Source organism: Eptesicus fuscus, chromosome 3 (assembly GCF_027574615.1).
Source record: "Eptesicus fuscus isolate TK198812 chromosome 3, DD_ASM_mEF_20220401, whole genome shotgun sequence".
NCBI classification, from domain to species: Eukaryota; Metazoa; Chordata; class Mammalia; order Chiroptera; family Vespertilionidae; genus Eptesicus; species Eptesicus fuscus.
In genome coordinates this window covers 6,711,646-6,781,442 of record NC_072475.1, presented here as the reverse complement: position 1 = coordinate 6,781,442, position 69,797 = coordinate 6,711,646, and the positions used below count along the sequence as shown (strand labels likewise).

The 69,797-nt window shown below is 54.7% G+C and overlaps 1 protein-coding gene across 1 annotated transcript; it reads left to right on the top strand.

The window, feature by feature from the left end:
• The first annotated feature begins 13,310 nt into the window (after positions 1–13,310).
• On the top strand, positions 13,311–50,845 carry PRDM15 (PR/SET domain 15). Its single transcript, XM_054710796.1, has 23 exons — positions 13,311–13,350; positions 13,854–13,947; positions 16,274–16,427; positions 20,859–21,111; positions 23,518–23,619; positions 25,972–26,208; positions 27,312–27,441; positions 30,066–30,247; positions 30,373–30,467; positions 30,881–30,968; positions 35,187–35,354; positions 36,278–36,372; positions 37,391–37,522; positions 39,187–39,321; positions 40,086–40,249; positions 41,066–41,145; positions 41,482–41,601; positions 41,901–42,032; positions 43,589–43,672; positions 44,109–44,284; positions 47,690–47,770; positions 49,230–49,439; positions 50,366–50,845. Exons 1-23 carry the CDS (start codon positions 13,314–13,316, stop codon positions 50,843–50,845), a joined length of 3,429 nt encoding a protein of 1,142 aa, XP_054566771.1. The 5' UTR covers positions 13,311–13,313.
• Positions 50,846–69,797: the final 18,952 nt, after the last annotated feature.

Sequence of the window (69,797 nt, the reverse complement as noted above, 5' to 3'; positions counted from 1 at the left end):
GACAAAGAAATAGAAAATTAACCGCAATAAGGGTTAGTAGCTTTGCTTGGAGTAATTGTATTTGAGAAATCCATTCCTTAGGGCAGTGGTCGGCAACCCGCGGCTCGCGAGCCACATGCGGCTCTTTGGCCCCTTGAGTGTGTCTCTCCCACAAAATACCACAGCCTGGGCGAGTCTATTTTGAAGAAGTGGCGTTAGAAGAAGTTAAGTTTAAAAAATTTGGCTCTCAAAAGAAATTTCCGTCGTTGTGCTGTTGGTATTTGGCTCTGTTGACTAATGAGTTTGCCGACCACTGGGTTAGGGCACACGCATGTGCCACTCCTTTGATGCCGCCTTTGCAGAGGTCAGGAGAACACTGCCATTTTGCAGACGTAAGGCACCTCTCGGACACGTGGCTTCAGAGGTTGAGATTGTAAACAGAGACTTAAATGCTTCCTGAGCTTCCTCTTCACATGTGTAAAGTGTGGGTGATCCCTGTCCAGTTTACCTCGTGGTTCATGAGCGTGCATGCTCAGTCGTTTGCCCATTCATTCAACAAGTATTTATTAAATGGGCGCCTATTACAGGCCTGGCACTACAGAGAACAGGAGAGGTTCTGCTCGGTGGACCTAATGGTCCGGAGGGAGGGAGGTAGAGCAATAAACAGTAATACTGTGTCAGGTTGACAGTGGTTAGAGCATGGAGGGGGAAGGAAGGCCAGCAGGTGGAGGCGGTGGTGTAGGTAGGGGTGCGTGCACTCGGGCAGTCAGGACTAGAAAGGTCTGAGCAGGAGACCAGTGCTTTGAGGGGCTCAGTCGAGATCTGGGGTGAGGGTGTCACAGGCAGATGAATGGCAAGTGCAAAGGCCCTGGGGTGGGAGCCAGCTTTGTGTGCCCAAGGATGAGAAAGACCCGTGTGGCCCGGGGGAGAAAGCACAGGACGGCCGCACAGGCTGTCCACCAGGGTTTATCCTGGGTGCCAAGTGGATGCCACCGGGGGCCTTGGGGAGGGGAGGGACAGAATCCGTGTCTTCAGAGATGACCCTGTGGCTAACACAGGGGAATCCAGGCCCCACGAGATTCCACTAGAAATGGGGAAATGAGGAGTGAGGACAATGTGTATTTCTGGAGCGAGGCAGGTCTTGCTGTTGGTTTGGTTTGGGAATGTGTGGTGGGTGACACAGGAGGTGCTGTTGACTGAGGTGCATATGACAGGTGTGCAGGGGCGGGAGGTCATTAGGGGGAATCAGGGCCCTGCAGGTGAGCGGCATCTTCAACTGCCCCTCTGGGGTGGGATTAACCCTTGCCCAGGGCCCAGGGTCCAGGTCCCTCACCTTCCTGAGGAAGGGTCCCTCTTACTGCCAAGGAGACGGCGACCCCATCCCCAATCTTAGTGTGAGCCGAGGTCCTGGGGTGTGGAAACCTCAGGGTGTCCACAGATGCATGGGTGTATGGGGAGTGAGCCCACTGTGGGGTTAGACCTCGGACTTTTGGCAGCTGGAAGGCGCCCTCAAGCTGACGGAGGAAGTGGGACCGTTGGCATTTATGGTGGGCACTGGTGAGTGGTGGGGGGCCATTGCCATAATCAAGCCCTCCCATTCCCATCTACTTGTCTGTGGAACAAGATTTCCTGCACTCACATTTGCAAACATGAAGATGGGGCAGAGTTGAACATTTGCCCACGAGCTGTGAACTGACTGGGGGGGAAAGCCTGCCTGCCTCACTGAACACAGCTTCGTCAGCGGCTCTTCACCGAAGCCTACGCTGTGTTTTCTGTTGTGATCAATGGGGTCTCCATGATTGTAACGATAACTCAATCCAGAAGAAATTAGCACACCCTAACGGCCATACAAAATCCAGACTGATTAGCTTTCCGTGCGTATGTGGAGTGCGATCGGTAGAGTCGTCTTGAGCAGGAATATGTGACATTGGGTTCAACGTCTGCAGTGATGGACATAGGAGATCCCAGAGAAAGAAGTGCTGTGAGCTTCCCGCTAGTAAAGAGCTTGTTGGTGTTTTCATAGTAGATGGCAGTGGGCATCCCACCGCAGTGCTTCGAGCCCAGGGGACGTGTTTAGAAGGGTGACATATGCTGTTATTTTAAGAAATCAGTACTTCTACTGGAAGTTACATTCCTTGCAGCTGTTTGAACCCAGGATGCCAGTTTAAGCTGTCAGCTTACGTGCAGGGAATAGCATTTTGTAAACACACTTTCGCAGAAATTTTAACAAAATGTTGGGTGGTGCCAGGAACCAGGCATCAGGTGGGGTCCAGGGCCTTGGGAGGGCCATCGCTGGACTGGGGCCATGGGCTTAAGAGATGATGGGGTAGGTGCTGGGTGCAGAGGGAGAGAGGACAGGGGCCAGCCGGGGTTACCCCCTGTAGTGGCTTTGGATGGGAGATGGGAATGAAGAGGGGCTTACGAAGGAGCTCCCAGGGCATGGAAAGAAGACAAAGACTGGGAGACCGCAGAAGACAGGTTTTCCAGAGGGAGGGGTGAGGCCCACTGGGATGTTGCCCCGGGCGGGAGCTGGTGGAGGGGTATGTGACAAGGAGAAGTGGTTTTTCCATTGAGGAGAGAATGGGAGGTGAAGCCACGGGAGTTCTTCCCAGGACTTTTGCAATGAAAGAAAACAGAAATGGGGCAGTGGAGTTCAGGGGGCGCATGAGTGGGTGCTGGCGTGAATAACCTTTTCCTTACTGAGAGGTGCCCTATGTTATTGGCTCCATTTGACTTGTTGATGTCCAGCACGGTTTGTGTCTCCAACTTACAGCCGCAAGCGTTGATATATTGCAAGTGTCGTCAGAACACCCTGATTAACTGGCCTTCTGCCCTTGATGGGCTGGAAGCAAACCCGTTAGAGGTAGAATGTCCTTAAATCATCCTTCCTGTGAGGGGACTGTCACTTCCCACTTGCTCTCTGGGGAGAAGGGACTGCACCTGCTGGACTAAGAGTGTGCCTCTGAGAAGGAGTCGTCCAAGTGTTTTGTAACTCTGAAGGCCTTTGGCCTGTTGTAAGTTAAAAAAAAAAAAAAGTATGCTAATTAGTTATAGTAAGTTTGCCTTTTATTGTGACCAAAAACATAAATATAATTTTAGCACCTTATTAGTCAAGAGGTTCACAGAGACCCTTGTTCTCACCAGGCCACTTCAGTTCTATTAACTGATCCTGCTATCTGGATCCCTAATGTCCCTCTTGGTTCTGTTTTCTCTAGCACATCTGCCTCCTCTGGACACGGTTCCCTGACACTGCTCATTCTCTACAGTGCTCCCCATCCTTAGGCCGAGGGTGCAGGAGGACCTTTTCAAAGCTCCCAGGATGCTTAGTTTTAAAATTTTGTGTCTGTCACACAAGTCCTATCCTATATAATAAAAGGCTAATATGCAATCCTATATAATAAAAGGCTAATATGCAAATTGACTGAATGGCAGAATGATCGGTTGCTATGATGTGCACTGACCACCAGGGGGGCGGACGCTCAACACATGAGCTGCCCTCTGGTGGTCAGTGTGCTCCCACAGGGGGAGCGCCGCTCAGCCAGAAGCCAGGCTCACTAAGGATGTCCGACTGCTGGCTTAGGCCCGCTCATGGCTCCTGGACTGCGAGAGGGCAGAGGCCAGGCTGAGGGAGCCTCCCTACCCCAAGTGCACGAATTTTGTGCCCCGGGCCTCTAGTTATTTAATAAGAATCAGTGCTCACACACCCCGTCTTTTTGTTAAGTAAAAAGATGACTGCCAATTAAAGCTCTAATCAACATAATAAAGTTAATGTTACCTCAGTTTCCATTTTTAAGATGACAGAGTATAGACCTCTCTCTCCCCTCTTTGCTCAGAAATCCCTCTTAAAGAACAAGACGTGAAAATCAGAAATGTAGATGTTGTCTTTGATGAAACTAAGATGTTCAGGAAGAAAAAAACAGAAGAAATAAAAGAAATAATACAATAAAATTTTCATTCCCGACTGGCGTAGCTCAGTGGTTGACCATCAACCTCTGAACCAGCAGGTCATGGTTCGATTCCTGGTCAGGGCACATGCCTGGGTTGCAGGCTCGATCCCCAGTGTGGGGCGTGTAGGAGGCGGCCAATCAATGATTCTTTCTCATTATTGATGTTTCTGTCTCTCCTCCCTTCCTCTCTGAAATCAATAAAAATATTTTTTAAAAGAATTTTTTTTCAGGCTAAAAGACATGAATGCCTGGGTGCCAACCAGTGCTCAACATTAAAATAGGCCATGAAACTTGAGGTCACTGCAGCTAACATAAAAATTCTAAAAGATTCAGAGGTTTGGGAGTCACATACAAAAGGTTGCTGGCTAGAAAGACATCAGACTTCTCAGCTGTAACACTGGAAGTTGAAGGACGATGGAGTCCTGCTTTTCTTGTTCTGTGTAAAAACCACCATATGTCCAAGCAAACCAGCCGTCATGTGGGATTAGAATAAAGACATTTGCAGACGTGGTCAGTCCTCATAAAAGATTTACCTCCTAGGCACCATGCTAAGGAAACTACAGGAAAATGTGCTCCCAGATCAAAGGCCTAAACCAAGAAAATGGAAGCAAGAGGCCTCAGGAAACGGGCTCCATTTATACCAAGAGAACAAAGAACTCTGAATGATGGTGAAGGGAAAACAACATAAAATCTACACTCTGTGGCGACAATTAAAATCACATTCAAACAAGAACTAAGCATATGTAAGAAATAAATCAATTCCCCCTAGAAGGTTGTACTAGTAATGAACTTTAGCATTTCCTATAGGGCAGTTTATTGAGCCCTCAATAATATTTTCAGAGTCATCATATTATATGCACTAATTTAACCAGAATTATGTTGGGGAGCGAGGGGAAGGGAGAGCAGGTGAGAAAGTGAGCTATTCTCTACAATAATAAGAATTAAAAATGCAACGCCCAAAGTTGAGAAGGTAGGGGCCCTCAGTAGAAGCCTGTTATTTCGAGATGTGGAAGTAGATGTAGCAGAAAGACCCAAGGACTGGAGAGAGTCGACCTGGGAACGGATCGGAAGAAGGGAGGGGGGAGGGGCGCTTTTTGGCCTCTAAGGCTATGCACATGCTTTACAGCCATTCACATTGTTAGAATGAAAGTGATCTTCGATGGGAGCGGAAGGGAGCCGTGGGAATGAAAGAGCCACTGCTCTGTCCATTGAAGAACGTTGCCCTGAGAGGTGGCTTCAGCAGGCCAGGGGCTGGTTTGGACCATGTAGGTATGTGCCACGTCACTCAGGTGCCCGTCCTGCTCCCGATACCCATGTCTGGGCACAGCAGCTGTTGGGAGCTGAAAGCTTCCTGGTTAGGCAGCTGCTGGCGGGCGGGCCGGGGGGGTGGGGGGGTGTCGTAGCGGCAGAGGCCCACTGTTCCGTTTCCGTCCTGTTAGCCCTTTGCACTCACTTGCTTTTTTCTCGATTCCTTTATTCTAATGCTAACCGTGTCGAGTCACACTCGACATCCGAGTGCAAAAGGTTATGATTACTGGCAGGGGGACTCTCTGCTTCCCACATCTACTCTCCATCCTGGACTGGGAGCCGGTGGGTCAGATAAGGTGGCTCTGGGAATTAGCCTCTAGGCGATGAAATGCTCCAGCTCCAGTCAGTCACCAAGCCTGAGGCCGGGCCCAGCCGCACCAGACTCCGATTCTGCACTCGTGGTGGGCTCAGTGTGGCAGGAGGGAAAGGATGGGGCATAAGCAGGGACAGCTGGGGGCTTTAATATGGCTATCGCAGCCACAGACAGACAGACAGACAGACAGGGAGAGAGGACCCAGATGAGACAGAAGGCGGTTGTGCCAGTGGGAGGGGATGTAGTGGAGGATCAGAAAAACCAAAAATATAAGCTCCTGGGGCAGGGAAGTCACCTAATTTGGATGGAGCAACTCATCCTGTATAATGTGAAATGAGATTAAAAAGAGAGGGAAGTCACGTTAGTTTACAGCATGAGTTTGAGCTTCGTTGGTCAATAAGCAATGAGAAGTGATTGCTGTATATGCCATTTCTTTATTGAAAGCTGGCTTTTGAAAAATACGTACATAGCACAGTCATGATGGGGGATAGAGGATTGTGGGATGGAAGTCTTTGAGAACCACCATTATATGAGGTAACGATGAACTAGAATTAAAAATTTACCTCTCCAGGCTGGAAAGGGGCTCCGAGGAGATATTCTGACCCTGTCCTTGTTTAGATGAGGAAACTGAGGCCCAGGGAGGGGAAATAGGGAACTCGAGGTTTCACGTCTAGTCAGTGGCAGAGTCAAGCTCACTCCCTGGTCCCTGGTGCCTGTCCTGTCACAGCAGGACCAGCCCCGTCCCTGGTACTGGCGACCCAAAGCCTGTGCTCGGGCCGTGGTTCTAGCATGTGAATCCTGTGTGCAGGTGTGTTCTCGGCCCCGGTACATGTGGGCTAAACACGTTCCCACAGATTTTTAGTGCAGGACTTCTCAGGGCCTTTAATGTGCCATTATGTGTCAGAACTCCAGAATGGGAACTGCAGTGTGTCACAACTTTGTTGGTCACAAAATTCATCTCTACCCACCTGCTTCCCCCACCTTGGCCCTCACAGAGCATCTTTCAGAACATTCTGCAGCACATTAGTGACAATCACTCTTTTTGTGTGTTTTTTTCTTCATTATTTTTTTCTTTTAATGCTTTTGATATTGTGGCCCTCACAGAGCATCTTTCAGAACATTCTGCAGCACATTAGTGACAATCACTTTTTTGTGTGTGTTTTTTTTCTTCATTATTTTTTTCTTTTAATGCTTTTGATATTGTCACAAGGGCATGCATCCAGTGGGAAATGTCTGTGCTGATTAAAAAAGTATCCCGAGCCTCGCGGCCAGGGCTGGCTGCTGAGCACTTGAAATGCGGCTGCTCGAATTAGGAGGGGCTCGACGTATAAAACACAGCCTGGACTTTCAAGACGTAGTATGAGGAAATTACAAATGAGTTGTAATATGATTTACACGTTGAAATGATAATATTTGGGATATGTTCTGTTAAATAAAATGTTACCAAAATTACATATGTGAATCCTGGCAAGAATTTTTGTAGACAGGACTGTTCTAAAATTTATATGGAAGGGCAAGGGACCAGAGTGGCTGAAAGGATTTTCAAAAAGCAGGGGAACCAGTCTACCCAACTATAAGACTTCCTGTCAAGTGATGGCAATCAAGACTGCACTGACTGATCTCTGCCAAGAGTGGTGTTGGCGCAAGGAAAGACCCAGAAATCAATAGAACAGAAAGGAGAGCCGGAATAGACCCACGCACATGTGGCCATCTGGTTCCGGACAAAGGTGCGAAAGCGATTCAGTGGTGCTGACGCAATTGGACATCTCTAAGCACAAAAATGAACTTGGGCTGTAACCTCACATCTTGTACAAAAATTAAATCAAATGGGATATTAGACTTACATGTAAAATACAAAAAGATAAGTCTTTTCTAAGAAATATAGGAGAAAACCTTTGGGACTTAGAGCCTAGTGCAGAGGTCTTAGATGTGGCACCAAAAGCACAATCCAAAATGGAAAGACTGGTAAGTTGGATTTCATCAAAATTGTGAAGAGGATGAAAAGACAAGCCCTCACCAGGGAGAAAATATTTGCAAACCACATATTCGACAGAGGATCTAGATGTGGAAGGAACTTTGAAAACACAGCAATCAAAAACCCAGCCAGTCCAGCTGGAACATGGGCAGGAGACAAGAAGAGACATTTTACTGAAGAGGATTTACAAATGGATTTACAAATTGAGAGGGTGTTTAATCTCATTAGCCATTAGGGAAGGAAATGCAGATTAAAACCATAGCAAGAGACCACTATACCTCTGTGAGAATGGCCAGGATAAAAACTGTGAGCCAAATGCTGGTGAGGAGGGGGAGAAACTGGGTCTTAAAAACTAAACATACAGCCCGGCCAGTGTGGCTCAGTGGTTGAGCGCCGACCCATGAACCAGGAGGACACGGTTTGATTCCTGGTCAGGGCACATACCCAGGTTGCAGGCTCAATCCCCAGTAGGGGGCGTGCAGGAGGCAGCCAATCGATGATTCTCTCTCATCATTGATGTTTCTCTCTCCCCTCTCCCTTCCTCTCTCTGAAATCAATAAAAACACATTTAAAAAAAAAACACACAAAATTAAACATCCACTTAACGTGTATTATGTGGCATTGACGCGGCTCTGACTCCTGGTGACCCTATGAATGAATGACAACTACAATGCCCTATAGACTTATTCCTGTGGCTTTTTTTATGGAATCAGTTCATCTCCTATGTAGTCTTCCTCGTTTCCTGCTGCCTTCCATTTTACCAATACCCACTTAATATGTGGCCAGAGGTGCATTCGTGGGCATTTACCCCAGAGGAATGACCACTTATGTCCACAGGAAACCCTATGCACAGTTGTTTATAGAGGCTTTATTCATAGTAGACAGAAATGGGGAAATCCTGTGTCTTCAGTGGGTGAGTGGTTCGGCAGTGTCATGGAATATTATACAGCTGTGAAAAGGAACGAACTCTTCAGACACGCATCAACCTGCATGGGTCTGAAGGGCATTATGCTGAGTTAAAACAAAACAAAACAAAACAAAAAAACTAGTTTCCAAAGGTCACACACTGTATGGGTCCATTTATATGGCATTCCTGAAATGAAACATGACCATGACCGATGGAGTCAGGGCTGGTGGGGAACAGGAGGTGACTAAAGGCGACACAGACCGAGGTCCTCGCAGCAGGAGGACAGTCCTGAGTCCTGATGGCAGTGCTGGTCGCATGAGCCTGCACCTGTGATAAAATGACACGGAAGTAGGTGCACACGCGCGGTGCCAAGGCCAGTGTTCCTGGTTTGGATGGCGCCCTGGTCTTGGTGCTGCCGTTATGTAAGAGTTTTTGTATTCTATACATAGTTATGTAAGACACGAGCCTTGGGGAAAACGGAGCGAGAGGCACATGGGACCTCTCTGTGCTATTTTTGAAACTTCCTGTGGATCTGTAATATTTCAAAACTTAATAACAGCCAAGCTAATCTTCCCTGTGTGGCTCACCTCGTACTTCTCTCGGGGAGTGCTGCTTTGCACCCTGAAAAGGCCCTGGTAAGTCAGCCAGGCCAGTAGTACATGCCCAGGATGTAGCCCTATCGCCCTCCTCTGCCTCCCTGTGCCATGTAAGTGGGCAGGGATGGCCCGGGACGTCAGGCTAACAAATGAAAGGACCTTCGTGTCACACACACAGCAGCCTCCTGGAAAATGCTGGTTTCTTTACTTACTTTTAGCTACCTGTGTTTTAAAATTAGGAAGTTTTCATTTTCCACCGTCTCAAAGCTGATTGCTTTTTCTAAAGCCCAGCCTCTGTAGATCACGTTAAAAAGTAATCTTTTACCACCTCACATCCATTCGGATGGCTACTATTTTTTAAAAATCAGAAACTAACAAGTGTGGGAGAGGAGGTGGAGAAACCGGGACTCCTGCGCGCTGTTGGTGGGGATGGCGATGGTGAAGCCGCGTGGAAGACAGCATGGAGGGTCCTCCAAAAATTAAACGTAGAGCTGCCATCTGACCGCAGTCCCACTTCTGAGTGTACACCCCAGAGCACTGACGGCAGGCTCTCACAGAGGTGTGCGTGCACGCCTGTCCCCGGAAGCAGTCATTCACAGCAGTGAGACCACGGCAGCAATCCAAGTGGCCAGCCACCGAGGACAGATAAACCGTGTGCTCCGTCCCAACAACGGAACGTGATTCCGCCTTAACAAGGAAGGACGGCCCTAACCGGTGTGGCTCAGTGGATGGAGCGTCGGCCTGCGGACTGAAAGGTCCCAGGTTCGATTCTGGTCAAGGGCATGTACCTTGGGTGCGGGCACGTCCCCAGTAGGGGGTGTGCAGGAGGCAGCTGATGGATGTTTCTCTCTCATCGATGTTTCTAACTCTCTCTCCCTCTCCCTTCCTCTCTGTAAAATATCAATAATATATATATATATTTTTTAAAGAAGGACGTTCTGGCACACGCTGCAGCATGAATGAACCTTGAGGACATGATGCCGAGTGAAATAAGCCAGTCACAGAGAGACAAGTACCGTATGTACATGAGGGACGAGAGTAGTCACATGCCTATTAAATGGTCTTTTTAAAATGGCCTGTGCACATTCTGCCGTCGAGCCAGCCTGGGCTTCCTTCGCCCCCCGGGACCCTGGCACCGCCCTGTCTGCCGAGGCCTGGGTGCGAGGGTCTGCGCTGGGACAAAGGGTTGTTCCTCGGCTTCTCAGGTCTCTGCTGGGTGAGCGCAGGCTGTAGAACTCCTCGTGGCTGGCGTCCTGAAAGACACCGTGTTTTTACAGAAAATGTGTGCCAAGCTCGCAACAGTCTGAGGAGATTTCCGGGCTTTCCACGCTGCAGGTGGCGGTGGGGCCTCTTCCCATCTCAGTCCTGCACGGGGGACTGCTCAGCCCGGAGAGGAACCGGCCCCCATACCGCCCACGGAGGTCTCCCGTGCCCCTGGAGCACAGCCATCACCGGCGGGGTGGCACGGGCCTGACGCTCAGGCAGCTGCTCCGCCCGTGCAGGCGCGCCACTGAGTGGAACCTGGAGGGCCACCTTCCTGGTCACCACAGGGAGGCCTGCGCACGTTGCTCTAGATTCCCCCCCCCTTTGTTGGACGTGTAGGGTTTCTCTGGGGAGCTGAGGCATTTGCCAGCTTCTCCCCAGAGGCGGAAGATGAGGACACATTTGTTTGGCCAAATCTGGGTCCTCCCAGCAGCCCCCTCTGTGTCCTCCCAGAGGCCCAGACCGCCCCTTGCCCCGCAGCGGGCCGTGGAGGGGAGGCTCACGCTGGTGCTGCGGCCCCAGGTAAAGAGTGCTGCAGCCGGCCTGGTGTTGGTGGGTGTCCCGGAAGTGCCTGGGCAGAGGGGCGCTGCCTTATTGGAGCTGATACAGTGTTCTCCGGGGCGCATTGCCCGAAAGACTGCCCTTTCCTGTAAGAGCGTCATTGCTTTGCAAGATTTGTTGACTAGCACAGATTTCTGTTTTTGTTTTGTTTTGTTTGTTTTTGTTTTAATATATTTTATTGATTTTTTACAGAGAGGAAGGGAGAGGGATAGAAAGTTAGAAACATCGATGAGAGAGAAACATCGATCAGCTGCCTCCTGCACACTCCCCACTGGGGATGTGCCCGCAACCAAGGTCCATGCCCTTGACCGGAATCGAACCTGGGACCCTTCAGTCTGCAGGCCGACGCTCTATCCACTGAGCCAAACCGGTTAGGGCCAGATTTCTGTTTAAACTGTCTTCCCAGTGTGTGTAGCAGGAAACCCTTAAATAACCTTAGCGTCCACGGCAGTGAAGGCGAGCACAGGCCGATGCAGCCCAGAGGCCACAAAGGAGAAACACCTCACTCCAGGCCTGGCCTGCTCGGGGCAGGAGCAAGCTGGGGCCTCCGAGGCCTGGGCCATGGGTGCTACCAGGAGGTGCTCCGTAAATACCGAAACAGTGATCTAAGCAGTTATGATCACTTTTACTTGAAACGAGTAAAATTTCCAGATCTCACTGCTAATCTAACCAAACTTCTAACCTCGTGGCATACATTGTACAAATGAAGTATTTGAAACTTTTCGACCAGCTCTTCGTTATCTGACGGTCCAGTCAGCAGCTATCTGGGCCCTGCTGTACGCGGAGGGCCGTGTACAGAGTGCGTGGGGGCCCCGCTGTGCGCGGAGGGCCGTGTACAGAGTGCGTGAGGGCCCTGCTGTGCGCGGAGGGCCGTGTCCAGAGTGCGTGAGGGCTGGCGTGTGGAAGAGGTGGCCAGTCCGCTAGCACTCCGCCCCGGGCCTGGCCACGCAGGTGCTGAGCCGCTGCTGCTGGTTCCCGCCTGGTGGCCCTCCAGGTCCGGTGAGGGGAGAGCCACTAGATAAACAGCACACACATTGATGATCCAGCGGTGAGAACTGGGGAAGGGAACTTGGAGGGCGCTTTCAGGAAGTGTTACAAGGGCCCTAATTGGGATCAGAAAGACTCCCCAAAGAAGTGACAGTTACACGAAGTCAGCCAGCGGCAGCCATGGGGAGAGGGTCCAGGCACAGGGGGCAGCGAGTGGGAGGCCTGGAGGCAGGAAGGAGCTGGGGACTAAATAAAACAAGGCCGTGGTGGCCGAGAGGGCCAGTGAGGGGGAGGTGGGCACAGGAGGCTGGGGGTTTGGGTTTGGTCCCAGGAACACTGGGATGCCGTTAAGCTTCGGGTTGGCAAGTAACATGATTGGGCTCATGTTCTAGAAGAACCCCGGTGCAGTGTGGAAAGTGGGGGCCAGCCAGGGTAGATAGAGCAGGAAGAGCCACCTTCCCGGTGGGAGAAGGTGGGGCGTGGCCCAGGGAGGTCGCGGAGGCTGCTGGGAAAAAGTACACCCTGGTTATTTCATTTTAGGGCGAATGGGCAGCCCCATCTCCCTGCCTTGTCCCCTTGTTCATTCCCTCGGCCGCAGGGAAGTTCTGTTCTCTGCCGACGGAAAGCGTGTTGGGCAGATCCGAGTGTTCCTTTGGACTTTGCCTTGTCTGTTTCATTCTTCAAGCTCCTGGCGAGGGGGCTTGTGGAATCGCTTTCAGGCAGTGCCAGGCTGCACCTTTCCAAAAGGGGTACACGGCAGCGGGGCTCGGACAGGAGGGTGCAGGAAGGTGCGCCGGGTTGGCTTGTCCGGGAGGAGGGGTGGGGAGAAGGGCGTCCCTGGTGAGGGGCATTGTTGGTGCAGGTGCATCGCACTGCCTGCTCCCCACAGCGGCACGAGGTGAGCCTTCCCGTTCCATTCTCTCGGTCAGGAATCGGGCTCTGGAATTAACACGTGCAGGTCCCCCTGAAATATGTGGGGGGTCTGAGCCCAGCTGCCTCTGTGCCTGGAGGATGACTAGGGGACAGAAGTGACCGGATCTGACAGGGGCGCCCCCCTGCACGAGGTCACGGTTGCTTTAGTCCCAGGAGAACCGAGTGCTCCCTGGGTCGCAGGCCCCCAGCGGCAGTTGCCCCGGGGGAAGTCACAGACCAGTGAGGAAGGAAAAAAAGTGACAGTGTGAAAAGTGGCTTTTAAAAAATGATATATTTATTTTACCAGTGGAAACACAGCTAATATAAAAAGACGAAAGTGTGAATTCATGAAGACTTCCTCATAGAGGCCATTCAACTCAATTGCTTTTATTAAAAACAACATTATTTTGGGTGAGAACACATTTCAAGGCCCCAGCCCCATCCCACCATAAAGGGGACCCCCCACCCCCTGCATGTGCCTTAAAGCCCAGCGCGAGGCGGCCTTTAGCAAAAAGCCCGTCATTAATGACGCTCTCTCGCTCTTGTGCCCTGACAGGTGTCGGCGATGGCTGAGGATGGCAGCGAGGAGATCATGTTCATCTGTGAGTGGCCTGGGCCCCGGTGTGGCTGCTGTGGCGCCGGCTGTCCGGGCAAAGCCACGTCCACATTTGGTCTTTATCAGACAGAAGAGCTGTGTCTTTTTCAGTTGAGATGACTTTACTTGCTTTGAAAAACACGATTTATTACACGAGACACGTGTTGCCGGGTGTAGTTCCAGCAGGCTCATCTTTCTAAACTCCCAGCAAAGCGCACAGTGCAGGGGGCGGCGGCAGATGCAGCAAAGTAACCCAAGGGCATAGAAAGGGGCTTACGATGCGGTAGATTGATGGTAAAAGGTGAACTTGGTGACTTCGTTTATTGTCATTCCTTGGGAAGCTCTCACTCTTCGTCACCACAGAGGGGACTCGTGTGCCATTGAGCTGAGCCTTCTCCTTGGGCACGTCCTGTGTTTGCACTGTTTTGTTTGTGGGGAGCACTTAGGTCACCCCCATCGGGCTCAGAGCCGAGCAGTGTCCTCCTGGTGACGCTGGCTGTCTGTTTGCAGGGTGTGAGGACTGCAGCCAGTACCACGACTCGGAATGTCCGGAGCTGGGCCCGGTGGTCATGGTCAAAGACTCCTTTGTGCTAAGCAGGGCCAGGTGAGTGAGCGCCTCGGACTGTGTTTGCAGTGCTGCCTGTCTGACAGGGTTGTCTGCGTGTCAACTGCGGGGAGGGCCTGGGTGCGGGGAGGGCCTGGGTGCAGGGAGGGCCTGGGTGCGGGGAGGGCCTGGGTGCGGGGAGGGCCTGGGTGCAGGGAGGGCCTGGGTGCGGGGAGGGCCTGGGTGCGGGGAGGGCCTGGCTGAAGGGAGGGCCTGGCTGTGGGGAGGGCCTGGCTGCGGGGAGGGCCTGGGTGCGGGGAGGGCCTGGCTGTGGGGAGGGCCTGGCTGAGGGGAGGGCGTGGGTGCAGGGAGGGCCTGAGTGCAGGGAGAGCCTGGCTGCTGGGAAGGCCTGGGTGCAGGGAGGACCTGGGTGCAGGGAGGGCCTGGGTGCAGGGAGGGTCTGGCTGTGGGGAGGGCCTGGGTGCAGTGAGGGCCTGGCTGCGGGGAGGGCCTGGGTGCAGGGAGAGCCTGGCTGTGGGGAGGGCCTGGCTGTGGGGAGGGCCTGGCTGCGGGGAGGGCCTGGCTGCGGGGAGGGCCTGGCTGCGGGGAGGGCCTGGCTGAGGGGAGGGCCTGGCTGTGGGGAGGGCCTGGCTGTGGGGAGGGCCTGAGTGCAGGGAGGGCCTGGCTGTGGGGAGGGCCTGGCTGTGGGGAGGGCCTGGCTGCGGGGAGGGCCTGGCTGAGGGGAGGGCCAGGCTGTGGGGAGGGCCTGGCTGCGGGGAGGGCCTGGCTGTGTGGAAGGCCTGGCGGTCTCACGTCTGCATGAAGGCGGGGACTGACTTGTAGGGAGAAGGACCGTCCTCCGCTCCCAGGGGCTCCCAGGGGCACCTGTGATTTCCATCCCCCTGTGAACTGAGTGGCGTGTCGCCAGGAGGAGCCGAGACATGTGTCAAGCTTCAGAGGGAATGTGTGTCTCGTTCATGGTTCTGAGCAGCCACACTGAGACCCAGACAGTCCATGGAAGAACGGATCGGTTGGGTTGGTTTATGGGTTGAGGAGCGATGGCCAAGTTGTAGGTCTCTTCGCATCGTTTCCCCGTGGCCCGAATGTAGGCCGCCATCTACCGTCAGGTGCCCACTGTGGGCAAGGTGGGGTGGGGTAGAGGCAGTAGTGAGTGCAGGTCGCAAGGCAGAGCCATGGCAGCTTCTGGAAAAGCACCTGCAGATCCAGTCAGGAGGCTCGGTGGCCCTGCCATGCCGTGTGTCCCCGTGGGAGCCATGTCACTGGGGGCGGAGCAAAGGCTGAGTGACACGTGGCAGCTCTTTGAACTTGGACGAGGCCTTCTCTCTGCACCTCCGTTGCCTCATCTGTAGATAGAACGGAATAGCAGTCCCTATGAGATCACTGTGCTCACTGTCCACGGTCCGGTGCCGGCACATGGAGGCACTGTCCTCATCTTATCGGTGCTGTTTCTAGAAGCCTCCCAACTGGTTTCCCAGCCTCTTTCTTTATTTTCTTTTCCTCACTGTGAGTTACCTTCTCAAAACAAAGAGATTAATATTCTTGCCTAAATAGAGATTGGATCAGCGCTCCCCCAAACCTGCAGCGGCTGTCTGTGCCCACAAAACTCCACGGGGAGCTGTCTGTCCCGCAGTGGGACCCTCCGTCCGGTTCCTCCGGCTCGCTGATGCTGTGGCTGGTGCTGGAGTCCCAGCCCACGTGCCCTCTCCTCCAGCACCCCTTGACCTTCTCCTGGTTTCCTTAAAGAGCCCGCACCCTCCACGAAACTGGCGGTTCAGCCCAGCCGGAAGCCTCCTCTGGCCTTTGGAATGCGTGGCTCTTTCTGTCTTTCTCGTGGACTTTCCACGGGCACTTCCTCCCGAAGCTGCCGTAGTCCTCTCTCCCTGGACTGTGCTTCGCTAGTGAGAGCCGTCTGCGCCGTCCCTGCTGGCCCGTCACACCCCGCCCCTGGAGCCCCGGAGTGTTGGCTCTGTCTCTGGTGGACGGGATTGTAACCGTCCTTCAGTAAGTGGCCCTCCATCGTGTGCCCTGGTGGTCCGTGAGAGCCAGCTTTTCATCTCTTGTAACCGTCTGTGTCCTGGTGCGAGTGGCTGCCCCCGCCGATGGCGCTCAGGGACTAGGTTTATTTTGTGTTTTTTTAAAAATATCTTTTTATTGATTTCAGAGAGGAAGAGAGAGATAGAAACATTAATGATGAGAGAGAAGCATTGATGGGCTGCCTCCTGCACGCCCCACACTGGGGATTGAACCCGCAACCTGGGCCTGTGCCCTCACCAGGAATCGAACTGTGACCTCCTGGTTCACAGGTCAGTGCTCCACCACTGAGCCACACTGGCCGGCACAAGGACTTACTTTGTTCCATGTGTAGGTCCTCCCTTCCTTCCAACTTGGAAATCAGACGACTAGAAGACGGAGCCGAAGGCGTGTTTGCTGTAACGCAGCTCGTCAAGCGAACGCAGTTCGGTCCCTTTGAGTCGAGGAGAGTCGCCAAGTGGGAGAAGGAATCCGCGTTCCCGCTGAAGGTAAAGGCGGTGCCGCGGGGCGGGGGGCCCGTGCTGTGTGACCGTCCTCCGTGCGAGGGGGCCGCACAGCCACGCAGTGCCCGTGGCTCACGGACGTCCTGGGAACGTTCTGCCGTTTCCAACAAAAGGCTGTTCCTGTGATTTCCAGCCTCACACACACCGAAGAGCGTGTGTTTGAGGTGTCTGCGGGAGGTGCCCCCAACGCTGCCACCGCTTCTGTTCCCACCCAGGTGGGCGTGGCAGCCGTGGGAGGTGACAGTTCTGCCACGTGTCGCAGTGGGGTGTCGGACTAGCTGCCGTCACACCGAGGCCAGCGCATGTGCTTGCCCAGCTCTCTGTGAAGGAAGGCGTCTTGTTGAGGCAGCGAGGAGACACGGGCACGAAGCGTGGCAGCTCTCAGAAGCCGGCACTTATAGGACAGCTTTTATGTGAAAGAGAAAACGAAATGGAAGTCACAGGGAGGGCTTAGCAGGGGAGATAAGGCCCGTGGGGGCTCCAGCAGGCCGGGGGCCCGCGCGCTGTTCGTGGCTCTGTCCCTGGGCCCAGCCTGGCACCGCCCCCAGCAGGCCTGTGAACAGACGGGAGGAGCAGGGCGCCGGGGCCGCAGTTCACCACAGAGGACTTTCCTCACGGACCCTTAGCAGAGATCCACCTTTCGGGCCAGAGATGAAGGAGATGACCTCAGGTTTGGGGCTTGGACAATGGACCTTACGAGGCAGATTTCAGCACAACGGGGGAAGGGAAAGGCACGTGATGTTCACAAGAAAAGAGGGAAAGGAGAGAAAGCGAGGCTGTCGGCAGCTATCCTGCAGGGGACCCGGGCCACACGATACACGGTCTCCGCGGCCAAGCCCCTTTGAACAAGTCCTTCGTGCCCGTCTTGGTTTCTTTCAGTGACTCCCGTCGGAAGGTCTGTGTCTGACCCGAGCTGTTCTCAGTACAGGCTCAGATTGGCACCTGTGTGCCTGGAGCGCTTTATGCCACCGGAGGGGGGCCGGGCCCCCTGGGAGCGCACTCCACACCAGGTGGGGTCACTGGGCACCTGGTGGCCCTTCTGCCCTCCCCTCTAGTGTCCGAGGGCTTCATCCTCAGAGGGGCCTCCAGCCCCTACAGGAAACGCTCAGGAGAGGGGAGAGACTCCTTCCTCCAGGGAAGAAGTCATAGGCATCAGGAAATAGGGGACAGGAACCCCTGTACTTGTGTGGTTACTTTGAACTTCAGAATATTCAATTCTCTCTGCCTGCTCCCTGCCTGCCTTTAACCCACAAGGAACAGTGCTGGTTTGCAGCTGAGGGCACCCCCTTTGAAAACCGAGGGACTTGGCTAAGGTCGCTGAGCACCCTGTGATAGAGCCAGGAGAGCTCACGTGTCCCGATGCCCATCGGACCATGAGTACAGCCTAGCATCCCGTTCCCACCTGGGCCACGTGTGGGACTCAGGTGCCCAGGCACACCTGGACCAGGTTTAGAATTCAGGTGTCCCAGTTCCCAGCTGAGCCGTGCATACAACTCAGGTGAGTCAGCGGCACTGGACCAGGTAGAGAGCTCAGATATCCCAGTGACACCTGGGCCAGGAGTAGAACTCCAGCATCCCAGTTCCTAACCGGGCCGTGGGGAGAACTCAGGTGTCCCAACGACACCTGAACCAGGTGTAGAGCGCAGGTGTCCCAGTTCCCACCTGGGCCAGGAGTGGAGCTCAGGCATTCTAATTCCCAGCGAGGACATATTTAGAACTCAGGTGTCCCGACGATGCCTGGACAGGGCGTAGAGTTCAATGACATGTGCTAGGAATGGAACTCAGCTGTTCTGATGACACTTGAACAAGGAATGGAACTCAGGTGTCCTCATGCTACCTAGGCCAAAAGAAGGACTCGGATGTTCTTTGCCCACTCCAGGAGTAGACTTCAGACGTCCCGCTTCCCAGCTCGGTCATGAGAGACCTCATGTCTCCTGGTAACTCTTGGCTTAGGAGTGTACCTCAGGTTATACTCAGTACGCCCTTGGCCTAGGAGTGTACCTCAGGTTATACTCAGTACGCCCTTGGCCTAGGAGTGTACATCAGGTAATACTCAGTATGCCCTTGGCCTAGGAGTGTACATCAGGTAATACTCAGTATGCCCTTGGCCTAGGAGTGTGCCTCAGGTTATACTCAGTATGCCCTTGGCCTAGGAGTGTACCTCAGGCTATACTCAGTATGCCCTTGGCCTAGGAGTGTACCTCAGGTTATACTCAGTACGCCCTTGGCCTAGGAGTGTTCCTCAGGTAATACTCAGTATGCCCTTGGCCTAGGAGTGTTCCTCAGGCTATACTCAGTGCGCCCTTGGCCTAGGAGTGTACCTCAGGTTATACTCAGTACGCCCTTGGCCTAGGAGTGTACATCAGGTTATACTCAGTACGCCCTTGGCCTAGGAGTGTACATCAGGTAATACTCAGTACGCCCTTGGCCTAGGAGTGTACCTCAGGTTATACTCAGTACGCCCTTGGCCTAGGAGTGTACCTCAGGTTATACTCAGTACGCCCTTGGCCTAGGAGTGTACCTCAGGTTATACTCAGTACGCCCTTGGCCTAGGAGTGTACCTCAGGTTATACTCAGTACGTCCTTGGCCTAGGAGTGTTCCTCAGGCTATACTCAGTACGCCCTTGGCCTAGGAGTGTACCTCAGGCTATACTCAGTACGCCCTTGGCCTAGGAGTGTACCTCAGGTAATACTCAGTACGCCCTTGGCCTAGGAGTGTACCTCAGGTAATACTCAGTATGCCCTTGGCCTAGGAGTGTACCTCAGGTAATACTCAGTATGCCCTTGGCCTAGGAGTGTTCCTCAGGTAATACTCAGTATGCCCTTGGCCTAGGAGTGTTCCTCAGGCTATACTCAGTACGCCCTTGGCCTAGGAGTGTACCTCAGGCTATACTCAGTACGCCCTTGGCCTAGGAGTGTACCTCAGGCTATACTCAGTACGCCCTTGGCCTAGGAGTGTTCCTCAGGTAATACTCAGTACGCCCTTGGCCTAGGAGTGTACCTCAGGTAATACTCAGTATGCCCTTGGCCTAGGAGTGTTCCTCAGGTTATACTCAGTACGCCCTTGGCCTAGGAGTGTACCTCAGGTTATACTCAGTACGCCCTTGGCCTAGGAGTGTACCTCAGGTTATACTCAGTACGCCCTTGGCCTAGGAGTGTTCCTCAGGCTATACTCAGTACGCCCTTGGCCTAGGAGTGTACCTCAGGTTATACTCAGTACGTCCTTGGCCTAGGAGTGTACCTCAGGTAATACTCAGTACGTCCTTGGCCTAGGAGTGTACCTCAGGTAATACTCAGTATGCCCTTGGCCTAGGAGTGTTCCTCAGGTAATACTCAGTATGCCCTTGGCCTAGGAGTGTTCCTCAGGCTATACTCAGTACGCCCTTGGCCTAGGAGTGTACATCAGGTAATACTCAGTACGCCCTTGGCCTAGGAGTGTACCTCAGGCTATACTCAGTACGCCCTTGGCCTAGGAGTGTACCTCAGGCTATACTCAGTACGCCCTTGGCCTAGGAGTGTTCCTCAGGTAATACTCAGTACGCCCTTGGCCTAGGAGTGTACCTCAGGTAATACTCAGTATGCCCTTGGCCTAGGAGTGTTCCTCAGGTTATACTCAGTACGCCCTTGGCCTAGGAGTGTACCTCAGGTTATACTCAGTACGCCCTTGGCCTAGGAGTGTACATCAGGTTATACTCAGTACGCCCTTGGCCTAGGAGTGTTCCTCAGGTTATACTCAGTACGCCCTTGGCCTAGGAGTGTTCCTCAGGTTATACTCAGTACGCCCTTGGCCTAGGAGTGTACCTCAGGTTATACTCAGTACGCCCTTGGCCTAGGAGTGTACCTCAGGTTATACTCAGTACGCCCTTGGCCTAGGAGTGTACCTCAGGCTATACTCAGTACGCCCTTGGCCTAGGAGTGTACCTCAGGCTATACTCAGTACGCCCTTGGCCTAGGAGTGTACCTCAGGTTATACTCAGTATGCCCTTGGCCTAGGAGTGTACCTCAGTACCTGTGCCACCTGGGCCACTAATAGAACTACCCAGGTACCCACCTAGACCACAGCTCAACATCAGGTGTTCCCGTTTCCAGCTGGGCCGTGCATAGAACTCAAGTGTCCCCGTGGCGCTGATGTTCCAGTCCCCACCTGGGCCAGGCGTAGAACTCGGGTCTCCCTATGACACCTGGATCTTTCACTGTGTCCCCCGCTGTCTATTGCCTATGACCAGCCTGACCTGTGTAAGACCCTCGTAGCTACTGTAAACTCCTAAACAGGACCAGTACAGAGCTTCATGTATCCTGTCCTCCACAGTAGAACCGTCTAGACTGCTTAGCGCCCGCCCCCACACACACACGCTGACACGCAGACGGGTGGGTAACAGGATCCTCCTCGGCCCCTGGCGGGCGTGCTCCCCTCAGGTGTTCCAGAAGGATGGGCACCCCGTGTGCTTTGACACCTCCAACGAGGACGACTGCAACTGGATGATGCTGGTGCGGCCGGCGGTGGAGCCCGAGCACCAGAACCTGACGGCCTACCAGCACGGCAACGACGTGTACTTCACCACCTCGAGGGATATCCCCCCTGGCACCGAGCTGCGCGTGTGGTACGCGGCCTTTTACGCCAAGAAGATGGACAAGCCCATGCTGAAGCAGGCCTGCTCCGGTGTCCACGGTAGGTGGGAGCCTCGCCGTGGGGCCGAGGGCCTCTTGGCTGCACGCAGGAACCCAGCGTTAGTGAGGAATTGTGCTGGCGAGCTGGCTGTGCGTGGGGAGGACAGAGGGGGTGGTTTGACCCCCTTGTCCGGTCTGTTCTGCTTGTTAAACATCCCAGCGGGCAGACAGAGTCCACTCCGGAGCCAGACGCCTGCTGGTGGGAGGTTGCACCTCTTAGCTCTGGGGCAGTGAGTCCTTCGGGCGCTCCACAGTGACTCAGCCTCGTCCTCTGAGGCTGCGCGTTGTCCCTGGTTTGGGCAGAGGAAACCGACCACAGCGGGGGTGAGGAGCCTGCCCTGGTCCCAGCGCAGGAGATGGAGGAGTCTGGCTCCCGGGTGGGCTGTCACCTTGCAGCCTCCTCCAGAATCGGGGTGTGTGCGTCCACTTGTGTGTGCACACATGTATGTGTGTGCAAAGAAATACCCTGTGACAGTCACATGTGATTGGCTCAAACCTGATGTTTCTGTTGGAAAAGCAAATCAAAGTGCGTATCTGACAAACCAGGGTCCAGGAAAAATAAATAAATAAAAGTTGAGTGACTAAATAAATAAATAAAATGCTGTCTTCACCTTAAAAAAAATCTCTCCTGCCTGTGCGTCTTGGTGGCACGGGTCCTTTCCACGGCCCCGAGAGACCCCGGGACACGGCTGCCACCAGGCATTGTTGACCTGTCCAGGGTCACCGAGCTCTTTCTGACCTGGTCTCCTTGTGCCCGATTCCTTGTGGCACAGGCAGCTGGCGCCGTGTGTGCCTGGGAGCAGCCAGACGGCATGTCAGCATTTGGGTTGTTAGAGGCTGACCTTGTCATTTGTGTCCTGGATGATGGCACACCCCTCACGACTCTCAAGGTCAAGGCCAAAGCAGAGCCTGGTGCCACTTACCGAGTTACCGTTGTCCTGTGTCTTTTTACCTGCTGGAGAGCTCTTTCTTTCATCTGGAGCTGATTTTGGAGACGATAGATTTTAATGAAATTAGTCCTAACCACTCACAATTCAGGAATATGAGGGTGGCTGGTTCCTCCTCTACGTTTCTGAGAATAGCGGGGCGGCGGGGGGGGAGAGGGGAGGGCAGGGAGAGCACCAAATAATTATGTCAGGACAACCAGCATAAACTGGAAGGCAGGCTCACCCCAAGCAAGGCTTTGAGTTAGGTACTCTACAATTTTAGAAATACTTTTTATGGTTTTCTGTTTTGAGACAAGTGGCAAGCAAGTATTTCTGGAAATGCATGGAAAGTTATTGACTCCTCTTACCTATGTGGTTAGTGGGATTCTTTATTTCTCTTCTTCCTGAGAGCACCACCTGTTGAGTGATCATGTAGCCCTGGCCGTGCTGGTGACTCTCAGGTAGGCCTTTCCCCGGGGCCCGAGGTAACACCCGCCTCTGTGTGCCAGGCCCGTGGGTCAGCTAGTGACACAGCAGCTGCCCAGGCCCCCCCCGCGCTGCCTCTGCCTGCCTTTTCCCCCCGATACCAAGTGCATGAGCAGTCTCCGTTCTGGGTGATTCAGTTAAGGGCCCAGGAGTTGCTGTGTGAGTGGCCCATGAGTGTCCACACGGGCTGTGTAGTGAGCGAGTGGACGTGGTGGTGATGGCTCATGGCCTCGGTCCTGCCCTGATCAGCCAGGCAGGGTTAGAGAAACCAGGCTGGGCCAGAAGATCAGGGCCCCAACATTTAGGTCCCACGAGAGCACCCGTAGTTTTTTTTAAAGGAGCTGCAGTGCCCCTCCTCAGAGCCAGGGCCTCCCTCTGTCCTCCATGGACCTGGTCATCTCCTCCCTTCTTAGCCCCCGTGGTTCTGCAGGGAAGGACTGGAGGCACTGCCTGGAGGCTGTTCAAATCCAAATTCAGATTAAATGGATTTAAGACTTCAGCTTCTCGGGGACACGAGCACATGTGGCCGCTGTCCCGGACAGCACGCTCAGAGGATTCCTATCACTGCACAAAGTGGTGGCAGCGCTGGGCGAGGCGGCGGCCACGCCAGGCTCAGGGCACACTGACTGGCTGTGTGGGTCCCTTGTTGTGGGAGCCGATGAGAGAGCGAGGAATTTGGTTTTGTCTGGAGGATGCATTTTTTTTCTTGAGGTTGTATGAAGGATGGGCCTGGTCCCACCAGACTGGCTTCTTGGAGGAAGACCCGTTTCTGCGACTGGAGACAGTCCCTGCCATCAGCCGCTGTGGCTCTCGGAGCTCCGTGTCCTCATCTGTGACATGAGGACATCCCGAGAACAGGGTGGTGCCTGGACCATTGAAAGTGGTCCATGGGCGATCGCTGTGTCATTGCCACCTGTAGGACAGGTGGTTTTCTGCCGGGCGGGGCCTTCGTGGACAGACGAACTGCGGTGGGTCACCTCGTCTCTCTCTTGAAGCTGCAGGCACCCCGGACAGCAGCACCCCGGTGGAATCCGAGCCGAGCCCGTGGGTGTGTAAAGTGTGTTCTGCCACCTTCCTGGAGCTGCAGCTCCTGAACGGTAAGGCGGGGCCGGCGGGGCCGGCTGTTGAGTCAGAGTTCTGAAAGCCCTGTGTTGAGGTCCCTGAGACTGGACTCTCTTGCACACCATCCCTTTGGACAGCAAAATGCATGGCGTCGGAGGTTCCCTGGCTTTAGTGAGCCTCTGAAGCCTGTCTCCCAGGCCTGCGTGCCCGGGGAACCAGCCCCGCCCAGTACCTCCCCCAGCCCAATGCCTCCCCCAGCTCAGTGCCTCCCCCCACCCAGTGCCTCCCTCCACCCAGTGCCTCCCCCACCCAGTGCCTCCCTCCCACCCAGTGCCTCCCTCCCACCCAGTGCCTCCCCCCACCCAGTGCCTCCCCCACCCAGTGCCTCCCCCAGCCCAGTGCCTCCCCCACCCAGTGCCTCCCCCCCACCCAGTGCCTCCCTCCCACCCAGTGCCTCCCCCCACCCAGTGCCTCCCCCACCCAGTGCCTCCCCCACCCAGTGCCTCCCCCACCCAGTGCCTCCCCCAGCTCAGTGCCTCCCCCACCCAATGCCTCCCCCCCACCCAGTGCCTCCCCCCACCCAGTGCCTCCCCCACCCAATGCCTCCCCCCCACCCAGTGCCTCCCCCACCCAGTGCCTCCCCCACCCAGTGCCTCCCCCCCACCCAGTGCCTCCCCCAGCCCAGTGCCTCCCCCACCCAGTGCCTCCCCCACCCAGTGCCTCCCCCCGACCCAGTGCCTCCCCCAGCCCAGTGCCTCCCCCACCCAATGCCTCCCCCCCACCCAGTGCCTCCCCCCACCCAGTGCCTCCCCCACCCAATGCCTCCCCCCCACCCAGTGCCTCCCCCACCCAGTGCCTCCCCCACCCAGTGCCTCCCCCCCACCCAGTGCCTCCCCCAGCCCAGTGCCTCCCCCACCCAGTGCCTCCTTCACCCAATGCCTCCCCCCCACCCAGTGCCTCCCCCACCCAGTGCCTCCCCCCCACCCAGTGCCTCCCCCACCCAGTGCCTCCCCCACCCAGTGCCTCCCCCACCCAATGCCTCCCCCCCACCCAGTGCCTCCCCCACCCAATGCCTCCCCCCACCCAGTGCCTCCCCCCACCCAGTGCCTCCCCCACCCAATGCCTCCCCCCCACCCAGTGCCTCCCCCACCCAGTGCCTCCCCCAGCCCAGTGCCTCCCCCACCCAGTGCCTCCCCCCACCCAGTGCCTCCCCCAGCCCGGTGCCTCCCCCAGCCCAGTGCCTCCCCCACCCAGTGCCTCCCCCAGCCCAGTGCCTCCCCCACCCAGTGCCTCCCCCAGCTCAGTGCCTCCCCAGCCCAGTGCCTCCCCCACCCAGTGCCTCCCCCACCCAGTGCCTCCCCAGCTCATGCTTTTACACTTTGGCTTGAAGGGCCTCTGCGTATCTGGCATCACGAGTTCTTCTGGCTCGTAAGCTCAGCAGTGTATTACAGTGGGCGGGGGGAGGTCTGTATTTTATCTCGTCTTTCCAAGTGTTTGTAGCCAGGTGCGCTCACTGTTGCCTTGTTCTGTGCGGCTGAACTGCCAAACCCTTCTATGACATGTGTCACACAACATGTGTCTGCTGTGTAATTTTCTTTTTCTCCCTCGTTTTTGAGGGCACTCGCCCAGCACAGTGTCCCTCCATATGGGACCAATGAAGGCGTAGCGGCCACTTCATACGCAGCGCCTCAGTCGACCCAGTGGAGCTTTACAATAGGAAGAATCAGTCCTGGGCCCAGTGAGCACCCAGGTGCCTTCTGCCATCTGGTGCATTAGTCCCCTCCTCCCGTCAGTCCTCCCTCCTCCTTCCTGCTGGTGCCGGCTGGGCTGTGCCGGACTCACCTTCAGGGGGACTGTGGCCACTCGTCCAGTTTTCTTGTCTTGGGAGGCCTCTGAGGCCTTCTTGAAAATAAAGCAGTTTTTGTCTTTTTGCTTTTATGCAGTGTTTTTAAAGACATGGTGTTTATCACAAATTGAATATTTCTCTTTTCCTCTTAGAGGTTACACTTTTAAGTAATCGTGTTATGTATTTATTGTGGAAAAATTAGAAAATGCAAATAAGCTTAAAGACGAAAAGCAAAATTGCCCAGACTGTTACCATCGAGAGAGACACGTTGACATAGCCTTCCACAGCCCTCTTCGCACATGTGTGTGCTCAGGCTTTCCTTTGTACAGAACTGCCCTGCTTTTATCATCTGACTGTTTAAATACCCGTTGTGCTTGGTGCCTGGGAATGCTTTCTTTTCAAAAGCAGTGGGGATACAGTTACCTCTGCAGAGGGCGCACTATTAGCAAATAAAATTGAAAACAGAAACAAGCAGTCGGGGAGGGAGCGGACACTGACCGGCTCCCTCGCGCCCCTGTGCCCCTGCCTCCCTCTCCTGCAGAGCATCTGTTGGGTCACTTGGAACAAACCAAAAGCCTCCCCCCAGCCAGCCAGCAGGAAGGGGCTCCAGAGAAGGAACCTGACGGGTCTCGGGGGGAGCCTCCCGCAGTCCCCAAGAGCATCAGTGCAGCCAAAGAGCAGAAGAAAAAGCCTCGAAGGGGGAGAAAACCCAAAGCCTCGAAACCCGAACAGAAACCAGAACAGCCACTGGTCATCATTGAAGACAAGGAGCCCGCAGGTGAGGGCTGGCCCTGGGGGCGGAGCCTGCAGGTGAGAGCTGGCCCTGGGGGCGGAGCCTGCAGGTGAGGGCTGGCCCTGGGGGCGGAGCCTGCAGGTGAGGGCTGGCCCTGGGGGCGGAGCCAGCAGGTGGGGGCTATCCCTGAGGGCGGAGCCAGCAGGTGAGACCTGGCCCTGGGGGCGGAGCCAGCAGTTGAGACCTGGCCCTGAGGGCGGAGCCAGCAGGTGAGGGCTGGCCCTGAGGGTGGAGCCAGCAGGTGAGGGCTGGCCCTGAGGGCGGAGCCAGCAGGTGAGGGCTGGCCCTGAGGGTGGAGCCAGCAGGTGAGGGCTGGCCCTGAGGGTGGAGCCAGCAGGTGAGGGCTGGCCCTGAGGGTGGAGCCAGCAGGTGAGGGCTGGCCCTGAGGGTGGAGCCAGCAGGCTGTGCTCTGTGGACCTGACAGGGTCTGAGGGGTTAGACTTCCTGCACAGTTTCCCTTCTCTAAACAGACCAGGGCCAGTGAAGGGGCAGGAGCCTCTTCAGCGATTAGTTCACTAGTGGTTAGCTGCATTAGTTCACTAGTGGTTAGCTGCATTAGGAAGGCATGTAGGAGGCAAGTGGGAGGACCAGTGCTAATTTTTGTGTGTAATCTTCCTATGTTTCGTTTGTCCAGAGGTTCGGACCCGGGTCCCTATTATTGTGGTTATGTCATATTTGTCTCTTGTGCTTGCGGTTATCTGCTTTTGAACATACTCAAGGTGGCTTGTCTCATAACAAAATTAATATTTCTAAGTCTCTGACACCCCTAATTTTATACATTTTATGATCCCAATATGTGTGAAAATGTTTTGGTTTGGGTTGGTATGCTGAGGGATTGAAATAGTGCTAGGACTGCCGTGGTTTTAAAAAAGCATCACAATTTATAACCTAGATTTGAGTTATGAATACCATTTTGATTTTCTATATATACAGATAAACATGTAGTTTCTAAGATATCGCTAGCTTTCCTTTCTTTTGTTAACCACGTAAACCTGGCCCGGCTGTGGTGCCCTGGGCGTGCCGTCTTGGCTGGCTGTGTTCTGTCCCCTGCCCAGCTGTGACGTGGCGGGCCCATTCTGTCCGCACAGAGCAAGTGGCAGAGATCATCACCGAGGTGCCACCGGACGAGCCCGTGCCTGCGGCGCCCGACGAGCACATCATGGAGCTGGTTCTGGGGAAGTTGGCCACCACCACCAGCGAGGCCACTTCAGTGCCAAAGTGAGTCCTGCCACAGCGCTCGGGGCAGGAAGCGGGGGCAGCGGATTCGTGGGGAGGGAGGGCCTGACGAGAGGGGTTTGCTTCTCGCGGGGGAAGCGGATGAGTGTGTTTCTGAGCAAGCAGCAGGAACACTCTGGACCCAGGAGCTTAATGGTGCGTCCACTGTGAAAACAGTTTGAGAAATACTTTTATTTGGTAAAATAGACATAACATGAACTTTACCATCATCATAATTTTTAAGAGTATAGGTCAGTGGTTTTAAATACATTCACTATCTTTATCTTCCTTAAACTGAAATGCCATATTATTTAATAATTATTCCTTATCCCCCTGCCCCCAGCCCCTGTCTGTGAATCTGAACACCCTAGGTGCCTGTGTAAGTGGAATCACACAGTATTGGTCCTTCTGTGACGGGCTTACTTCACTCAGCATGATGTTCTCAAGGTCCATCGAAGTGTAGCCTAGGTCAGAATGTCCTCCCTTTTCAGGTTGAGTAACATTCACTGTGGTATGGACCAATTGGTTTATCCATTCCTGCTTCTGTGGGCACTTGGGCTGCCTCCCCTCTTGCCTATCCTCCCTAATAAAAGAGTAATATGCAAATTGACCACACCTTCGCTACACCCACAAGTCACACCCACCAGCCACGCCCACCAGGAAACCATCTGGCTGAGGCTTTTCTGGCCTTGGGCACCAGCGGGGAGCCTGGGATGGATCGTAGGGAACTGGGGGTCAGCTCCTGCGAGGGGTTCTGCTCCTGTGGTGGATTGCACGGAGCTGGGGTCCCCTGCCCAATGGGCGGTATCTGCGATCACAGGGAGCTGGAGGTCCCCTGCCCAGCCCTAAAGCTTCGGCCAGAGGCTTTAGGCCTGGGCAGGGCCCAGCCCTCCATTGGTGTGAACTACAGAGGAAACACTTTTTCTGACTGCACATTGGCTAAGCTTCCTGTATGCCACTGGTAATATTCTTAGTAACTTGGGTAATAAGAATCCAAAAAGGTGGGTGCTCTAGGGTTTTTCCACCACACTTCTGGAGAAAAAAACGAAGGTCCGCTGCTGGAGGGCTAAGAAATGTCACATCCTGCCCTACACGGTTTGACTCAGTGGATAGAGCTTTGGCCTGCCCACAGCAAGGTCTGGGTTGATTCTGATCAAGGCCATGTACCTAGGTTGCAGGCTCCTCCCTGGCCGGGGCCCAGATCAGGGCTCATGCAGGAGGCAACCAATCAAAGTGTTCCTCTCACTTTGATGTTTCTCTCTGTCTTTCCCTTTCTCTTCCACATTCTCTAAAAGTCAATGGAAACATATCCTTAGGCGAGGATAAAAAAAAAAAAGAAAGAAATGCATATCCTATGAAAGACACATCTTGAAAATGCCTAAAGAAAGTTGTCATTTTTTCATGGTGAAGGGACTGGAGTCATGTTGATGAAAACACCTTGGTGGCTGCGGTGTGGCAGTGGCTGCAGCAGCGGGGTGATGGGGCTGGTGCCTTCCCCTGACCAGCCCGGTTGCCTCCCACAAAGAGAGGCCAGACTGCGGCTTAGGCCCGCTTCCCGTGGGGATCGGGCCTAAGCCATCAGTAGGACATCCCCTGAGGGCTCCCAGTATGTGAGAGGGGGCAGGTTGGGCTGAGGGACCCCCCCACCCCCAGTGCACGAATTTTCGTGCACTGGGCCCCTAGTCTATATATATAAGGGAGTAATATGCAAATCAACCAAACGGCGGAACGACCAGAATGACCGCTCGACCAGTCGCTGTGAGGTGCACTGACCACCTCTTGGTCCCTTCCCCCAGCTGTCAGGCTCTGATCACTCGATGGCGAATGGGGAACTGGGGGTGGGTGGCAGCGGGGGGTGGGGCCAGCTGCGGCATCTGGGAAAGATGGCCCTGATCACAGGCCAGGCCTAGGGACCGTACCCATGCACGAATTTTGTGCACCGTGCCTCTAGTTGTGAATATTGCTGCTGTGATAAAGCAGTTTTGTATTTGAATTTCTATAAATTGCATTCCTTACTTGGTGTTTTCCTTTTTCTTTCAGCGAACAAGGACAATATTTGTATTTTGTTGTCATTCTTGGGAAATGATTGTCTTGAAGCTGAATAAGCTGGTGGCAATTTTTTCTCCACCAGCTCTTTTTGGGGTTCCTCTTATTATTATCAAAGTGCACCTGGTCCTTCTTAGGCTGGAATCCTGTGGAAATACTGAAACCAAAGTCATGTCAGAAATGCTGTTACCTGTTTACTTATTTAGTCTATCTGAGTGCCCGGAGAGTTTCCATGGAAACAGTCAGAAACACACAGCAGAAGAAATTTTAAAAATCAGGATCAGGGAGAATATAAGACAGTAGAGGCCGTACCCGGGAGGAAAGCTGCAGGGACCCGGCTGCTCTAGTTGAAGCGCACGTTGCGTGTGACATTCCTGGTGGCCAGAGGCAAACGCAGTAAGATGGGTGCCTGGTCTCCTTCTGGTGCCCCTGGCTCCGGGTGATGCCGAGCTTGGCCCCTTTCTCCCATCGAGCTGGGACGATTTGGAAAGACCCCTTCCAAGATGACTGTAACCTTGAGCTCTTTCCCCGCCTTGAACTCAGTCTCCCACCTGCCTTCCTGTTCACCTTCCACCTGGCAGGTTCCCGCATCATCAGAGCGGCAGCATCACCCTCAAGAGGAGTCTGATTCTCTCCACCCGGCACGGCATCCGGCGGAAGCTGGTGCGGCAGCTGGGGGAGCACCGGCGGGTGTACCAGTGCGGCACCTGCAGCAAGGTCTTCCAGAACAGCAGCAACCTGAGCCGGCACGTGCGCTCGCACGGTGAGTCCCAGCCTCTCCCGTGGGCGGCGCGGCCGAGGGCGGCCCGCCCCGTGTGCAGGGACAGGGCGCGCGTGTCTCCGGCCGTGCCGCAGTCGTGGATCGGCTTGTTCTTGTTGGCTCCGTAGGCGACAAGCTGTTCAAGTGTGAGGAGTGTGCGAAGCTGTTCAGCCGAAAGGAGAGTCTAAAGCAGCATGTCTCCTACAAGCACAGCAGGAACGAGGTGGGTGCAGCCACTGGCCTCCTCCCAGCTGTGGGAGAAGCAGGCCACGGACCGAACAGTCAGCATGGGGAGGGAGTGAGAGTCAGGAGAGAGGAGAGAACCACAGCGCCGAGCCCCGCGGTTCTGGACGCATCCAGGTGGCCTGGCCTGGCCTGGCGCGGACAGGCAGCCGGAGGAGTGGCGGGAGCAGGTGGCCCTTGGGGCTGTGCGGGTGCCTGAGTATGGGGTGCCCTTTCTAGGGCAGTTGGGCGGGAAGAGTGAAAATTCTTCATGTTCCTAAGCTGAGTAGGACAGCAGTAGAGAAACGTAAACCACACACACATGGAAGTTGCTAGAATGTTTCATCAGGGAGCTCGTTCTGCTTGAGCCTCCCCGGGGCTTCTCCTCTCTCTGACATGCTGCCCTCTGCCCAGGTGGACAGCGAGTACAGGTACCGGTGTGGCACCTGTGAGAAGACCTTCCGCATCGAGAGCGCGCTGGAATTTCACAACTGCAGGACAGGTGAGCGGGCCGGCCAGCGTTGAGCCCCAGGTGACGGGGTGGGAGCTGGGGGACGTCAGAAGAGGGTAAAGGTAGGGGTAACAAGGAACCCCACCACTCGTGTTGCTTCCGAGCAGTCATTAGCTGGTCTAGAGACAGATGGAGACGTCCTGTGTCAAAGGAACTTACGTTCCCACTTCCTCTTACACATGCCCCACATGTGAGATTCCACACATGCCGTCTCGCTGAGTGTGGCGAGCAGCCGTGTCGGATTTGTGCGAGGACCATGTGAGAGAGAGAGGTGGGTGGGTGGTGCCTGCAGGGGTGATGTCTCTCACTTGTCGGCAGGGGCTTCCGGAACCGTTAGCCTCCCTTCTACATGGAGCTGCCCGTGTCCAGACCATGTTGTCCTGAGTCCACCTCTGTCCGCCAGTCTCCAAGAGTGACAGGGAACCTCATTTCCTCATGCTGCCACGAGCCCGGGCCGAGGGGGCCTCCCTGGGCCTGGGCAAGCATGCTGGGCCCTGTCTCTGGGCAAGCTGGCAGCTGGCAAGCACACGTGCCATAGACATCCGCGTGGACAGCAGGAGGCAGTGGCTTAGGACCCCAGCCCATGGAAAGCCCCGCCCTGTCCCCACTGCTCTCTCCTGTGCACCAGGGGTGACTTGCGTTCTCCCTCTCTCCAGGAACCCTAGCACACCCGGGAGAGGGGGGGACCAGTGGCAGTCGGCTTAGCGACCTACCAGGTTAGCCTTTGATACCGAACCCTTTCCTGTTGACCCTCTGTGTGCGTCACTGTATCTCTGTGCGGGCTCTTGGTCAGGTGGGGCTCTGGGGAACCTTGACCGGCCTTAGCCAAGTCTCCACGGCCCCTCCCTCCGCAGCCAGCGCCTGCCCGGCAGCGCCCGCTGTGACCCTTGCTTGGCTCGTTTGTGTGTCTGTTTGTCGTGTTGGAGGGTCCTGTCTGGAACCTGGCATGTCTCGTCCATGGCGCCTTGCTCCCATGGCGGGACTGTTCTGAGTGGCAGACAAGTCCTGTTTCACCTGAGCTCCAGCTGCTCCGCAGCATCTGTGTCTGTGGCTTTAAGTGGCCTGGGCAGCTTTCGGACGAACTTCCAGTGTGCCGCACACCTGCATCCTGAGCCCTGCACCCTGCTGCCCCCGACCTGGGGCAGGTCCCCCGGCAGTCTCCATGCTGCGCCAGCTGTCAGCCAGCCTCAGCCTGGGCTGTTGTTCTGAGTCGGACAACGCCCGTGTGGCCACCCGCAGGTCTGCGTGCCTGCAGGAATGGGGCGGGCTGTCAGCGTGTCAGGAGCATGAGTGGCACCTGACCAGTGTTTGGTGAGTGACTCAGGGTTCAGGAAGAGGAGGTGTCCTCTGTAGCCGTCTCTCTGGACACAGGTGAAGCTGAGAGTAACAGGAGTCGGAGCCTCAGGTGCTACACGTCGGTCAAAGTTCTGACAAAGCAGACCTTTCCTTCGTCATGTGGAAGTAACAGCAGCAGCTGAAATGCACCTTCTCTTTTCTTTTTAATATATTTTATTGATTTTTTTACAGAGAGGAAGGGAGAGGGATAGAGAGCTAGAAACATCGATGAGAGAGAAACATCGATCAGCTGCCTCTTGCACACCCCCTACTGGGGATGTGCCCGCAACCAAGGTACATGCCCTTGACCGGAATCGAACCTGGGACCCTTGAGTCCGCAGGCCGACGCTCTATCCACTGAGCCAAACCGGTTTCGGCAAATGCACCTTCTCTTTTCTAAGATGCTCTGTCAAAGGGTAGAAGTTTTGATGGAAAATAAAGGATAAGCCTGGATATGGAGCTTATTTGCAAAATGCAGTATTTGCATACTGTTATGCCTTTTTATGTGTTCACATAAGAAAATGTGTGTCTTCCATAGACCATTAAGTCAAGAATTTGTCCAATGTGAGGGAGAAGCTTTGAAACGTGTAGTCTGCTGGGTTTTTCTCATGCTTCTTCTCAGCAGGGCCTGCCCTGGGTGTGACAGGTGTTGGTGTAACTCTTCTGAGTGGCCCCTGAACTGCCCTTGACCATCAGACTGTGCTAGTGAATAGCAAAGGTTCATGTCCAGGCTCCCATGCAGGTCGGCTCCCCTGGAAATCTGCTGTCTTATCTCTTGGTGACCCTGCGCCCACACCCTCACTAGAACCCAACTGATAGACATCTGTTCTCAGTCGCTGCATTTTATTAAAACACTAGAGGCCCAGTGCACGAATTCGTGCACGGGTGGGATCCCTCGGCCTGGCTGGTGATCGGGGCCGTGGGAGGTTGGCTGACCAGGGGTAGGGACCTCGGGAGTTGGCCAGCTGTGAGAGGTTGGCTGTGGGAGCGCACTGACCACCAGGGGGCAGCTCCTGCATTGAATGTCTGCCCCCTTGTGGTCAGTGTGTGTCATAGCAGCCGGTCGACCCATCGTTTGGTTGTTCGGTCGCTTAGGCTTTTATGTATAGAGATAAATGTAGACCTCAAGGGCACCAGGGTTATTGGTGGGAGAGAGTTGTTGTTGGAGCCAGACGCCCATCTGCATTCCTAAACTCGTGACTGGATGCCACACGGGAAACCCGCCCTGAGTGAGGGACGTCCCGACAGCCCTGCCCGCTCCTTCTAGCTGAGCAGAGGCCACAAATGAGCCGGGAATAGTTACAGGTGACTTCTCACCATATGCTGGAGGGACGCGTGAGAGAGAACGCTAAAGCCATGGGCACACTGTGCCTTTCATGCTAGTGGGGTGCCAGCCCGGGAGGGCGGCTCACCTGTGCGTTAGCACCTGCCCGGGAGGGAGGCTCACCTGTGCGTTAGCACCTGCCCGGGAGGGCGGCTCACCTGTGCATTAGCACCTGCCCAGGAGGGAGGCTCACCTGGGTGGTTTTGCAGGCCCGGGGAGGGTGGGGTCTCTGCGATCTGATGGGACAGCCCAGTAACGGGGTGGCCTCCACAAAGCAGATGCAGACGCCCTTGGTCTGGTGGTCCATCCCTAAGAAGCTGTGCTCAGGAGGTTTAGCAGAAAGGGGAATCACTAAGTTATCCACAATATAAAAAATAATGCGTGAATTGTGGTAAAGGAACCAGGTGGACTATTACGTAGCCACTGAAATAAGCAGGAACATGTTTTGCATACTAAGCACACATACTGCATACATGTAAGTGTGTGTACAGGGATCATGTAGATGCACCTGGGCTGCACATTGGACATGTTGGTTGTCACACTGGCTGTGTGTGTGTGGGGGGGTGATGCAGGACATCCACAGCACCAGGTCGGCCCCCACAGAGGACCATGTGGCCCACGTGTCGCCAGGGCCCAGTCTGAGACCCTGGGTGTGTGTGTGTGGCGGGGGGCAGGGGTACTTAAATGGGCTCTGTGTACAGCACAGTGAGAACCCATCAGATTCATGGTAGGAAACAGCAGGGCTGTGTGCAGCCTCAGGGATCTGTGTGTATGGCGAACGTTTGCTGACTCCAGGAGCAGGTCAGCGGGCTGGAGCCCCAGGCCCAAAACGAGGATGACACGGTGTGTCCTGAGGCCTCCCTCTGAAGGGGGATGACCCTGTGACCCACTCTGTCATGGCCACCTGCAGGGGGACCCGGCGTGGGCTGGTGCTCCAGGAGGGCCGTGGGCAGTGAGGGCTGCCTTCAGGGCTTGTGCGGGGGACAGACCCCTGGATGGGGGTGGGGTGAGGGGCAGAGCACAGAACAACACTGAGAGGGTCGGGGCCTGTGCTGGGTATGAGGCCCTGAGATCCCTGAACCAAGGGGAGAGTCCAGGTGGTCCGGGCGAGGACAGACAGCTGGAGGGGTGCTAGCGCCATGCGGGTGCCCGATGGCCCGCTGCCTGTGCTCACCCAGTGCAGGCCTTCAGGGGACGTCCTGGCGCCTGGCGGGAGAGCGCGGTGCCACAGAGGGAGCCGGTGGGGGCTGTCCAGTTCCCGGGGGAGCACTGTGGTTCCTCGGGCGGAATCGGTGAATGCCGTGGGGGCGGGGAGTGTGGCGGAGGATGCGGGCTGGGCTTGGACAGAGAGGAGGCGAGGTAAATCTTGGGAACCAGCCCTCCAGCCTGTGCTTGGACAGCAGCACGGGTGCCCCGGCTTCCTGGCCGTGTGGTCCTCACGCCTCTCACCCCTTCACCTGCGCCCATTGCCATTCCCACGGCCGCACCGTGGAGCCTGCATCCGATGCCGTTGACCTAAAAGCTGCCGTGTCTGCTTGCTTTCTGGACAGATGACAAGACGTTCCAATGTGAGATGTGTTTCAGATTCTTCTCCACCAACAGCAACCTCTCCAAGCACAAGAAGAAGCACGGGGACAAGAAGTTTGCTTGTGAAGTCTGCAACAAGATGTTCTACCGCAAGGACGTCATGCTGGACCACCAGCGGAGGCACCTGGAGGGTGAGCGCCCTGCGCAGGGCAGGCTCCTAAGGGAGGGCGGGGAGTGGGCCCGTGTTGTCACCAGCCCTTTGGACAGAGTTTCGCCCTGCCACCATCCGATGGAGTCTTTGAGCCGTGGGGATTCAGCTCGGGCAGAGGGAGGGATTTGTAGTGTCGGGTGGGAACTGCGGGGACATTGGGAATGTCCTAAGAACCCGGGAGGGAAAGAGCTAAGGAAACGCTCTCTGTAGGAGTGAATGCTATGCAGTCATTACAAAGTTTCTCAGAGTTTCTTAGTATTATGGCAAAATGCTTCCCACATGAGAGAAAGCAGGAAGAAAACTGAAACTGCACGGGTGAGCTCTCCACCGTGTGCATGGAGCGTGTTCCAGGTGGAGGCGTTGGGGGCCGCTGACTGGTTTTCCCTGGCTCCTCCTCTGTGCACCCCGAGAGGCCCCGATGCCTGAAAGCCATAGGATTTTATTATCAGCTGACTGCACCGTGGCCCTAATTCAGCTGGTTTAATTTGAAGGATGAGCTTTAGCCTCTTTAATAGAAAGCCTGCCTACTTAGCGCCGTCTCCGAGAAGCCTGCCTTCTCCCTGAGCCTTTTCATTGGGCACAAACACCTCTAGGTCGTTCACTAGAACCTTCCACGCTGTAAAGTGAAAAACACTCGCCCTCGTATTTCCAAATGTTTCAGATGCCAGAACCCTGTCACCGAACCCGCGGGGGCTGCAGTCTCTCCTCTCCTGGGAGCCTGTAGGAGCAGCGGTTAGCGCTGATGCTCACGTCAGAGCCCAGGGACGCCCCCCACCCTCCCACTCACTCCTAAGTCTCCACACCGTGGGCAGCTGTGTCTCCGTCCTCTAACTGACACTGGGCTGCAGCAGAACTGACCAGTATCACATATTTCCTCTCTCGCTCGGGCGGTGGGCATTCCAGGCGTCCGGCGAGTGAAGAGAGAAGACCTGGAGACCAGCGGGGAGAGCCTGGTCCGCTACAAGAAGGAGCCCTCGGGATGCCCCGTGTGTGGCAAGGTAACGCCCGCGCTGCCCTGTCACCTGAACACACAGCTCATCACTTCCCGCGGTTACAAGTCGGAGCTCTGCCCACTGCCTGTCCGGGGGAAGGTTTGGGGGGACATGGACTCTCGGGGTGTCCTAAGCTGCAGCGTCCACTCATTCGTGGCCTTGTCATTGTGATCCTTCGCTGTCGAGCTGTGTCTCCAGTGAGGGAGCTTAGGGAGGAGTGTTTTCTCTTTTAGAGCCTTTCTCCTGTTTGCCACCATCTCCACCATCGTGCACCCATGCGCATGCTCTCACTCTCTTGGCATCTCTGAGACGTGTCCTTTGGCAGAGATGAGAGCCGCTCACCGGGAACGGCGGTCCTGGGGGCTTAATTCTGTCTGTTGGTGCTTGTCTCCTCTGTGGCATTTCTGAGCGACAGCACCAGCAACTGCATGGCCACGGATGTTCCTGGCATGTTCCCTGAGTGAGCGAAGCGTGATGCCACCCTCATGAGCAGATCCGTTCAGGGAGTGTCAGGCGACTCCTTAGCTTGACCTTAAATGTCCAGCAGTGCACCGCCCATCAGAGCCCCTGGGTGCTGTCAGCCTGTGAGCCACGCAGGGAGCCACGGAAGTGGGGTGTTCTTTGTGAATGAGCTCCATGGCCTTGGCTCTCCTCAGACTCGCCTCCCACGACAGGGATGTGCAGAGGTCCACTGTGTGCCCAGGGCTAGAGATCGTGTCCCTCTCGGTTGCAGAGCACTTGCTGCAGGGGCCCCAGGGGGGCTCCCCGCCCCCACCAGCTGGGGTTGTCGGGGACATAACCACCGGCCTGGGCTTGGGTAGTTGCTGGGTCTCAGCCACACGCAGTCCCCGTGAGCAGCGGCCAGGTCCGGACAATGGAGAGCGGTGGCCGCAGGTGACAGCCAGTGGCAACATGGCCGGAGTTGTTGACCTTTGCAAGAGGAAACGGAAACTTTGTGGTTACGGTTCACGCAGCGAAGCCGGTGCCGTGAGCGGCGCCTCCACGTCCGCCTCTTCGCCCGCAGGTGTTCTCCTGCAGGAGCAACATGAACAAGCACCTGCTGACCCACGGCGACAAGAAGTACACCTGCGAGATCTGCGGCCGCAAGTTCTTCCGTGTGGACGTGCTCAGGGACCACATCCACGTCCACTTCAAGGTGTGCGCCGCGCCGCGCCGTCCCGGCAGCTCACAGGGGCAGGGGGCCTCGGGCCAGCGTCCTGACCGCTGGTCAGCTTGGCCTCACGCCTCTTATCAGATGCGGCCTCGTGACCCTTTGCTGGTCTCGGGCAGCCCCACCGCAGGGCTCCAGTCCAGTGCCCCCCGCCGGGTGGACGGGGGGCGGGGTCTGCTTCCCTTCTCCCTGCCTCGAGGGAAGTGAGGAGTTGGCCGGAGCTGGGGAGGCGGCGAGGACTTGGGGCCTTCGGGGCAGGAGAAGTGCAGGTCCAGGGAAAACAGATGGAGGTGGTGCTGCGGCCCCGATGAAGCTGGGCGCCCACCCTCGTCACCTGCCTGCAGCTCAGTGACGGGGCACTTCCCAGCCCCGGTGCAGGTTGGGATTTCTCTGGGCAGATGCTGGGGAAAGTGGGGGCGAGGCAGGAGTGTGGGGGGCGCCCAGTGCAGGTGCAGAGCCGTGTGGACCAAGCTGAGGAGGAAGGAGGGGCCCCAGGAGGGCAAAGAGCCTCAGGGAGAAGGGCTTGGACCTCCCGGGACCCTGCCATGTCCCAGCCGGGACCTGGGGGTGCTAGTTCTGCCACCCCCTGCGCCCCCACGTCTCTGAGCCCTGCCATGGGAAGTGGGTTTCCCTGAGCGTTAAATTAGACCCGACAGTGACGGGCCCGGCGGGTCTGAGTGCCCGTGGCCGTGGCCTGTGATCAGGTGCCAGTCCTCCTCGGGCAGTTCTCCTCTGAGAGAGGGGTGCCCCTTCTTTGCTGACAGAAACTAGGGGTTCAGTGTGAGTCGGTGTGAGAGTCCACAGTGGAAGAGACAGAACGGCGGCCCTTGTTGAAACCTCGTGCTTCCACCGAGGGTGCAGAGGGAGGGGCGGCGAGCTCTCCGAAGGAGCCCGTCCTCTCGGGGTTCTGAGTCTGCTCCCTGGTGAAACGTGCCCTCGGTGCCATGCGAACTGGCAGCCTCTGCCTGAGATGGGCAGAGGCAGGGAAAGGGGACAGCGCCCTCTGCGGCCGCTGGAAGGAGCTGCCGAGACAGGGAGCCAACCACCAAGCATGGAGAGGCCTCCTCCCCCGCAGTGGTGGCTGCTGGCTCCTGCAACGCTGCTCCCTCAGGTCCGGGCTCGCCCCCATGGCGGCTCTTCCTGTGTTTCTTGCCTGCGGATAGCTGCTGGCATGATCCTTGCGGTCTTTTGCAGAAAAGTAAATGGAACTTCAGGAACTTCGGGGCCAGCCCGGTCACGTCCCTCAGGAGGAGGCCTTAGAGGCCACTGACCCACCCCACTGACAGAAGCCACCGTCGAGGCCAGGGACGTTAGGTGTTCCCAAGTGCAGGCAGCGCCAGGCTCACACCCGGGCCCACGGGAGGCAGTTTGCTGCTCCCTGCCACCCCTCGGGGTCGGTGCTGCTCGAGGCAGAATTATTTGAATGTGAGCAGGGGCCTGGTGGGTCTACCATCAGGGCACTGGGGTGTGCAGGTGACCCGAGGGAGAGTGTCTGCGTGGGGCCCACACAGGACGCAGCAGGCGGGAGCTCCGTAGGCGTCCTACCCGCAGAGGCGCTGCCTCTCCACGGGGGGAGCCTCCTGCTGCCGTGGACGAGGGGCCGGTAGAGCTTTGCCACGCGGGTCAGAAGTCGGCTCTGGCTTTTCCAGGACATCGCGCTGATGGATGACCACCAGAGGGAGGAGTTTATTGGCAAGATCGGGATCTCCTCCGAGGAGAACGATGACAATTCTGACGAGAGCGCAGACTCGGAGCCTCACAAGTACAGCTGCAAAAGGTGCCAGGTAACTGCCGCTCGGAACAGGCCGCGGACCCCCCAGGCCCGGCTCGGTGGGCTCGGTCCCGGTGGTGGCCACTCGCACACACAGCTGTCCTGCTGGCTGCCCCCCATCACTTGGTTCTCGGGGAGGATGCTGGTCTCACTGCTGTCACACGACCACCCTCGTGGAACCTGTCTCCTGGCTGGCCTGCGTACGGCTGTGTGGCTCACCGGGTGGGATCTGGCTCCCTGGAGGTCGGCCGCATGAGGGGCCTCCTCCCCCCCTCGGGCCAGTGGCTCTTCACCACAGCCTGCCCCGTGCCTGGAAGGGGGGCGTGCTCAGAGGGGGTGGTTCTGTGCTCAGAGGGCCCGGGCTCAGCCGCGTGCTGTATGAAGGTGGTCCCTGCACTGGGTCCCCTGCCTGGGAACACGCAGTTCACGCCTGTGGAGTGCAGGTGCCCATGTTCTCTGCGAGCACCAGCCCGTGTGCCCATCCTGGCGCCTGCCATGCGCCTGCCAGGACCCTTGGGTGTGAGTGAGGTCAGGGAGGTCAGTGGGTGGAGAGGAGGCAGTCGGGCCCCGCTGGTCTGAAGAGGAGCGGGAGGCCCGGGAGCAGCTGGGGTCCACTTCTCACATCCTCCACTGCAGTTTGCCAGGGCTGCCCCTGCCCTAGGCGAGCCCTCCTCACCTGCCAGGGTGAGGGCTCTCACCAGCGTCCCTGCCCTGTGGTGCGCGGCAGTGCGCGCCGAGCTGCGAGCTGTGCGAGTGGTGAGCGTGTCCTGTCCGCAGCTCACCTTCGGCCGCGGGAAGGAGTACCTGAAGCACATCATGGAGGTGCACAAGGAGAAGGGCTACGGCTGCAGCACCTGCAACCGGCGCTTCGCCCTCAAGGCCACCTACCACGCCCACATGGTCATCCACCGCGAGAACCTGCCCGACCCCAACGTGCAGAAGTGAGGCTCCCGGGCCTGCGGGCTCCGCGCTGGGTGGTGCCCGAGGGAGGTGCCCGAGGGAGGGGCAGAGAAGCCATGCTGAAGGGGCAAGTCCCTCTGCTCTGGGAGCCCCACTGGGTCCCGGGAAATACCTGTCCTCCACCGGTCCTGCCTCGGCCCCATCCCCTGCCAGGACTCAGCATGAGCGGCGCAGTACAGGCCTGGGGAGCCACCAGAAGCCCTTTCCCCGGTGATCAGGGGCCCTGAAGGCCAGCCCCGCGTCCCGCTGCAGCCGGGATCCGTGCTCTGAGCCTGAGCGAGTGTGGATGGTTACGGCCGCAGTGGCCGCAGTGGCCAGCTCGGGTCGCCAGAACAGAGTGCGCAGGCCGGAGGCCCGAGATCAAGGTGTCGCAGGGCTGACTCCCTCCCACTGTGAGAGGGACTCTGCCCCAGGCCCCTCCTTGGCTTATACACGGCCCTCATCGCCCGTGTCTGCACACGGTCATCCCGCTACCTGTGCCTCTGTGTCCACACTTCCCCTCGTCATAAGGACACCAGTCATACTGGCTCAGGGCCCGTGCCAGAGACCATCTCAGCCTCATCACTTGTTAAGCCCTGATCTCCAGATACAGTCGCCTTCTGGGGAACAGGGGGTCAGGGCTGAAACATGGATCTGAATTGGGGGCCACATTAAGTTCACGACAGCCCTCAGCCCTCCAGTCTTTGTCTTCTGTCATCTCCATTACACCTTTGGTCTCCCGGTGCCCAGGAAAGGTGTGCCTGCTGCAGGCGGCCCCCCACAGGCCGGGCCGCCCTGAGGCTTCCGTCTGGTTTCAGGTACATCCACCCCTGCGAGATCTGCGGGCGGATCTTCAACAGCATCGGGAACCTGGAGCGGCATAAGCTCATCCACACGGGTAGGTGGTCCTGTCGGCACAGGCCCCGGCTGAACGGGGTCGGCTGCCTTCTCCGCCGGCTTCGTGCGCAGAGCAGTCGCGCATCGTCCCCCTCAGCGCATTCCCCCGTCCCGCTTCTCCTGTCCTGGCCACGGTGTCCGCTCCGGCACGTCCTGCCTCATCACCGCTCCAGGTCCTCGGAGCCTCCTCCCGAAGAGCCCAGAGGAGGCTCTGAGGAGGCGGAGGGAGGGGAGGCCCCTTCCGGCCGCGGGAGGCCGCCTTCCTTCCCGTTCTGCCTCCATGCCTTACCCACGCCCGCGGGCCTTCCAGGATTGACATGGGTGCGTTTGTTGGTAGGGGTGAAGAGCCACGCCTGCGAGCAGTGTGGGAAGTCCTTCGCCAGGAAGGACATGCTGAAGGAGCACATGCGTGTGCACGACAACATCCGGGAGTACCTGTGCGCCGAGTGCGGGAAAGGTACGGTCCCAGGCGCGCCCACCTGGCGCTGGAGCTGAGCCTTCAGGGGTGCAGCTGCCTGCTCCCCATTGTGGGGAGAGCCGTTCAGAGCGGAGCCCTCCTTCTCTTCCCCCTTCCTGACACCTGTGCCTGCCCAAGGGTTGGGGTGTGGGCACTGCAGGGGGGTCAGGGGCTCAGGCGCTAGGGGGATCCTGGGCATGGGCAGAGACGGGTCCAGGGCGCGGTCTCTGTAGGGGGTCCAGGTGCGGGCACGGTGGCGCGGGGGGGCGTGGCGGGCGCCCACCTGCCTCTGTCCACAGGCATGAAGACCAAGCACGCGCTGCGCCACCACATGAAGCTGCACAAGGGCATCAAGGAGTACGAGTGCAAGGAGTGCCACCGCAAGTTCGCGCAGAAGGTCAACATGCTCAAGCACTACAAGCGGCACATCGGTGAGTCCTGGCCGGGCGCCGGCGTGCGGCAACCGCCGGGCCTCGCGCCGAAACGCTGGCTGCTTCTCACTTTCCTTAGCTCCCAACGGCCGGGTCCGAGCGAGCTCTGCTCCGGGAGGTGCGGGGAGGCAGCGGGCATCTGGGAGGCGTCCCGTCCTCGCAGGCGCCCTGGTGCGTGTCCCTGCGCGTGCGCACAGGAGTCCAGGCGGGAGTTTGGCGACACTTGCCAGTTCTGCAGAGCCCTTGCCCTGCGCAGCCACTCCCTGTGGGAACGGAACGTGTGCCTAGGAAGGGATCAGGCCGGGTCCCAGAGGTGTGTGCGAGCTGACCTCAGATCCTGGGACATCCTAAGTGCCCGTCGCAGGGCAATGGCTCATTGTGCGGCCATGCAGAATGCAGCCATCAAAAGCGGTGAGATTCGCGGTCGTTCACGTGGCGCTCACGGAGGAAAAGCGGCCTCTGCGACGTCGGTGTGAGCACGCTGTTCGTAAACGTTGACGTGTGGGTCCATGTGGGGTGCGCGGGGTTCAGGCAGACACCAGCACAGAAGGAAGCTTGCCCCGGGTGGTGGGATTGGTCTGAGTCCGACATTCCTGGCAAGAGCCTCTCTGCCGTGGTTCCCTGTCCTCCCTAAAATGGCCTTGGGTCCCGCCACTGCCTGGCCCAGCTTACCGTGCGCCTCAGCTGTCTGTCCAGGCCACCGTGCAGGTCTGCTGGGTCCCCACGCACGGGTTGTACAGCGTGTGCCCTTGTCTTCCTGGGAAGCTCGCCTGTTATCCGCCTCACCTTCTCTGGGGAGCTTTCTTGCTCCCCGGGACTGGGTCCCGGCCGCCTCTAGTGCTGCAATGCTGTACCGCTCCCCAATACTGCTCTGCCTACCCGCCTCCGCGCTCCACCTGCTGCTGCACCCACTGCTAGCGGGCGGTGGCCTCTGCCCCTTCGGCCCCTCCTCCAGCCGCGATGGGCCCAGGCCCTGTGCCTCCCGGGGGCTCTGTGTACTCACAGGACCCGATTGGTGGGCCCTTCAGCTCACGTGTCGTGTTCCATTTTGGAGGAACCTTTGTTTAAGAGGCTTTCTCGGGTCCACATTCTTGCCAGTTTGGGGAGTACATCTGTCCTGCTCGCCCGATGCTTGCTCCCCAGGTTGCAGGCAAGCAGGATGATCGCCCCAGACTGATGGCCGGTGGGGGCACTGGGGTAACGTAACCACCTGCTTCCTAAGCTTGGTGTCTGCCTTCCCTTGTCACGAGCTAATGCAGAATAAAGCTCAGTGAGTCGGATTCCGCTCATTCGGAATGACTGGCAGTCCCGTGGGCCTGGGCTGAAACTGACCTGCCACCCCTCCTGAGGAAGCACTTTTCGAAGTCACCTGCAGAGGGCAGAGTTCCCAAGCCACAGCTCAGTGCCTACCAGCAAACGTTTACTCTGTCTCCTGGCAACCTACCTTCCCCGCAGCCTCTCCAAGTACCCACCCGACCAGTGTCAGGGACAAGACTCCGCTGCGTGTAGGTAAAGCACTACGAAATCTCTGAAGTTAAGTGTGCCTTTTTCTGCAGGGATTAAAGATTTCATGTGTGAATTGTGTGGAAAGACGTTTAGTGAGAGAAACACCATGGAGACCCACAAGCTCATCCACACAGGTAAGCAGGGTGCGGCCTGGGGGGTGGGGGGCGGGGACGGCTGTGTGACCCTGCATTGCAGACTGTTTTAGAGTATTGGGTGCCGTCCTGCCTCAGTGGTGGCCCATTGCCTCCTGAGAATCAGCCCAGGACAGCTTTCAAATATCTATTCTTAAAGTTTCGATTATTGGAGCAGTGACGTGGCTCCACGCTCAGCGCGGGAGGAGGCCACTGTCCTACTCGCCTCAGGCTGTGCCTGTCCCATTGGCCTGACCTGGGACGGTCCCAGCAGCACACGCAGAGGTGAAGCAGCTCCTGCCTGTCCTGCAGGCTGTGGGGCAGCCTCGCTCATGACCTGTGCTTGTCTTTTCCTCCCTGTGTGTGTGTGTGTGTGTCTCTGTGTGTGTGTATCTGTGTGTGTGTGTGTGTGTGTGTGTGTGTGTGTGTGTGTTTGTAGTGGGCAAGCAGTGGACCTGCTCCGTGTGTGACAAGAAATACGTTACCGAGTACATGCTGCAGAAGCACGTGCAGCTCACGCATGACAAGGTCGAGGCACAGAGCTGCCAGCTGTGCGGGACCAAGGTGTCCACCAGGGCCTCCATGAGCAGACACATGCGACGCAAGCACCCAGAGGTGAGCATCCTCCTCCCTGCCCACCCCCACCCCACCCGCCTGGTCCCTCTGCCCTCTGCCTGGTGCAAGCTTCTTTTGACCGGAGACCCCAGACCCCTGGCTCATAGGTCTGTCTCCCTTTGCAGACCCGGAATTGCAGACCCCTTCTCTCCCAGACCCCTGGCTCATAGGTCTGTCTCCCTTTGCAGACCCGGAATTCCCCAAGGCCGGGCCTGGGTCTTAGGTTCCCTCTGCATTGCAGCACCTGCATGTGGGAGGGAGGCCCTGAATGAACAGAGAGAAGAGCCTTGCTTGTTATTTGCTAAGGTTCCAGATTCGTTTTCACTGGCATTACAGCAAGATGAAAGTTCAAGCCTGCCCCTTGCCCCAGTCTTTCCTTTGAGTGGCTAAGAAAATGTGCAGAGTGGGTAGTGTCCAGGGGGAGTTGGGGGCGGTCACAGGGTGGCATTGAGGACCCAGAGGGCGCACTTGTGGAAGCCAGAAGACTGGCTCACCTGGAAGCCGGTTCTAGAGGAAGGTCCAGGGCATTAATAACTGATTGCGCTTTAAAAAGAAGCAACCTGGAAAACAAAACCAGAAGGAAATGCAGGCAACCAGCTCAGATCACCAGAGGGAAGGCTCTAAGCAGAGGAGCAGCGAAAGGTGTCACGAGCAAACACCTCCGCTTTGGCTGCGTGAGCCCCGTGACACTTAGAAGTGACGGAGTTCACCAGCAAGCAAGCTGGGAATGGCGTGGGCGCTCTGACCGCCGGTCACAGACCCCGGCTTGACGGTAGAGACGATACGCATTCGGTGTGTGCGTGAGAGGCCGTTCGGAAAGGACCCGCCTCTGGTTAACGAACAGCAAAAGGCACTCCCCGTCACTGACTCCCAGGGACGCAGGCGCTAACGTGGCAGGTGCCACCCTCCGTCCACGAGAGAGCCAGGAGGTTTTTAGATTCAGAGTGGCCCTGCCGTGGCTGTCCGGTGGCAGGCAGCAGGGCGGTGTCCCCAGTGCTTTAGGAATGATGCTTCGGACACCTCCATGCCAAGCCAGAGGGATGGGTTACAGTAGTGATGGTTTAGCAGTGTGCTTGGCTCTGTAAACAGAGTTCCAAATAAAACTGTGAGAAGGCAGGATGCGCTGTGTGAGTAACACAGCATACGTCCAACGCGCTGTGCGTGTGTCTGCAGTACTCACCCTTGTCGTGTAAATGAGACAGGTGAGGACAGAGAGGAAGGACGCAGCACACGGTGGTTTTCTCCTGGGGGTGAAGTATGGTCATTTCTCTATGTGCTTCTCCCTTTTTTTTATAGCAAAGGTGGGGATTTACTGGAGAACAAATACAGGAGAGGGAAAGAGTCCCACAGAATGGACTCCCACGTGGGGAGGGGGAAAGGTCCCACAGAATGGACTCCCACGTGGGGAGGGGAAAGGGTCCCACAGAATGGACTCCCACGTGGGGAGGGGAAAGGGTCCCACAGAATGGACTCCCCGTGGGGAGGGGGAAGGGTCCCACAGAATGGACTCCCCGTGGGGAGGGGGAAGGGTCCCACAGAATGGACTCCCCGTGGGGAGGGGGAAGGGTCCCACTCTGTTTCTCCATTTTCAATCATTTCCTTTAATGAATGTAAATTACCTTTGCTGTTGTAAGAGCACAGTTGGCCTCACTGTGGGGAGGAGATGTCATCGTCTCCTCGGGAGCCTCGCAGTGTCCTCGGCAGCCTGGGGCCCTCCAGCAGTGCCGGGTCACCAGCATGCCGGGTCACCAGCAGGGCCGGGGTCACCAGCAGGGCCGGGTGGTCACCAGCAGTGCCGTGTCACCAGCAGGGCCGGGTCACCAGCAGTGCCGTGTCACCAGCAGTGCCGGGTCACCAGCAGGGCCGGGTCACCAGCAGTGCCGGGTGGTCACCAGCAGTGCCGGGTGGTCACCAGCAGTGCCGGGTCACCAGCAGTGCTGGGGGGTCACCAGCAGTGCCGGGTCACCAGCAGTGCCGGGGTCACCAGCAGTGCCGGGTGGTCACCAGCAGTGCCGGGGTCACCAGCAGTGCCGGGTCACCAGCAGTGCTGGGGGGTCACCAGCAGTGCCGGGTGGTCACCAGCAGTGCCGGGTGGTCACCAGCAGTGCTGGGGGGTCACCAGCAGTGCTGGGGGGTCACCAGCAGTGCCGGGTCACCAGCAGGGCCGGGTCACCAGCAGTGCCGGGTGGTCACCAGCATGCCGGGTCACCAGCAGTGCTGGGGGGTCACCAGCAGTGCCGGGTGGTCACCAGCAGTGCCGGGTGGTCACCAGCAGTGCTGGGGGGTCACCAGCAGTGCCGGGTCACCAGCAGGGCCGGGTCACCAGCAGTGCCGGGTGGTCACCAGCATGCCAGGTCACCAGCAGGGCCGGGTCACCAGCAGTGCCGGGGTCACCAGCAGTGCCGGGTGGTCACCAGCAGTGCCGGGGTCACCAGCAGTGCCGGGTCACCAGCAGTGCCGGGGGGTCACCAGCAGTGCCGGGTGGTCACCAGCAGTGCCGGGGTCACCAGCAGTGCGGAGTCCTCCAGCAGTGCCGGGTGGTCACCAGCAGTGCCGGGTCACCAGCAGTGCCGGGTCACCAGCAGGGCCGGGTCACCAGCAGTGCCGGGTGGTCACCAGCAGTGCCGGGTCACCAGCAGTGCCGGGTCGCCAGCAGTGCCGGGTGGTCACCAGCAGTGCCGGGTCACCAGCAGTGCCGGGTCACCAGCTGTTTGGATGAGGAACACTTACAGACAGACTTCTACATTTCCCTGATCTTGTAGTTTTTCTACAGCGAATTCCCTTTCTTGGTAACTCGCCTGCCTTACACCTTCTTGGAGTGTTCGTTCCCGCTCTGCATGCGTGTTCCATTGTCTCACTTCTGACTGGATTCGCTTAAGTAGCCACAGTCCAGGGGCAACCGGCAGAGGCAGGTTCATGGTCGAGGACCCCGCAGCTGGTGGAAGGGACGTGTGGGCCCCGGGAGGGCGTGAGCTCGGCGTGGGGGCTGCAGTCAGGGCCAGGCAGTGTGGCTCAGGGAGAGAAGGTGGGGGCGCAGGTACCCACCTTGGGGCAAGTTAAAAAGTAACGTTTAAGGTATAAATGTTTCGTTTTTGGTAATTCCTTATGGGACATTGATGTGAAATAACATGATTCACTGAAATTTCACTTGCTGAAAGCACATTAGTAGACAAAAAAGGGAGGAAAGACAGTGTCCCCCTCGGGCATGGGTGACAGGGTCAGGGGGCACCCTCCATGCGCAAGTTCATTGCAGACCCGGGAGGTGAGGGCACCCGGCATGAGGGGAGGACAGGAGCGGGTGGGGTTCTGGAAGCAGGCTTCCGAGGTCCGTCCTGATGCACACACGGACGATGCCCAAGACGGAGCAGGGAGAGCCATCCCGCTCACTGCCCGGCTCTCCCGCAGGTGCTGGCCGTGAGGATCGACGACCTGGACCACCTGCCGGAGACCACCACCATCGACGCCTCGTCCATCGGCATCGTGCAGGTGAGCACAGAGCGGCCTGCGGGGCGGGCGTGGCACGGGGACTCCCGATACGCAGACACCTCGGGGTGGGGCCTCCAGAACCCCGGCAGACTCGGGAGCACTTCGGGAAGCCCCGTAGTCCATGCTTTGCGTCTCACCTGCTTTTCATGCTCCATCTTTCTGGTCAGTCTTCTCTCCAAGAGCCTTTTCGTTTCTGTAAGTTTCTAGAACTGTAAGGAGTCACTGATGTGACGTGGAGGCTGGTGAGTTTGAAATCTCAGGGTGGAGGGCAGACCGGAGACCCAGGGCAGGGTGGATGCTGCAGCTCACGGCTGAAGGCCAGTGGAGGCAGAATTCCCTTTTCCTCCAGGGCCCCCGTCTTCTCTCCCAGGGCCTTCGCCTGATTGGATGAGGCCCACCCGCAATAGAGGGCAGTCTGCTTTACTCGGTGTCCACTGATTTAATGTTCATGTCGTCTAAAGAATACCTTCACAGCAACATCTGGACTGGGTTTGACCAAACAATTGGCCCCCCACCCCAGCCAAGTTGGCACTCAACATTAACCATCACAGATAGTTCCCAGGAGAGCTTAGCATAATTAGGTTATATACGAAAATTCACTTTCCATGTATTAGATGAACCCACTTTTTAAAGGAGTTTTTAGGCAATGCCTTCATAAAAATTTCTTTTATTACAAAGAGAACATGTCACACTCTGAGCTGCTTTAAAGTCATATTTCTAGCTCTTTCTTTTTGAAATGGTGTTTTGAGCACAGTGCTCAGGTGCCAGGCTGGACTGCGTGAGTGTGAGAACGCCTGTAGTGCCCCGTGAGGGCAGTCCCACGTGACCAGGCCTGGCAGGTTTCTCTGGGTCACTGCCACTGGACCGGACCAAGTCTCGTGGGAGGGCCCCAGAGGTCTGGGAGGGTGGAGGACCGGAGTGGAGTTCCTGGCTGGACACCCCTGCCCAGGGGCCTCAGCGACTGGCCGTGGGCACCAGCTCCCAGAAAAGCATGTGGGGCACCATCTGGGTCGCTGATGGCTGGGCCTGTTCGCTGTCCCCCGAGGAGATGACCGTCTGGTTCCTGTGGTCAAACCCGTTTTGATCCAAGACATTCTGGGGGTGAGAACCTGATGTGGAAACTTTTGTAGCCTCAGGCCGAGCTCATCAGGAATGAAACAGTGGCTTACAAATTTTATTTTTTATATTTTTGTTTATATTTCACCCCCAAAATGTAGCTTTTTAAAATGGGACTTATATGTAATTTCCTCCACTTAACAAAAATCCCTGGAACTTCCTCGATCTTTAGAAATGCAAGTGATCATACAGACTGTGGCCACTGTGTTTCCTGCGGCAGCTGAAGGCCCGAGAGCCTCAGCGCTGACCCTGGATGTGACCCTGGATGTGACCCTGGACCACGCTGGCCACCTGGGCTCACGACGCATTGGCCTGCGAGTTGCTGAAACTTCTTTTCCCGCAGCCGGAGCTGAGTCTGGAGCAGGAAGATTTGGCAGAAGGGAAGCCCGTGAAAGCGGCCAGGAGAAGCCACAAGAGGAAGCAGAAGCCGGAAGAGGAGGCCGGGGCACCGGTGCCAGAGGACGCAGCCTTCAGCGAGTACTCGGAGAAGGAGCCCGCGTTCACGGGCGGCGTGGGCGACGAGACCGACTCTGCCGTGCAGAGCATCCAGCAGGTGGCTGCTTCCTGTGCTGGAGCTGGGGCCCATCACTGTGCGGGGGCAGCTGCCCTGGGCGCCGGGGGGGGGGGGTGTGGTGGAGAGGGAGATTGAGGCGGGTGGGGTCCACATGTACCCGCTCCCCTCCCCGTCTCTCATGCTGTGGGGGCCGTTTTCACCTAAGTGCTTCCCAGCGTAGACCGAGAAATCACACTTGTCATTCATTGTGAGTGGCAGCAGGACGCTCTGGATGTAAGGAGAGCCGCTCCCCTGGTTGGGCATCAGGAGTGTCAGAGCGTCTCTTCGTTGTGGACATGGCCCAGGCCCTGCCGCCCGGTCAGGGAGAGCGGACCCTGCAAACCGAAGGAGCCGTCCTGGGGGGTGGAGGCGGGAGGACAGGCGGCCAATCTGCTGCTGAGATAGACTCTTCCCCTTGGCTCCTCCCCACCGCTCTGTGTGAGGCCGCAAACCTCTCTCAGTGCCCGGTGCTGGCGGACACGTTTGCTTGGTCTCCCATCCTCTGCACCACAGAAAGCCGCTGTCTGTCATCCGTTAGCTGTTGCTCCTGCAGACTTGTCCGCCGCCCTGTTAGTTCCTAGTCGGGCTTTTCACTGACCACCACCACGGCCCTTCAGGGACGAATATTCAGTGACCGGTCTTTCTCGTTATTACTTTCCTCCCTTGTTTTCTAGCCCGTGGAATCGTTTGCTTCTCAGTTCCACCTGATGGCCTCTGTGCTTGTGGCTGTGTCCTCTTTCTCCCTCTCACCAGAGTTATTGTTTCCGGACAAAATTAACCTGATTTCATCTTTCACCCAAAGATGCTTCGCTCTCTCCTTCGGGCTGTGCTTATTCCAGCGCGATGAGCCCGCCCCTGTCACAGCGCAGAGAGGGAACCTGCGTCCTCCCCGTTCAGGAACTCACTGCCTATGTTGGCTCTTCCAGGTGGTGGTGACTCTGGGGGACCCGAACGTGACCACTCCATCGAGCTCGGTTGGCTTGACCAACATCACCGTGACGCCCATCACCACGGCAGCCGGGACTCAGTTTACCAACCTCCAGCCGGTGGCCGTTGGGCACCTAACCACCCCGGAACGTCAGCTGCAGCTGGACAACTCGATCCTGACCGTGACCTTTGACACCGTCAGTGGCTCCGCCATGTTGCACAACCGCCAGAACGACATCCAGCTGCACCCCCAGCCGGAAACCTCGAACCCGCAGTCCGTGGCCCACTTCATCAACCTGACCACGCTGGTCAACTCCATCACGCCCCTGGGGAACCAGCTCAGTGACCAGCACCCGCTCACGTGGCGGGCAGTGCCCCAAACGGACGTGCTGCCGGCCCCGCAGCCGCAGGCCGCCCCTCCGCCGGCAGCGCAGCCCCAGGTGCCGGCCGAGCAGCAGCAGCAGATGTACAGCTACTGAGGCGCCTGGCGGAAGGGGAGCCTCAGATAGGCTTCCTTGTGTGTTGTTGAGATTTGTTTGCTGGATACCAAACAGAAAAAAGAATCACCCGTTGCAATGTAAGTAAGGTTGACTTAGCTTTTGCAGAATTGTCTCCAAATCCCCCAGCAACCATCATGGTCCGCCAGCTTGGCTGCAGCAGGTGGCTGTAGACCCAAGCAGGTTGCAGGCGCTGCCTTAGCCGGGCAGCTGGTTGGGCTGTGGCCACGCCCCCAGCCTTCCCCGCAGAAGTGGGTCTGGTGGACACTGCTCCAGAGAGCAACACTCCGAGAGAAGCAGGATCCCAGGAGGCAGCCCTATGTTATTGGGAACATAAGTGGTTTGTTTTATTTTTCCTCTGGAACTCAGTTACTGGATCAAAACGTGGACAGTCCCACGGGTGGCGACACGCTGCAGTGGCAGCAGCTTCCTCCTGCTTCTGGATAGTTTTTGCGAGTGAGCAAGTAGAAGTTAAGGTAACACGGAGTCTCTACCTTGAAATCTGAGTTGAGTCGAATTTGTTTCACAACTTTGGGCTGAAACCACGTGTGAGAAGATGCTGTGAGGGTACGGGGCCTCCTCTGGCTTCAGGGTCATCCCGGGAGGGGTCATGAGGTCGCTGACTCAGGCATAAAGGCCTCTTCGTAATTTAATTGCTTTTTAGGATCATATTTTCTTTTTTTAATTTTATTTCAAGCATATATTATGTATTCAAGACTCCGTCGTGGCCATGTTTTTCTGTTTTTATTTTAACATGCTGAAGTCATTTGCACTGTAGGACGGTTGGTGACGCCCATGTCCAGTCTCCACAGCTGCCCCAGTGCAGAGGGGCACACGGCTGTGGGCAACAAGGAAGCCTCGTGCTGCCCCTGCTGGCGGCACCTGTGGGTGTGGCTTCCCTGCCACCACGTGTATTTATCATGACAGAGGCTCCGCCAAAACCCCCTGAACTGGAGAACAGGGAAGAAATTCATGTGTTTTCTTCTGTTTAAACTTTAATTCCAAAGGTTGATGTGGTTCAAGATCAGTTTTCTATACAAATGTGGAATAAGCTCGGAAAGCAGGGGTTTTTCTAAAACACAGCGATCCTGCTGTTTCCTGCCAGGCAGTAAGGAAAGCAGAGGTCAGCTCAGCAGCAGAGCCACTAATGCGCCCACGAACCTGCTGAGTACAACCCGGTCTGCTTTCCGGGACACGCCCTTCGTCCGTGCACCCCTCCCAGGTGGGGGCGAGGCTGAGGCCCACCAGCAGCCCGCCCTCCTGCCGCTCCGCCAGCGAAACGGAACCAAGTTTGATTTTTACCCTCCTGTTATTTTTAACGCTGTCCAAAATGAAAAGATACGTTTGCCTTATTTGTCCTTGCTCGCTCTGTCCCAGACCCTGTCTGATTTGGGAGACCCTCGTGAAGGAAGACTGAATAGGAGTCGGCAGTGGCTGACTGATGCTGCCAGTGAGGCTGAGGACGATTTGTTGCGCAAAATGAATTTTCTCAGCACTTCACTTGTTCCGAGTGGCGAGAGTCTGAGGACAGGGCTAGCGTTGGTTTTGTGCAATACACGCCTTCACGAACTGAGGAGACGCCTCACCCAGGCGGCCGGGGAAGGGCCCGCAGAGTCCCCCTCCTCCAACAGCTCATTCATACACTCCCAGCTCTCGCCTCGGGTGGTTGAAGTAATTGTGGGAGATTGTGTGACTTTTTAATTTATGATAATTATTTTTATGTTATTTATGTATATAATTACCTGCTTTTTACATAATAGTTTCATCAAAGGAATTTGGGCGAGGGGTGATAGATTTTCTAAAATATTCTCTCCTTTCTCCAAACGTAAGGGGTCCAGGTACCCACGGAATTGCCCAGAATGCCGGGGTTCCTAAGAGATTTTTTAAGAATCACCGACACTGACAATTCCTTTTTGCATTTGCAGAATATAAAGGGCAAATGACCAAGTTAAAAAAAAAAAAAAACTAAAAAAAAACAGACATGATCAAACATCTGCTAGCATTTCCCGTTTATTCCTCTTCCTTGTGAAGCAAAGGCCTTTTAAATCACAGTTTTATTTTTTTAAAGAAGTTGTGTTTGTGCCTAGAGTAAGAAAGCACCGGATGTTCTTAAAGAGCCCAACGTAGGTTGTGTGGCCTGTGTCCTCCCGCTGTTCATTTAAGTAACGGGCGAATAACAACACTTTTTGTTATAATGAGTGAGAACTCCAAATAAAAATGAGATGGAGTCCTGAGTCTCCTGCGGATGGGTTTGGTCTTCATAGGGTTGCTGTCTGAGGGGAAGGGCTTCAGGTGTCTGAAGACAGTTGCTCTGAGTGCATGTGGAAGAAGCTGGGGAGCTAGAACCCCAAGATCTGCTCAGCCCCGCGTCATTGACTGTGGGTTGTTCTGCGCCCGTGTCACTGTTCACTGGCGGGAATGTTTCGTTTTTAACTGATCCCAGTTGCACAGCCGTAGCCATAAAAGCAAATTAGCTCCGGCCTTCGTGGCCACCAGGCTCTGTGAATCCATCTCGGTTGTTCTAAATTAATAAATCATGAGAGTTTACTTGGGGCCTCTGGATTTGTAACGTTGTGTCATTCTGGGCCACAAGACGGCGCGAACCTTGGGGAGTTGGACCCCAATTCAGACACCTGACTTCCGAGCTCGGCGGCAGGAAGGGACTGAGCCTCTGGACCGGCTGTCCCCTGGGACGTGTTCTCTGCCGGTGCCACCTCTGTGTCCCACAGGAAACCGCTTTGGAGAACCCGGGCGTGGGAGGCAGATTCGCGCACTGCACGCGTGTTTCCCCAGCCACCGCGCCCAACGGTGTGAGGCTCGTGCTCCCCACCAGGAGGCGCTGTCCGGACGTTGCCCTTGGTTTTGAAGCTCACTACGACTGTTCGGAGAAGTTAGTGTGTTTCGTGTCCCATCCGTTTGTTGAATGAACAATAAAAGGTGCTGTGACCTGTGTTTTCCATCGCTGGCCCTCTCTCCAACCGCCTGTTCCAAGTGGGGGACGCATGTGACATATTTGGAGAACAGGTGTTTTCCGGCTGCCGACGACAGTTTGATTTCTCTGCAGCCTGGAACCGTAAAACGTTTGGATTACTTGCAATGTTCTGTGAGGTCTCACAGCTTTCCCAGGGGTTAAAAAGGGTCAACAAAGAAGGTGCAGGTAGCATTTCTTGCAAAGCTTAGATCAGAGAGCAGACACAAAAATAGATGAGGAGCCAGAGAGGGGGAAGCTTCCTCCAGGCATTTTTTGGGCTGGTGGTCTGGAACAATCCCTCGTTGGTCAAATATTAAATTACATATCCGCTCTGGCTGGTGTGATTCAGTGGTTAGAGCGTCGACCTGCACATCACACATCAATGTTTCTCTCTCTTTTTCTCCCCCCTCCCTCCCTTCCTTCCATTCTCTCTAAAAATCAATGGAAGGAATATCCTTGCATGAGGATTAACAATTATATATTGCGATTCGAGGGATGGTCACCGTAAAGTTATGCACCACCTGACATGTCAACCAGTCTTCTAAGGATTTGAACTCAGATGTCTTACACACCTGAGTCATGTATTTGATAGCATCGGCTAGCAGTTCATTTGGCCAGGGAAGGGTCCATTCTTTTAACAGTCAGCAAATTCTGAGCACCTTCTTGTTTGCGCCAGGCCTGCAGGTCCTGCACACGGCCGGCCTTTCAGACCATCCCTGGGCAGTGGCGGTGGCGGGTGCTGTTTGTCACTCTTGGTTCATCCATCCCCAGTGCTTCTGGGTGAAGTCAGATTACCACGCGGTGCTTGGCTCCACTAACAGCCGTGGGACATACCCACCTGCAAACAGTCCTTTCCCTGCATTAAAAACAGATGCCGGGCCCAGCCATCATGGCTCAGTGGTTGAGCGTCGACCTATGAACCAGGAGGTCACGGTTCGATCCCTGATCAGGCCACATGCCTGGGTTGCTGCTCGATCCCCACTGTGGGGCGTGCAGGAGGCAGATGATCAATGATTCGCTCTCATCACTGATGTTTCTATCTCTCCCTCTCCCTCTCTGAAATCAATAAAAAAGATTAAAAACACACACAAACAGATGCTGGCAGAAAGGGGGAGATGGCTGGGTCCCTGGCTGCCTCCTCCTCAGTTTTTATTCTCGCTTGAGTGCATCAGCATCGAGGGGTCCTGCTTTGCAGTGGCAGGACCGGATGCGTGGTGATGCAGTCAGCACAGTTACCAGACATGGCCCTGAGCTGCCTGGACACAGCCGGCTGGACCAGCCCTCCCACCCGCGCCCTGCTCCCCACAGAGCGGAGGCTCCCCCTCCTGGGGCCCCACCGTCCCAGGTGCAGGCGCTGGCACTCCCAGAGGCACCTGAGCATGGCACTCGACACCCACGCCGCCTCGGAGCTGCGCAGCCCACTCACTCCCCATCGACGGGTCTGCTTCCCACAGTTGCTCCAGAAAAAGGGAGATCCCAGGGGCAGGTGTCTCTCCAACGGGGCCTGGACCCGCCTGTGCCTTCACAGAGAGCCCGGCCCAGCACACTTCCCCAGGGAGAGGGAGGATGGAGGACCTGGGATTTCACTGAGCTCGGCCTGTTCCACGCAGGGGACCCAGCTCCTCAGGAATGCCAGTGCGTCGTGCCCTTGCGTGACAGCTGGAGCGTGGCCTGAGCCAGAGTGTCACCCGCAAAGGCAGGGCCTTTGGGAGGTGGTCAGGCCGTGAGGGCGGCCCTCAGGAATGGATCATTGTTCTCTGGAAGAGACCCCAGAGCGCCCCCTGCCCTCCCCCCCATGAGGGGACAGCGAGAAGGCACGTCTGTGAACCAGGAGTGGGCCCTCGCCAGACACCAAATCTGCCAGCACCTTGACCTTGGATTTCCAGCCTCCAGAGCTGTGAGAGGTACATTTCTGGGGTTTTTATATGCTACCCAGTCTGTGGTATTCTGTTACGGCAACCGAGGGACAATGTGTGTGGGGGGGTATGTGTGTGTGTATGTGTGTGTGTGTGTGTATTAAATGCTGTACAACTTCATCACTTGTGGTTTGTGTATCTGTCATCACCGTCAGTATACTAAGTATGTTTTTTTTAAGATTGGCTTTTTAAAAAATATATATTTTTTATTGATCTCAGAGAAGAAGGGAGAGGGAGAGAAAGAAACATCAAGAGAGGAAATAATTGACCGGCTGCCTCCTGCACGCCCCCTGCTGGGGATCGAGAAGATTGGCTGTTTTTCTCTTTGCATCACACCCTGGAGAGCTGCCCAAGTGGTTTGTTCCCTTTTGCTGCTGCGTCTGTCGTGTGGATGTACACCGTTTGTGTGACCCACCCCCACTGAAGGCCTTTTTGAGTTGTTCCCAGTTTGGGGCTCTGAAGATAGAAGGTGCCGTGAACACTGGTGTGTGCATACGTTTGCATTTCTGTGGGATGATGCCCGGGAGTGCGATGGCCAGGCTGTAAGGTGGGTGCACGGACTTACCTGGGGAAAGGCTGTGGGACTGCCTGCGAGCCAACGCCACGTCGTTTCAGGTGTGGCTGTGTTAGCCGGGGAACCGGTGATCTAGGTGCACGCGTGGTAAGGATCACGTGTGCTGTATCCTAAGAGCAGAACCTCACATCTGAGGTCGTGGTTTTGGGAAATGAGAAGAAGGTTTGCCCCACCCAGGTGCCTCGTGGAAAGGAAGGACTCCCGCCCTCTCCCTTGAGCCTGTGTGAAGAGCTTTCCCCTACGCGCCAGGGAAAACATACTCCCCGACTGCCAACGCTTTGGAACATTAAGAAACACCTGAGTTTATTACCTCCAGTTGGAATTAGTGTGTGAAATTTCTAAGTCTTCACAGATCTCCACGTGGGTCGTCTTTCCTACACAGCTCTCCAGGACCTCCCTGGACCGGCCTGCGAGAGACTCCTGACGGAGGAACTGAAAGAACAGCGGGCCCAGCCGGTGTGGCTCAGGGGTTGAACATTGACCCATGCACCAGGAGGCTGCCAGTTCGATTCCCAGTCAGGCACATGCCCGGGTTTCAGGCTCGATCCCCAGTGGGGGTGGGCAGGAGGTGGCCATTCCTTTCTCTCTCATTGATGTTTCTCTCTCAGCGGAGTTTCTATCTCTCCCTCTCCCTCTAAAATCAATACAAACATGTTTTTTTAAAAAGAACAGTGGGAATTTCCCAAAAATGCCATAGTGGAAAAAATGCCCCGGGGCCTCATGTTCTTACTGTCACGGTGTCCCTAGCAGAGATCTTTCTGATTGCCCTGGGTTATCCTTCTGGTCGGTGGGACAGGATTTTTCTAGTTCTTTAGAATGTGAGAGCTGAAATGTGTGTGGCTCGATTTTCAGTTCGTAGACACGTCTTGAAAGCAGCAGTGAAAACATAACTGAAACAATCGTACTTCAGTGAACCGCGCGCCAGCTTAGGGTCAGAGGAACAAGAGCCCGGCAGGGCCTGTACCTGCATTAGCTCCGCGATGGCGTCGCTCATTGTGGGAGGGGGGGTTCCCGGCACCCCCAGTGCGATGGGACCATCACAAAGCTTGGTCTGCGTGAACCTGCCATGTGAAAACAGTGCGAGTACTTTTAGAGAAATTGTGGGTTTTGACATTTTTTTTAACGAGAGGCCTATACTTTTTTCTTTTTCACTTAAAAGGCAACAACAAAAACAGTAAATGACTTTACGGGCTCCTAACCGACTGTGTCATCTGCGGCTCCATCGGGGGAGCTCCGGCTATAATTAACCCCCACCCCACACCTGCCTTCAAGTGGGGTCAGAGCGGAATGATTTAACCCATTATTCACCAGCCACAGGCAGACTTCTGACTCTGCGGGGCTTGCGGCACCTCCAGGCCGCGGGGCAGATGGCTGTGAGAACGTCCACTTGGGCTCCAGTGACTCAGCTGCGTGAGGCGTCCTTTTCTTCAGCTTGGGACCGACTCCAGCTGGACAGCCTGCGGCTGGGACTGGGGGCCATTAGTCCACGCCGAGAACAGAAACAGAGTGTACCTTCCCCAGACACGATGGATTTTATTATTAGTGCGGCGAGTGGAAGAGATTTCCCAACATCACACAGTCATCCAAGTGTCCCCGTCTAAACACCATCACGTAAGATGATGGAGGATATTTCTTCTTGTTCTGCGCGCGGTAAAAAAAAAAAAAAAAAAAAAAGATGAAGAAGAGCTGATTACAGCCTGATGTCTAACCACCTTTCACTTTGTAAACCCACGAGCGAAGTCCTTGGCCAGCCCTGATCCTTCAGCACCTGCTCCACACGTTTCCTCCTCTGTGCCAGCCTCCAAGGGCTCCACAAATGGGCTGCAAACCCGAGGTGTCATGTGCACATTCCAGTGAAGGGTCCGGGTGACTGAAGTCCCGTGACTTAGAAACTCCAAAATCGGCTCACCTCACATTGTGACTTCGGTACGTAGAGATTTTCTAGAACGTATTGACTGTTGTACGGTCTTTGGGGATGAAGTTCCCAGAACGTCACTGGGATGATGGCCTTTTAAAACTCCTTGCTTTATGCCGAAACCGGTTTGGCTCAGTGGATAGAGCATCGGCCTGTGGACTGAAAGGTCCCAGGTTCAATTCCGGTCAAGGGCATGTACCTCGGTTGCGGGCACATCCCCAGTAGGGGGTGTGCAGGAGGCAGCTGATCGATGTTTCTCTCTCATTGATGTTTCTAACTTTCTATCCCTCTCCCTTCCTCTCTGTAAAAAATCAATAAAATATATTAAAAAAAAAAACACAAAAAAAAAACCTCCTTGCTTTCCCGGGATGGATAAAACGACGATGTGCCTGAATCCCTTCCCTGAGGCCCGAGGAAGGAACACAATGCGTCTAATCATTGTGGCGGCTTGTGTCAATCACAGGAATGAAGCGTGGCTCCTGGGACGGCGCACGATGGCCCCCACAGGTCCTGCACAAGGACATGCCCCAAAACAGAGCCCTCGCACGCTTCTGAACGACAAATACGGCGAAGGGCACGGCGCCTGCTGCTCCCTGGGCTGTTCCTAATGCACGTCACCACGATGCCTGTCTGTGTGCGGCCCACTCATCTCTGGTTCTTGCACAAAAACAGGGCAGCTCTGTGGTTTCATTTTCTATCTCAGCGTATAATAAGCTTTGAACTTATTTTCTTTAATGATCGGTTTTTCGGAGGAATGTGAAATTTTAACCTATCCGGCATCCAAAAGCATCAAGCCTGAGTGTACTTACAGCTTTTAAGTACTGAGCTGATCTTGCACCCTGTCACATGCTGCGCATTTTTCTTAGTCTTTTATGGTTCTTGTATTTTTATTATTATTATTTTTTGTTAATCCTCACCTGAGGATATTTTTTCCATTGCTTTTCAGAGAGAGGGTGGAAGGAAAGGAGGAAAGGGGGAGAGAGAGAGAGGGAGGGAGGGAGAGAAACATCGATGGGAGACACATTGATTGGTTGCCTTCCACACGGGCCCAGCAGGGGCGGGCGGTGAACCCACAACCCAGGTATGTGCCCTTGACCAGGGATTGAACCCTTTGGTGTGCCAGCAGCCACTCTAACCATTGGGCAGCACCAGCCAGGGCTTTTCTGGTTCTTTAGAAGAGCGTGTGCCAGCAGTGACAAATTGGGTCGTTACGGCCCCATCATAACCAGCGGTAAGTGACTCCTTCAGGATCCCACAGCTCGAACCACAGTCTTCCATGTGTGTTTCCCGTTCATTCCTCTTCCTGTAGCACTGCTGTGAATACTGCCACGTCAATCACCCGTCTCCCACTTTGGGGTGGCCTTGCAAACAGCACCATCACCTCCATCCCACGGCCCAGCTGAAGGAGCCTTTTATAATCGGCAAGGACGCGCCCTCCGGGTCGGGCCAGGGACACACCCTGGGGACAGCGTTGCGGCTTGCCCTTCTTGTCCAGGAATGCTTTCCAAAAATATAAGTTTTTGATCTTGTGAAACAATAGATTCCAGAAGACAGTAAGTCAATTTCTCTCTCTTTTTTTTTTCTTGTAAGGAATGAAATATTCTTGCATTATCGTTTTTTCTGTGGGCGGATTCAGTTAGAACACTAAAAGTCTGACGTTTTGAAGGTTTTTGAATCATAGTCCATGCCGTAAACCGGTACTTCCTTTGGAATCTGAAATTAGGTGCTGAGTCGGTGCGTGTATATTGGACGTCCGACTGTTCCAGACAGGTTGGCAGGTAATTACTCCATCTTTGCAGTTCAGTCTTTAATAACTTCTATTAGCGTTGAGCTGAATTGACAAGACTGTGACATCAGCATTGTCGTGTCATGATGCAATGAAGTCTCACGCTAGGACTTTAACGCTGATGTCAAGTGAGCTCGTAATCCGGGCAGGTGCCCCGCCTGCTGCGTGCATAGCTCGCTGTCCTCCCAGCTGCCTCTGTGACAACACGTTCCGCAAGGTGCTACAAGGGCTTTTTCAAATTATTATATTTTGATGTGAAGTTCTTTTTAAGGTTTAGAACGTGCATTACTTATTGTAGGATAGGGGAAATGGAAGTTCAGAAATTGAAGGTTTTAGAAAGGTTTAGAATTTTTTAAAGAGAATGGCGTATTTTTTTTTATGGTTATTGTTTTGCATATGTTTGAAGAAATAGATTTTTTTTCTTCAGCAATCCAATGCGTGTACTTTTGGATAACCACCCAATGAATAGCTTCATCCTAGATTAAAAATTCCTTGGCGTCTTTATGCTATGGGAGTTCTTTTTCTGGATCTAGGGATAAGGAAAGGCATTTACCAAAAAATCTAAGATGCCTTTATAGGCATTTGTCTTTCATATCTTATCATAGCTTTGGGGGATTATGGGTAACAAACTTCCTTTGTATTAACAAATTTGGGGCAGTCTCAGATTATATAAGGAATCAGGGTGACATTGGGCTCTTGGGGTCCAGTAGCAAGAAAAGAACTTAGCACTATTCTGAAGCATCAGCTTAGAAACCTTCCCAATTCTGTACGGGTGTCGGGGGCTTGCGGCCCTTTCTCATAAACCAGAAGCTGCTTGGTTCCAAATATCTCTGTTGCATCGGAAAGAACCAGAATGTCCTTGATGCCTCCATTTCTAAATGGGAAGAACGCGGGTGTGGCACATGTTAAGATCAGGCAGGACGTGGCTTGACTCTCGTGACCTATAATAAAATCCACCCAATTCTGCTTTCCAAGTGGGGGCCTGTGCACAGGAAGCTTTTTCCATAGAAAACATCAGTAAATAAGAAAATATTTTCTTCTATGCAGCCCTCTCTCACATGCATAATCTCACACACTCTCTCCCCTCCCCCCCACACACAATCTCACACACACCTCAACTTCAAGATTTTCAGTTAGCAATTTTAGAATAGTTTTTTTTATCTTTAATATTCATTTAATTTGTCTTTGCAAATAAATGTTTAACATTAGTACATAGAGTATAGGTAGGCATATCTTCTGAAATATACTTGCTGATTATTATTGCGATTTTATACTTAAATTGCAGGGTTTTTAAATTTATTTATTTACTTTCTTAATTGCAGTTTTTATTGCAATTTTATTTAATTTAAATTCCTCCCATCTGTGCTCAACTCTTTGCTTTGTACACGGGCTTCATTGTTACTTACTTTTATCTCTTATAGATTTCCAGGGAATATATGAATTCTGTTCTTTAAGAATCTTTCATTAAACCATACTTTATCTACGAGTTTATGTTTAATCGTAGGGCATGTACTATCAGTATTGCAGCAAATACTTTGCCAGCAAGAGTTTGCTTTGGAGCCGGGCCAGAAAGCATACCAAGTTAGTTCCTTGTACTTTTCCTATAAGCACAGATCACGTATGGAGATTTTAGACTTAAAAATATGTCATTTTATAACTATATAGTAGTCTACTCTGAAAAGGGCAAGAATAAGTCAAAATTTATAATTTGGTTAATTAAAACCTGTGTAGCCAAGGAAAGAAAAACAGATGAATCCCTAGAGAAGTTGAAGAATTCATCTTAAAAAAAAAAATTAACTCCTAATATTCTGAATTTCCTTGTAATGAGGTGGGTTGTTTTTTTTTTTATGTTGTTTTCATTTGTTGGTACATGGCCTGTGATTCGATGCTGAACAGTTTAGCATAGAAAAATGTAAGGTTTCATAACAATCACAATTTCTCTCTCTTCCTACCTCTGACCTTGTGCCCAGCCACGGTGTGGGGGGCACTCCAATCTCCCACACATTTGAGTTGCCAGGGAGAGCCCCTGCCAGCTGGTACTGCCCCTCCGGGCAGGCCTTCCCCCACCCGTGCTGGGCAGGGCACAGGAAGCCAGCTCTGAGGGCCACACACTCACCCCTGACGACTGTGAAGGGCCCATGCCGGAAGCACGGGCCCATTTGGGCTAAAATACTTTACACTTTTAATAGGTAATACTAGTGCAAATGTTACAGTGTTTGCTTGCAGAGGCTTCTGATGTGTTTTGCAAATTTAAGAGTTAAAATCCTGAATAAATACTATGCTGCCATAAAAAAGAAGGAATTTTTACCATTTGCAGCAACCTGGATGGAATTGGAGAACATTATGCTAAGTGAGATAAACCAGTCCATGAAAGAAAAATACCACATGATCTCACTCATTTATGGATAATAAAGAAAATTATAAGCTGTTGAACAAAAAGATAGATACAGAGACAGTAATGCATCAAACAGACTGTCAAATTACAGCAGGAAGGTTAGCGAGAGGTGGGGGAGATAAGAGATCAACCGAAGGACTTGTATGCATGCATATAAGCATAACCAATGGATGCAAAACTCGGGGGGGTGAGGGCATGTATGGGAGTGGGGTGGGGGTGGGGCAATGGTAAGATGTGTACACATATAATACCTTAATAAAAAAATGGAACAAAACAAAACAAAACAAAAAACACACAAAAAAAACAAAAAAAATAAAAAATAAAAAAATAAAATCCTGAATAAAAGCAACAACATATTGTTTTAATGTTTCCACTGATTTCTTTTTTGTTAGCCACACGAGCTGCCCAGTGTGCCCGGGCCCGTGTCAGTGTCTCACCTCTGAGGGGCACGGCCTTCCTTCTATCATGGTTTCTGTGGTAACCGGTGAGAGACACAGGTGAGAAGACAGAGATCCTGGAGGTTGGCTTTACCCAGGGAACACTGGTAGTAACCCTGTAAAACATACGTGTGCCAGGTGTTGCGTACTGAACTACCATCTGAGTCTTTCGCTGTCTTGAAGAAAAGCACACAGGTCGTTTCTTATGTAAAAGATCCAGAAGAACCTCCAGGCGGGCGGACAGAATTCCTGGCCCCGCAGGCAGGCAGGTCTCCTTGAACTCTGCACCTGGAGCAGGAGGGCTGGGGGACTGCACCCACGTGCCCGTCTCCTCAGGGCCTGCCCTGTCAATATTTACCCAGTTAGGTGCGCTCGCTCCTTCTCACGCACGCACCTCTGCCTTTTCTGCCCGCTGCGGAATTGTACACAGGTACCAGCTAGCTGCGGAAAAAGTTATTTCCACTGACAGTGAAAGTCTTTCCATAGAAGCATAGAGCAGACTGCGGAGTCTCAGAGGGGAGGCGGGGGAGGGTGGGGGAGTGGGAAGAGATCAACCAAAGACCTTGTATGAATATATGCATAACCCATGGACACAGGCAATGGGGTGGTAAAGGCCTGGGGTGGGGGAGGGGGGCAGGGAGAGAAGGGGGGTGGGCTAGAAGGGGTCAATGGGGGCAAAAGGGGGACATATGTAATGCTTTCAACAATAAAGATTTCTTTTTTTAAAAAGTGAAAGTCTTTAAACATTGATCTAAAGATGTGGAGAAAGGGAAGCTTTTTAAAAAGTCACTCACATATTTTAAATGTTTAATTCATTTAAATGTCAATGTTAGTTTACTTAATTTAAATGTTGATTTTAAATTATTAGTTTATAGTAATTTATAAATATTGGTTTGTAAATTATAACCAAGTACCACACTAATAATGTTAATAATAGGGAACACTATGGCGGGGGTGAAGGGCCTGGGAGAGGAGGGTCTATGGAAATTCTGTCCCTTCTGTGTAACTTTTCTGTAAGCCTAAAACAGCTCTAAAACATGAAGTCTTTAATTTTGTTAGAAAACAATTATAGGTGTGTTTATATATTATTTACATGTAATATGTACACATGTATATGAGTGTCTATAAACTATATACTATATCTATAATTAAATATATATATATGTTTATGTAAAATAATTGTCTTTAAATAAAGTTAATATATGTATATGTGTGTATTTGTATATGTATATATGTGTATATATATATGTATGCATGTATTTATGTATGTGTGATTTGTATATATGTATATTTGTGTGCTTATTGCATATTTGTATATGTGCATGTGTGTACTTATGTATGTGTGCATTAATGTATACATATATGTGTGTTTGTATGCATGTATGCATGTGTATATATGTATACATAGGTGTTCATGGGTGTCTGTGTAGAGATAGATAGGAAGCACTGGGGGGAGATGGAAATGGTTGGGCTTCGTGGAGAGCTGTTTGTCAGTGTCTGGTAAAGTTCACCGACCTCTTCCCCAGAGCTCAGCCCGTCTGCTCCTAGCGTGCCTTACGGCAGATGCACCCACCGGGCGAGGGATGAGGGTGTGAGGAGACGGGGTGCATTACTGCCTTCCCTCCATTTTCTTCCTACAATTTCCACTTTCATCGCCGTGATATACATGCGGTGTGGTGAGCGAAGGGTGTGGGCACAGCCGGTGGGCCCTGCTTTGGGGGCATCGGGTGCAGCTGAGTGGGGAGCCCCTGCTTCCTGCCCATGCGCACCCAGGACCTTAAAGAAAAGCACGCTAGCCTTAGGAGGAAGGCGGTCTGAGGATGAAGCTTCATAGAAATGAACTCATTTTCCCTTATTCTACAGGCGTACCTTTGATGTTTTCCTGCTTCCCACTAGATCAGTCTTATATTTGAGCCGTCTTCTTTAATAATAAATATTGACTTTACCTTCAACACATGAAAAACGAGTGTTTCAATAATGGATCGTTTGTTTAAGCTTTAAATTACAGATGCAATGAGTAGTCACAAAGCAGAGATGTGTTTGAAAATAATGTAAAGATTACATTAATTAAAGTCGCTTTCATCTGAGTTCCTCCAGCTTGGGAACCGTGTGTGCTCCGTAAGCACAGGGGAGGCCCCCTGGCCACCTCTGGGACGGGCAGGTGCCGTCCCCGCACGCAGCTCCCAGAGCTCCGACGGGAGGCAGAGTAAGGCTCTTCTATAAACATGAAAACCCTGGCTTCTCAGAGCCTGTTTCATTGGCCCGTGTGTAACTTCGACCCACAGCTTCATAACGTTAAGATGATATATGACTATGGAAAAGTGAATATGTTTTCCTGACCTTTGAAATTAATAGTAAAAAACACACACCAAGAAACCATGATAATCTCATTGTTGCTTATGGAGGGGAGTAACCGATCAGTCGGGGAGGCGGTTGGCATTTTAAGAAACTGTAAGTGAACTTTGAATAATATAGTTCACCGTTTGTTCCTAGAATGGCCTAGAAGTTGGCTGCATTCAACAACACGTGTCATTTTGCTAGAAATGGGACTGTTGTGTTGACAGAAAACGGTTGGCAGGGGGTACGGAGGGGAGAGAGCCGTCCCCCCAATATGCACGCAGATGACGATGCTGAGTAGCCCATTTACAGCGCGTCTTTAATTGTGTATTTTTATTAATTTCGCTGGCTATTCTGTGCCAATAGTTCCCTTTCAACTTCAGAGCTCCTCACACCAAAGCTCTCCACTCCCCGGAACACGGAACACGGTCATTACCTGAAAATCACTCTGAAAATCACACTTACACTCCGGTCCCAAATAATGGCACCCTCAGCGTGGTCCCTGGGAAAGCTCCAGGGCGTCCTTTCTTTTTCGTAGTTCCTTTTTGAGGAGTGACTTTCAATGCCCACCCTTTAGAGCCACCCGGAATAGCTCTGGTGGGCCAGGCCACCCACTGCATGCACATTTGGTTCTTTTGTCTTGTTTTATTTCTGGTATTTAGGGATTGCTTTTTAAAAGTCAATACGTTTTATACGTATGCAGCATATTTGCATGATCCAGTCTATAAAACAAAGGTGTGTTTCTATTCCAGGTCCTCCTACTCTCCATCCCCACAGGTATCCTTCCAAATACTGATGGCTGCCCTGGCCGGTTTGGCTCAGTGGACAGAGCGTTGGACTGCGGACTGGAAGGTCCCGGGTTCCATTCCAGTCAAGGGCACATGCTTGGGTTACGGGCTCCATCCCCAGTAGGGAGCATGCAGGAGGCAGCCGATCAATGATACTCTCTCATCATTGATGCTTCTATCTCTCTCTCCCTCTCCCTTCCTCTCTGAAATCAATAAAAATATATTTTTTAAAAAGAAAACAAATGTTTGAAAAAACAACGCACCAAAAATACTTATGGCTTAGTCTCGGAATGCTTAATTTTCAAATAGAAGCAGCCTAGATAGATAGATAGATAGATAGATAGATAGATAGATAGATAGATAGATAAAAATATACAGATAGATGATAGATAGTATATAGATGAAAGACAGACAGACACAGAGAGAGCTGGATGCCTTCCCAGTTCTCGCCTGTCTTGGATAAACAATAATGTCCACTTGAGCTTCCCTCCACCTTACTCTGTTCACAGGGACCTCTGTGATCACTACAGAGATTGTGCTCTTTTTCATGGCTGCATAGTATTCCTTCATGTTGGTGGCTGATGCTAATGCACTCCCTGCCCCATCAATGGGGATTTGGGTTGCTTCCAATCTTCTGCTTTTACAAGTTTGTATAATATTTTAACAGAAATGGGGCTCATTACGTACTTGCCTATAACTTGCTCTTTTGTTGAATGTAATTTGATATTATTATATTTGTCCACTTTGGGAGGAAAATGCAGCAGATGGGATTAATGGCAGGTCAGATGTTTTCAGTGCCTCACTGAGAGCCCCTGAAAGTAGCCCAGACTGAAAGAAGAAGACAGAGCGGACACGCACGCAGGACACACGCAGGCACTGCTCTGAGGACACGGGACCTTATCCCCATGGCTCTGTGAAGCAGAACTTCCTCCTTCAACAGGGGGAAACTGAGGCAAGAGAGCCCGGGGTGCCACGGGCAGCCCTGGCTGCTGCACCCTGCTGTCTGCTCCATCAGGCTGAGCACCTGAGATTTCACCGCAGCCTGGACTGAGAGACCCATGAGGGCAGGGCCATCTGTGACGGGGGCTGTGCCTGGCACAGAGCAGGTGCGCCACAAATATCTGTCAAGTGACCACGTGGCGGGGACGCGGCTGGCCATCCTGACTCCCCAGTGGCCACGGCTGCAGCTTCCACACTCAGCCCACAGATGGCAGGTGGCCACCTGGTGGGGCCGCTCCCTTGAGAATCTGGCAGCGCCGCCAGGGTGTGTGTGAGAAGTACCCAGCGAGAATTCCTTTCCAAATAGGCATCTTGGGAAGAAAAGTCTTGGCTGGCGATGTGAGATCTGGAGCAGCGATAAGAGGGACCCCGCTGGCAGAGCAACAGGCAGGCAAGACTCCCAGCCCTGGGATGGGCGTGGCGGCCCTGTGGTGGGACGGAGCGGGGAGGAAGGGGGCCCACCTTGTCCCAGGGGGGGTGGGGGGGTGGGGAAGAGGAAGCAGTGAAAGCTGAGCCCTCCACACGCACCCCACCGACCTTCACACGCTTTGTTTTAAGATCCTTTTAATTCAGGCCGTCCGGCTGCAAAGAGAGAAAACCTCATTTCTCTACTTGTTTTTGTCGGAGGACCTGTCCAGACAGGGGAAGGCTCCTGCCCTGACTATGCGTTCACTGACCTTGAATAGCAGCATCAGCCCTCATTGCAGTGGCTTAGAAATGGCTTTTAAAAAGAAAAACAAAATATAATATAAACTCCAGGACAGCCTGCAGAAAGGCGAGTCTGCCAGTTTTGCCAATAAAATGACTGGCTGCTGTAGAGCAGGGTTAAGGTGAGGCCGGGAGCCGATCAGGCCCTGAACTAGCCAGGGTTCTCCGGAGAAACAGAACCGATGGGATGTGCGTGTGCTTGCCTATTTGTTTGTTCATCGTAAGGAATGAACGCATGTGGTTTTGGAGGCTGACAAGTCAAACCAGAGACCCCGAGGGCCAGCGTTTCAGTGGGAAGGCCACCAGGCGGGAGGTCACACGTGAAGTTAACCAACAAGACCCCACATGAGCTCATGGAGCCGCTGCAGTCAGCAGGCCCGCGGGCCGAGCGGACACCGAGAAAACCAGCCTCCTGCTTTTGGATAAAATAAGGGTCCTCCTCACCGTGACAGAGATTGGTCTAGGCCAGTGGTCGGCAAACTCATTAGTCCATAGAGCCAAATATCAACAGTACAACGATGGAAATTTCTTTGGAGAGCCAAACTTTTTAAACTTAAACTTCTTCTAACGCCACTTCTTCAAAAGAGACTCGCCCAGGCCGTGGTATTTTGTGGAAGAGCCACACTCAAGGGGCCAAAGAGCCGCATGTGGCTTGCGGGCCGCAGTTTGCCGACCACGGGTCTAGGTGGGTGTGCTGATTTCCTGGGCTGCCGTAGCAAAGTGCCACTAACCGGGTGGCTTAACACAACCAGAATGTGATGGCCCACAACTCTGGAGGCCGGAAGTGTGAAATCCAGGTGTGGGCGGGGCCGTGCTCCCTCTGGAGGCTCCGGGGCAGAGCCCTGCCTGCCTCTCCCAGCTTCTGGCCGCTGCCCTCAGTCCTGGCGGTCCGTGCTTTGTAGCTGCGTCACCCCAGAGCACGGGGATGGGGCTCTGCCAGGACCACCACTCACCTCTGGGCCAGGGAGGCCAGCCAGCTGTTCCCAGTGGGCACTTCAAGTGGTCCGATCTTCCCCAGAGGTTCTGTAAAAATAAGCCAGGCCTTAGCCAGTTTGGTTCAGTGGATAGAGCATCGGCCTGCAGACTGAAGGGTCCCAGGTTCGATTCCCGGTCAGGGCACATGCCTGGGTTTTGGGCTTGATCCCCAGTGTGGAGCATGCAGGAGGCAGCCAATCAGTGATTCTCTCTCATCATTGATGTTTCTCTCTCTCTCTCTCTCTCTCTCTCTCTCTCTCCCCCTTCCTCTCTGAAATCAATAAAAATATATTTAAAACAAGATAAACCAGGGCTGTGGTCACTTTCCGATCCCTGCAACGCTCTGCTGTCAGGCTCTGCCAAGAGGCTTTGTGACTTCAGCTCTGTCTCTCCTTCCTGGGACTTCCAGGTGCTGCAAGGAGCCGCTGAGCTCTGTCCCTGAACCTTACCCCCTGCGGTAGGTACGATGGGTCCAATCCACGCTTTACCTAAGACCACCTCTAATGACACGGGTTCTGAGTCTGCTCTTGAAAACCCAGAGTCGACAGCCTTGTCTTCACGCTGCAGGCCCACGCCCACCCTGGGAAGTACATGCCTTCCCAGGACCTACCCGGGAGTGAGGGTGAGGCTCTTCCAGCTCCGCTGCCCGGGATCATTGTAAAGCACCCGGGCACCCATTCACCGCTCCCCTCTTCGCTATCTGCTTTCAAGTCATTGGGTGTATACCCGTGAGTGAAATTGGTAGATCATCTCTAATAATAAAAGGGTAATATGCTAATTAGACCAGATGTCTTCCGGACTTCATTCCAGATGTCCTTCCTGATGAAGTCGGGGCCCGAGGGAAGTCAGCCTGGGTCCCGGGTGCCTGCGGGCAGCCAGAGGAGGGAAGCCCGGGTCCCAGAGGGAAGCCGGTGCCGGCAGCTGGGGGAAAGAAGGCCTATTCTTGCACGAATTTTCATGCATCGGGCCTCTAGTCTATATATATAAAAGCCTAATATGCAAATTGTCCCCACGGGAGTTCAACCGGGAGACCAATCACTTGCTATGACATGTGCTGACCACCAGGGGGTGGCACAGAGTGAAGGAAGGCCCTGGCCTGCAGCCAGCAGCTGGGGAAGGGAGGCCCCGGCCGG

Excerpts from the sequence above, each read along its gene's own strand:
- PRDM15 (XM_054710796.1), top strand. The coding sequence starts at position 13,314 with ATGGCTGAGGATGGCAGCGAGGAGATCATGTTCATCT. Across the intron at positions 27,442-30,065 it reads GAGGCCACTTCAGTGCCAAA|GTTCCCGCATCATCAGAGCG; the intron begins GTGAGTCCTGCC and ends TCCACCTGGCAG. Across the intron at positions 41,146-41,481 it reads GCATAAGCTCATCCACACGG|GGGTGAAGAGCCACGCCTGC; the intron begins GTAGGTGGTCCT and ends GTTTGTTGGTAG.